Below are 60,948 nucleotides of genomic sequence, written 5' to 3'. Positions count from 1 at the left end.
GCAAAATATCTTCTGCAATTTTTTTAAAAATTTTGTTTTACATGTGGTTTAGTTATTTCACTAAACCCTAATATATACAAAAATCAATAATCATAAAATGTTGTGCTGCCATAGATGTGTTAACTAATAGCTTATTTATTAAATGATTTGAATCACAATTGTACTACAAGAGTTGGACAATCTGTATCATAGTAAATCAATTACTTTGGGAAATAAAATAATGACTCTAACAATATTATATTGACTGACAAAGAAATTTTATGACAACAAATTTTCTAAATGTGTCTTTCACATCTTTGTTCCTAAGACTGTAGATCAAGGGGTTCAGCATGGGAATCACCACTGTGTAGAACACACAAGCCACTTTAACTATGAGCCAAGAAGTTTCAGAATTAGGGGTACAGTAAAGGAAAAGGATGGTTCCATGGAAGATGGAGATGGCTGACAGATGGGAGGCACAAGTAGAGAAGGTTTTCCAACGCCCACTTGCAGAAGGCATCCTCATAACAGTGATAAAAATGAGTATATAGGATGTCAGAATAATCAACAGGCTACTCACCTCATTGAATATGGCAATAATAAAACACAGCAGTTGGCTGATGTAGGGGTCCGAGCAGGAGATTGAAACAAGTACAGAGTGGTCACAGATAAAATTATTTATAATGCCAGGCTCACAGTAGGATAATCCAAGAAGAAAATATGTGAGTGTCAAGGAACACACTATACCCCATGAGTAAGACCCAGCCACCAGCAGAACACAAAGCTTCTGAGATATAGTAGTGGTATATAGCAAAGGGTTACAAACCGCCACAAAACGATCATAGGCCATTGCTGCTAACATGAAAGTTTCTGTTATTCCAAATATGCAAGCAAAACAAAATTGCATAATGCAACCAGAGAAAGAGATGGTTCTGTCTTCCACAATCAAGTTCTCCAAAAGTTTAGGTGTAACGACGGTGGCATAACAGAAATCTACAAAAGACAAGTGACTAAGGAAAAAGTACATGATTGTGTGGAGTTTGGGATTGATCTTGATGATTATTATCATGCCTAAATTTCCCACTGCAGTAATTATGTAAACAGACAAGAAAACCAAGAAGAGTGGAATCTGGAGTTCTGGATATTCTGAAAAACCCAGGAGAATAAACGTGTGTATGATACTTTGATTTCCTTCAGATAACATTATGATTCCTGTCAAATAAAGAGCCAAAAATTATTCCTGAAAAGTAGAATTGATTAGAAAGGAGAAACAGAAAGAAGAAAGAAGCTATGTGTCCCTGTGAAGTTGACGTAGAATAGCAGGAGCACCTGAGAATTTGTTAGGAATACAAATTCTCTAGCTCCATCACCAACTTCCTGAATCAAAAACTCTGGGGTGAGGTCCACAATTTGGGATTTAATCAGCCCTCCAGGTGACTTTGATGCACGCTAAATGGAGAAAACCACTGGTTTAGAAAATATGTAGTAATCATATTGATTAAAATTCAGCTCTTGTTCATGTTGTTAATATAGAACTGAAATATAAATTTATGGTACAAAAAAAACTGTGAAAAACTGAAGCAAGAGAAGCACAACAGAAGCACAGAGTACCTTGTTATGGTCCTAAGAATTACACTAAGGATCAAGGAGACTGCTTGGCATTGCACATGATGCCACATAAATCTTAATATTATTTGGTTTTGCATTTTCAACCATTTCTAGGTAAAATATAGAAGTAAATATTAATTAAATTTATGATTTGGAATAAATCGTAAAATGTATTTAGTCTATGCCTTCCACCTAATGCTTGAAAAGTCACTAAGAATCTTATCCATGAAATGATCACGTAGCCTCTATCTAAACCTCCACTAATGGTACACTGCCTCCTGGGTTAATTTTGTGGGTCTTTTAATCAACATTTTGTTTAAGTTATTATTTTTTATTCAAGTTAATTGAATTTTATTATTTATTAATGTACTTTTAGGTTTTGCATTCTGATATATATATAACAAAATTTTAAATATATAATTAAATATATAATATAATATATATATAATTTTTTGAGAAACAAATGTCTTATATTTACTAACTATAGTTTCATACAAAATATGTTCTATTATACAATGAAAATTACAGATTTTCTTAACCAATAAGAAGATCTCTCTTAAGATGGGGCAAACATGTAGCAGGCTCCGGACTCAGCTTCATGAGTGCCTACCTTTACATACACTATAAGCAACCCCAGTTGTGAAGCATTTGTTATCATCACATTCTTTCCAATAGAAAGAGAGGTTTGGCAAATACATTGAAAAAGTGTGTTAATGTTTATGCTATTTTAGTAAATGAGTCCCCTTCTATATTTGAACAGATTAGCAAAACTCTGGCATATTATGGAAATTGCTACTACTCTCTGGATTATTAGCACACTTATTAGATCAATAAAAAAATACTTAGAAAAAGGTTTAAAATTGAAAATGATTTCGGTGAAAATTGAGTTTGGATGTGGTTTATACTCAAATTGAATATAGGGCCATGAGACTTCAAAAATCAACAAATATCTCATAAATTTTCTGCAACGTTCCCCATTGGTCACTGCTTCCAGTTTCTGTATTTAAAAATACTGAATTCTCAAAAATACTTCGTGTCCTGTTAGTGAAAATAAAAATGTCTCTCACCATAAAAAAAGGGTCATCTATAATCTTTGGAATAGTCTATATGAGCTGAAGCTCCATGTTTTCTACCTTAGTTGAAAAATATCAAAAGAGAAATGAACTGACCTGAAACCAGATGCTCTTGAATAATTTACTGAGAATTTCTTTTTATGATTAATGAAACTCAGGCATTTTTCTTCTCAGTCATCAAACATTCTTTAAGGTAACAATAGGCTTAACCTTTTGTATGGAAGTGGTAATATATTTTTATGAGTATGTCAATAAAATGGCATTTTATTTCTAGGACATAAGAAATCTCAGAGAACATGAAGAAAAAAACGGAAAGCTGAATCCACAGCCTATGCTCTATCAAACTCAAGGCCTTATATTTGCCTCCATGACTATGAGGATGTAGACTACAGAGAATTTTAATTGGAGTATTATTCAGTAAACTGCAAGCCTTCAATTATTTGAAACACTGTCCCTTGTGTCATTGTAACAGATGCATTTTCTTCTAAATCATTAGGGATAATTATATCACCTGCATCTATTCCATAAATTGCTCTTAGATACTGAATTATTGAAATAACACATATTCATTGAAGAAAACAAGAACTATAGAGTTTCGAATAAGAAACTAGATAGAACAATCCAGAAACAGCTGTTATTAACCCTACTGCATTTCAAATTCCACATTCAAGTTTACAGTGGAGTAACTTGGCCAATACTTAAGCAAATGATGAAGGTGACCATCTTCAGTGATATAGTGTAGATGTTATTTACTCCTTGATAGGATGTGATGAAAAAAGCTTTGACTCTGTGATATTCTTTCCCCCAAAATCTATAATCCCATCTTAATTGAGAAAATCATCACACAAAACCATATTTGGAAGTATTTTATAAGATTCCTCGGCAGTACTCCTTAGGATTGCCAAAGTCAAGAAAATAGTGAAAAATTGTCACAGACTAGAGAAAACCAGGGAAGTGTGACAAATAAATGCAATATGGTACTCTGGATTGGGTCCCAGAAAAGAAAGAGAGAATTAATGGGAAAAAAAAAAACTGATAAAATCTAAATAAAGTTTGGATTTCAGTGATCATAATTTACTAATGATTTTTTGTCGTATTTGTATTGTAGTAAGAACGCTTAACATGAGGTCTACACTCATATGAGATTTTTAAGAGTACAAGACAATGTTGTTGATTACAGATACAACTATACAGCAGATCTCTAGCATTTATTCAACTTGCATCACTGAAACTCTATGCCCATTGATTCGAAACTCCCCATTTTCCTCTCCCCAAGCCCTGGAAACTATCATTCCACACTTTGATTCTATGAATTAGATTATTTTAAATATCAGACATAAGTGGAATCATGCAGTATTTGTGTTGCTGTGGCTGGCTTCTTTCACTTAGCATAAAGTCATCAAAGTTCACCCATGTGGTCACATATTGCAGAACTTCTTTCTTATTTCAGGCTAAATTGTATTCCATTGTATGTAGATACCACATTTTCTTTACTTATTTATCTGCCCATCTTGACTATTGCGGATAGTTCTGCAATGAACATAGGAATGCTAATATCTTTTTGAGATCTTTATTTAAATTCTTTTGGATAAATATCCAGAAGCAGAATTACTGAGTCATATAGTAGTTCAATTTTTAATTCTGCGAAGAGCCATCATACTGTTTTCCACAGCAGCTGCACAATTTTGCATTTCTACCAATAGCATACAAGGGTTCTATCTTCTCCATATCCTCCCCAACACTTGTCTTTTGTTTTTTGTTTTGTTTTGTTTTTGTTTTCATTTTTTGATAACCGCCATCCTGAGCGGCATGAGGTAATATCTCATTGTGGTTTTGATTTGCATTTCCCTGATGATGAGTGGCACTGAGCATTTTTTTTTATATACTTATGAGTCATTTTTATATCTTCCTGAAAGAAATGCTAAATCAATCCTTAGTCAACTTTTAATTGGGTTATTAGTTTTTATTTTTTGCTATTGAGTTCTATGAGTTCCTTATATATGCTTTGGAGATTAACCCTTTTTCAGATATATAGTTTGCAAATATTTTTTTCCATTCTGTAGTTTTCCTTTTTATTCTATTTATTATTTCCCTTGCTGTTCAGAAACTCTTAGCAAATTACGATGGTAAGTGTGTAGGACATTTAAAATGTGGATAATTGAATGAGATGTGTATGGAACCTCTCTGAAATATCTTTGCAACTTACTTTGTAAATCAGAAATCATTAAATTTAAAATTTATTCTTAAAATGTCAGCATTCACCTTAACAGTCTCATTTAATTGAATATCCACCACCACAACCATCTCTGCTTTATCCCAAGGCATCAACACTTCTGCCAGAATTAATGTAAATGTAGAAAAAGTAGCCTCTCGATATCCACTTTGGCCTTCACCTTTGAAACATTTTGCTCCCCCATTTACCAGACTTTGTTTTTTTTTAGTATCTGTGGTTGTGAGTATGTTGGGGGTTGGGAGGACAGGGACAGGGTTGGAGGTAGTATTAACATTTTTGAATTATTAATTATTAATTATGAACTAAATAAGAACTCATTGAGTGCATGTAAACTTATTTAATATTTCCTAATAATGTATATGTTTTACAAAGAAGAAAACAAGACATAAAAAATCTAATTCCCAGGCCACACATTGGCGGAGGAGTCAGGATTCAAATACTATCCTCTCCACGTAAAGTGAAACTACAAAACCACAGCAGCCTGAGGACACACTTCAGTCACAGTAATTATCTTAAGGATGTTCTTTGATTTGATTGTTAGCCTTGTGTATCTCCCTACCACACTCTCAAAGCCCCACTCCCATATTTCATTTAGCTATTGCCTAACTTGATGTCAAGCTACATGTTCAAAGAATATTTGTGAACTGGATTAAAGAAAAGCAATACCTTACATAATGGTAGCCTTTTATGCATGCAAATTATAATTGTAATTTACAAAGTAACTCTGTACATTTTATCTTACTTGTTTCTTGAATTAGTAACAGAATTAGCACGAGATTCTAATGTCTACTTTGTCAGAAAATGTGATTGTGGTTTTCACATTTTAACACTCGAAGTTATTAAAAGTATCCCAAGCCCACATTGCTAATTAGGAACCATTTCTCATACCATCAATTCCAGGTAGTATTTGTAACTCCCTATAACTCGCTACACAACTTAGTGCAATAAAAACTTTTTAAAAGTCGAAGCAAGTTATAAGCAAGAAAGACTAACTATAAACAAAGCCTGAAAATAGATTGGAATTTTCTAACTTTATAAAACAAGCTAGGAGTCTAAAATATTAACATTGCTAGAAATGGATAAAATAATTATTAAAGCAAAAGCAGTGATTCAAAGAAAGCAATAGTAAGTCTTCCAAAATAGAATAAAAGAGTAGGGATGGATATCCATATATCAGTTTATTTTTCACAGGTCCAACGTAGTCTTTAATTTAAGTAGTATACTGGTATTTATAAAATAATATATATGTAATCTATGGTACATACAAGTATTTAAATATATAAGAACACAAAATACAAATACATAAATATATGTGTCCACAAGTCAACATACAAAGAAAGAAAGAGAGAGATATCTAGGTAATCACAAAATTTGGAGGCCACGCCAAAATTTTTAATCATTAATTTCTGTATTAAAGCCATTTATGATAAATTAAATGTAATCGTCTTTTATTAGATAATACATTTACCTGATATGATTCCAAAAAGAGGTTTAAAAAAGGCTCCCACTTGGTTCTTACCCTAACCCATCAGTTTTTTCCACCTAAGGTAGCCATTGTCACCTGTTTGTTTGTTTGTTTGTTTGTTTTTAATGATTAAGAAATAAAAATGCATTTATATGCTCATACATATTGAAGTACACATAGTCTCTTATATAAATGGTCTCAAATTGTAATTACTGTGTGTGATTCATGCTCAATTTTTCTGGGACGTTCTATTTTGGTGATATAAGTATATAAAAAATATAACTATATATAAAAATAACCTAATTTTTTGTTTTTTAGATTGTTTATTAATATTAATTGGATTTTTGGTACTTTACAGTTAATAAGAGCTCTTTCTATTTAATAGTTATTATGCATCTCTAATATATGTTCCAAAGATGTTTTCCACTCTTCCAAGTTTGGCTTCCTCAGTAGCAGACCTGAGACAAGGATGTGGATGCAAGTAGTTAATGTGAAAGATGATGCTAGGTAGCACCAGTAGCTAAGTCAGTAAGAGAGACAACAGGACAATGAACAGTTTATTTTTGCACAAAACTGAGACTTAGTCCCACTGGATAACTGTGTAGAACCTAATTCAGATTTGTCCAAGGAAGGAGGAGGTTAGGATAGTTATGTACCTACTACCATACATTGTTGGTTGAGAGCTTTTCCTGGAGGTGTTAACTGTCTGACATTTTTAAGATGGCCTAGGCATGGACTGAGGGCACTTCTAACACCAGGATAAAACAAGGGTTTTTGCTCTCAGTCCATGCCTAGGCCATCTTAAAAGTGCTAGGCAGTTAACACCTTCAGGAATAGCTCTCAATCAATGATAAATGATAGCATGGAAAGCCCATATAATTTTATTAACCAATATCATCCCAATAAATCTAATTTAAAATTTTTCTTTAATGTACACTAGGAAAAAAACACCATCAGACATAGTCACACATATTTTCAATAAGAAACCATCCGAAATAGGGAAAAAAATGAAACAAGAAAACAGAGGAAATTAATAAATAGCAAACATAAAATAGAGAGGATTAACAAATCCAAAGTCTGTTTTTCTTTAAAAAGCAATAAAAGTGATTAAACTCATACACATCTAAATGAGGAAAAAGAAGAAAGAAAAAATAACTAATATCAGCATTGAAAAGTTATAACTATAGGTCCCACCAACTTTAGAAAGAAACTAATATGAAAATAATTGTGCAACAACTTTGAAAACTTAGTGATAGTAGAGAAACTTTAAGAACAATAAAACAATAAAACTGACTCAAGAAATTGAGATCATAATTTTCTTGCCACTATTACATAAAGTGAATTCATAACTGAAAACTTTTCTCTGCAATGAAAAACTATGCTATTTCTCCCTGAATTGAATAAGAAGACACTCTTACCATTTTGTTTTGAGAGGCTAGTATAACTTTGATGGCAAAAACTAACAAGGAGAGTACAATAAAAGAAAATTACAGAATAATCACTTATGAATTTAGAATTTAAAATTCTAAATAAATATGGATGCATCAAACTAATAAACTAATATGAAATTCTACTTTATAACATTTAAATTAGTTTTCTCAGAAAAAAAATTGGTTCAATATTAAAAAATTCAAAAATGTAAGTTGTCATATTAAAATCTAAAGGAGCATAAAAATGAAAAAAAATACCTTGATGAAATTTAACACTACTAAAAAAGAACATAAAAACTACAAATAAAGATTAATTTGCTAATCTTGGGAAACAAGGAACCTACAAAACCCTATAGCAAAACAACACTTTAAATATAAAATATGCAATGCATTCCTTGTGAGATCAGGAAATCAGGAATGCCCACTTTAATTCTTTCTTCAAATTTACACTGAAGTTCTTAGTTACTTAACCAAAACTAACAGAACAATTAAAAAGTATAACATTGGAAAGAACAAAATCAGAAAATAATTAATTAAATATTGTGTAATATTCATGTTGAATATCCAAAATAATCTACAAATAAATTATAAAATTACTACATTGTAAACTAAAACTCTTCAGATCATCTCAAAAACCCACAATTCACATGATTTCGACTGAACTGAAAGTTGACCTGGGCAATCACTCGATCATGTATAATAACACAGAAACTTTTATATTACAATTTCTGAATCAAAAATTAAGTTTAAGTAGTCTGAGATTTCATCCCTAATATTATTTATAATTTTAGTTATCTTACTAAATATTATAGTGAATGGATCTTGGACTATAAATTGCAAGGTTACCACAGATTAATGTCTTGATTTGCTATTGAACAACCCTTACCAGTACTTTCAAAGAGAAATAGCTCAGATTTCTAGTTTTATATTTTATCCCAGAAATATTTAGTATTGATTAATTTTTTAACTGTCTCCTTCACATCTTTGTTCCTGAGGCTGTAGATCAGTGGGTTCAGCATGGGGATGACCACTGTGTAAAAGACAGAGGCCACCTTGACCATGAGCCAGGAACTTTTGGTCTTAGGAACACAGTAGAGAAAAAGGATGGTCCCATGGAAGATGGTAATGGCGGTCAGGTGGGAGGAACACGTGGAAAAGACTTTGTGACGGCCCCCAGTTGAAGGCATCTTCATGACGGTGATAAAAATGAAAACATAAGAGGTAAGAATGATCAGCAGGGTGCTTATTTCATTGAACGTGGCACAGACTAAAATGATCATCTGGCTGATGTAGGGGTCAGAGCAGGAAACAGCAACAATAGCACCATGCTCACAGACAAAGTTATTTATAAAGTTAGTCCCACAAAATGATAACTTCAACAAAAAGTATGTGAATGTTAAAGAATAGGCTAAAGCACACAAGTATGATGCACCCACCAACAGGGAACAAAGCTTCTGAGACATGACTACTGTGTATAGAAGAGGGTTACAGACTGCCACGAATCGGTCGTATGCCATCACTGCCAACAGTAATGTTTCTGTCACAACAAATGTGCAGGCAACGAAAAATTGCATGATGCATCCTGTGAAGGAGATGGTTCTGTCTTCCACAACCAAGTTTTCTAACAGTTTGGGTGTAACTGCTGTAGAGTAACAGAAATCAACAAAGGACAGATGGCTGAGAAAAAAGTACATGGGGGTGTGGAGTTTGGGATTGATGTGGATGACCGTGATCATGCCCAGGTTCCCCAGCACGGTGGCCGTGTAGATGGTCAGGAATACCAGGAACAGGGGCCCCTGGAGTTCTGGATATTCGGAGAAGCCCAAGAGAATGAAAGTGACTTCACCGCTCTGATTTTCATGGTCCCTGTGGACAAAATAGGAAGTTAATACAGAAAAGTAAAACACCAAATTTGAGATAGGGAAGAGAGATGTCCAGGGGCTCAATGGTTTCTATTAAGAGCATTGCTGAAAATGTTAGACTTTCACTGTTTTATTACCTATAAAGTTAGTATTCACTCCCATAACAATTATACAGTGAACAAGAATTTTGTGGAAGTTGAGTAATGAAAAGCCAAGTTAATACTGGAAGAATTCTTTGGAGAAGCCCAAGAGAATGAAAGTGACTTCACCGCTCTGGTTTTCATGGTCTCTGTGGACAAAATAGGAAGTTGATTCAGGGAATTAAAAACCAAAATTTGAAATAGGTAGGAGAAGAGATGTTCAGAGGCTCAATGAGTTTATTTCTAGAGCATTACTGAAAAGCTAGACTTTCAGTGTTGCATTACATATAAAGTTATTATTTACTCACATAACAATTACACAGTGAACAAGGATTTCGTGGAGTTGAGTAATCAAAAACAACGTTAATACAAGAAGAACAGAAACAGAGTAGACTATGCTTTATTTCAAATAATATTGTATAAGCAGCTGACTTCATGGCAAACTCTCTGCATGAGTTTGAGCTTAGTAAAAATAGTTACATGGAAGGAAATACATATCATGAGCTTCTTCAGGTTCTTACCTGACTCACCTCTTAAGCTACAAGACAAGTAACTTAAAACTGTTTTTTTTTTAAATGCTTTTTAATGTAAAATGGTGAAGATAATATTTTTGGTCATTCTATCTCCTTTCCAGTGCCCTTCTTACTCCTAGTAAACTAATACACTCAGCACATTCTGGAGCTTTGTTATACATGCCTACTAAACTTCTCATTCAAGTTAAACTAATTTTGAAATTTCTTTAATGTTATTTTTCATGTCATATTACATTATTCGTCAGGAAGTATTCACAACAAAACATATACCGTGTCTGGAGGGATAATACTTGAAATGATTGAATGAAAAGTTTTTCTTTTTCCAATGTGACATTTGTGGAAATTTGGTAAACGACAAATAATAAAGAACTGCTATAGTGCTAGACATTACATATAAATTTCTGCATGCAGAAAAAATAACACTATGTCATTTTAAATTAAGTTTAAAGCTTCTCCAAGGACAAAAGTCAGAACAAAGTGCCCTCTAAAAGAAGGCAACAGACTATTTCTTGAATATTACTTGAAGCCACTAGAAATTTCCTCACAGTAAAATAAGAACATTTCTAATATAAAATTTAAATATCAAGAATGAAAATAGATACTTCGATAATGAATTCAAAGTCTACAAGACATAATGTGATGCATCGTAGATATTCAGCTTATTTATCGAAATTATGAGTAATTGTTATAATTTCAAAAAAATTACATAGGTGTGAAAATCAGGCCCAAGCATGGACAGCTATCAACAAGTGAGCACATCTGGAAATACAGCATAGAAATTCTTTCCTCTAGAGCCCACAAAATAGAAACACTATAGGAAGTTATTTGAACACTTAGTCTAAGAGACATAATTATATTTTCTCCATTCTTCTATAGATTTCTCATATCACTTAGCTTTCTCAGATTCCCACACACTTGTGCACGGAGGAAAGATAGCTTCAAAGATCAATCCCACATCAGATCCTCTGCAACAACCCTTCTTAAGAACTTAGCACTGCAAGTTCTTAGAACAGGACTATGGCCATATTTCCCAGCCACATTCCTTCCATTTAAAATATTCTACACAACACTGAAGAACAATTTCCCGTGATTGCCTTAACCTGACAGCCAATGGTTTTTAAGTTGCCAAATACTTTTTATTAGTGAGTATATGCAACTTACATGGTTCAACCTGGCTATTCCAAAACTGCTTAGATCTATAAATTCAAACTCACTACCACTCAACATAACTTCTTTAGTCATGGTGAATTTAGGAAGGTCTAGTACATTATACACACTCATTTGCACATACTTTATCTTCTCATTTTATTCTCACTCTTATAATGTATCATTTCACCACTATTATTAACATTGCTTATTCTCCCTTCTCCTTTCAATATGTATAAACTAATGTTCCCAACTCACAATTACTATATGCTGTATCTATCATTTACAGATATGATTATTATTGTCACATTTTTTTCTTAGAGAATGTAAGATGTGAACAAAGACCATTTTTTTCTTTTACTATTTGCCAAAATGTTTATTTCACTGCTGGCTACATGGCAGATACCCAATGATGACAACCAGGATGAATACCATTTGCAAGAAAGAAGGAATCAGAATATAATGCCTTAAGCCTCCTACTAGCCAAATTAAGTGGATTTGTGGGCACCTTGTTCTACCCATGTGTCAATCTCCTGCACAGATTATTGGAATTTCATAATTTCCTTATAAAGTAAAATGAAAGAAGAATAAATCGACTCACCTAAGTACAGAAACACTTGCATCAATCATTTACTCAAGAATCCTTTGCTAAGATTAATGAATGTAGAAATGTTCCTGCTTAGTATTTAATTAAGAGAAACAGACCTGAAAACTCTAGTAATAGTTTACAGTGTATTTCATTAAATGTTTCATATGTTATTTTTTCAACCTATAAAAAACATTAGAGATACAGAGATGAAGGTCACACCTGAATACTAAATTCTGGCACCTAACTGTCACTAATATATGCCACCAAGACCTTAGGGATGTGGAGACTAGAGAATATCACTAGTGTTGCCATGTAGACTGCATTTGGGTAATTAGATGTTAACACTGTCCCATGTGATATCTTAATTGTACATCGTTTCCCCAAAACCCTAGAGCATTTGCATTATCAACTTTACTCAGCTGACCTTAAGAAAAATAAACAAAACTGTCCATATCTTGACTTTATATGGATGTAAAATACACATTGTTGGTGGGAATCCAAAATGGTTCAGATACTATCTAAATCAGTTTGGTGATGTCTCATATAGATTAACAAAAAAATAGTCCCAATGCATAGCAAAAACGTCAGCCTCTGCCGTCAGTTTCTGGGAGGTAACCTATGTCTTACCTGAGGGTACCTTCTGTATAGGGAGGGCCGTGGACTACACCCGACATCAAGATGGGGCTGGCCATATTGGTCATTCTTGAGGTGGGGGCTTCCCATACCAGAATGATTAATCATGTGATTTAGTAGGAAAAGCTTCTAGTTATGGGATATCAGTGAACCAAATGCTGAGATTCACCATTGGGACAACAATCAATCAAGCCTATGTAACAAACAGAGCCCTAATCAAAACTGAACACTGAGGCTTGTGTGAACTTCCCTGGGTGGCTTTAATCCATGGAGATTGTCACATGTTACTGTTGGAATGGTAAGGTGTCCTGAGGAGAAATGAAGCTTCTCTTTTGGACCCCTCCTAGACTCTGCCTTATGGTTTCTTCCTTTGGGTGATTGATCTGTGTCCTTATCCTGTGATAAACCATAATGATGAGTACAGTTTTCAGTGAGTTGTTTGGACTAGTTGTCTGGGAATTCTTCAGACTTGCAATTTTATATCAGTAATGAATGCAGTATTAGGTGTTGTGCCCTCAAACCTCACAGTCTGGCTAACTCCAGGTATCCAAGTATACACCAAATAGATTGATAACAGATACTCATGCAAATACTCACACAAGAGTGTAGGTAGTAGCACTATTCACAATAGACCAAAGGTCAAACAATCTACATGTTCTCCAGTAAATCAATGAGTATACTCAATGTGGTATACACATACAATGGAATATTATTCACCCTCCCCAAAAAGATAAAGTCCTGATATATGTTAAAATGTGGATGAACCTTGTAAACATCATGCTAACTGAAAGAAATCAGGCACAAAGGTCACGTATTCCATGATTCCCTTTATAGAAATGTATAGAATGGGTAAATACATAGAGACAGAAAGCAGGTTGGTCATTATCAGCACCTGGGAGGTGGAGGGGAAAATGAGCAAAAACTACTTAATGGGTATGACTTTCTTTTAGGGTAACGACAGTGTTTTAGAACTATGTAGAGATGTGATTGCACAATAATATGAATGTTTTCATGTCACTAATATTTTCACTATAAAATGCTTAATTTGACATTATGAAATTTTTACCTCAGTTTTACAAAGCTAGCTATGAAAATCATATGGAGTTTCATCTTATTTTTTCATCTTGGCCTCAGTCTCTGAAGTAATTGATTCAAATTTGTCTAAGGAAAAAAGTGTGTCATCCTCCTAAATAAATTCCAGTGTTTCAGTCTTCCATACTATTGATACTTATTATACAGAGAAGGTTGTAAATGAGTTCTTTGTTTTAACACTACCCCTTCAATTCCTAATTTGCTGAACACTTTTATCATGAATAGTTGCTTAATTTCATTAACTCTTCTTTACATCTGTTGAAGTGACTATGTGTATTTTTATTTTATTTTGTTAATTTGGTAAATTACATGGATGAATTCAAAATGATATACCAAACTTGCATTCCTGAATTAAATCCCCCTTGGATATGATGTATTATCTGTTTTATGTATCAGCAAATTGATTTGCTCTTTTAAGTACTTGCCCATGTATATTTACGATATATTGATCTGCAATTTTTTTGTTTGATGCTGTTGGCTTCATAAAATGAACTGGGAAGTGTTCCCTTCTTATTATATTTGGGGCAAGTTTATGTAATATTGAATTCTATGTTTTTTAATATGTGATCTGCACTGGCCATAAGGCTCTAATTTTTCAAAAGGCTCTCCTGGAATTTTGATGATAGCCGTTAACAAAATAAACACCAAATACAACTAGAAAGTCACTCCTAGATGTTGCTTCTTTCAGATCCACTAGCTCAGGATGTGTTTTCTTTACTTTCTGTTGGGCCTCATCCTTGTGCTTAGAATGCAACTTTTTCTCTTCAACAAGATTGTCCTTGAGCTTGAATGAATTATGTGTTGGCAGCGATATCCAGGAAACACAGAGCATTGATGTAGGAGCTCCATAATCCCTCCCCCTAACTGCCCATCTCAATTTCCTTTCTCTTTCAAAGTCAATCTTTTTCTAAAATGATGAATAGTAGCAAAATCCAGATATACAATAAAAAAAAATCACCTATCACCTCAGAAAATAAGGCTAATTTCCTGTACTAGCAAATTCCTAAAATTATCTATTACTATATATGATATGAAAATTAATATTTACGTAATGTGGACTACATTCAATTTATGACATTTTCTGCCTTAAGTGGCCATTAATTCTATACAGTCTTCCTTTAATTTTGAAAATACTTTCACCAAAATTTCAACAAAAATGTTGCCACAGCTCTTCAGAAACACAACAAAAGAGCTACAGCTCTCCAAACCACCAGCATGTAAAGTAGAAGAGCGTAATTCAGACTTAGGAATGAAGAGCCCATCACTAGCACTTTGCAGAACCCTTCATAAAATCACAATAATAACAAACATACACTCACTTTATCATTCCAAATGTGTACATTCAGAATAAAATTAAAATTTTGAAATCTTGGAGAATTTCTGCATACCCTTTATGTAAGTAAATATTCATTGAAAAGCATTTTCCAGAATAATTAACAACCTATTCTAAAGCAGCTTGCAGCTATTCAGAGATTCTTTTCTTTATACTTTGTTTTGTTTTTCCCTTAAAAATGAAAACGTAATGAATTTCACAATTGTAATTTACCTAATATCTGTCATTTGGTTTTTTTGGTTTTTTGTTTTTTTACATTTAGATATTAAATCCAAGGACCTAGAGCATCTGTCAAATATAGATCACTGTATAATATTTTTAAATCCCCTAAATACATGTTTTCTGTCATTTTTACTAATATATACATACAACCTATTAAAGTACCTGTTGAGTGGAACACTTAATTAGTTTGCATATGACATCTGGTTGACAAGAGAATTAAAATTAAGTAAATCACGTAACCTTATAACTACATATTCTGGATTGTTGAAAATATTTGTATACATTGCTAAATAGGTTAAGCTATGAAGTCTGATAGCATTCTTTATATTTATGGAAATTAGACATTTTTATTTGGAAATAAAAAGCTCACAATTTGGATGAAACCAGTAACATCAGTCACAGTCCACAGCTGGGCTGGCACAAGACTTTGAGATGTCAACACTGATCAGCAAGCAAAACCAGCAGAGACAGTCACTATTTAAGCTAATCCAATAGCTCATCAAGTTGTGGAAGTCTGTCAAACTAGAAACAGGTATACTATATTACCTGGAGTGTAGAATACTTTTCTTAAAGTAAAATCGACCGCAAATTTCAGGTGTATTGAAACACTGGGAAATTCTTGATTTCTTTCTGCGTCTATGCTCATTGTCATGTAACTTTTCAGTTCTACAAGAAGCAGATTGACTTTCTGCTCAGCTGTGTGATTTGCATTGGCGGAGAGAATGTTAACAGTCATGACACAAATGGGACTTTGAAACAGCTTTTGTTACAGCCCATTCTGTCTCATGACTCAGCCTCTGACAATGCAAGAAGATACTCTAACTAACACAGTGGTACCCAGAGCAGAGCCATCCAATCACCAGGCAGATCTATAGTCTTGGTGTTAAGCAAGACTATAGCAGGTTAACCAAGATGCTCTAGCTGATATTAGCAGGGCTCCTCCCTCAAATCACCAACAAAAAAATAACAATTGCCTAACATATATCACCGAAATTTTATTTTTATTATTATTTATCAATAGCCATTTTATACACAAGTCAAGACTGATATGAAAGACAATTTTAGATTTTGCAAAAGCTATTTCCGAGGTGTTAATAGGTTGTTAATTATTAATTTTTACTTTCTCCGGCTTTACATGCAAAGAACAAATAAAATTGGTATTAACAAACGCAATTTGACTTAACAATTTTCTGGACTTTGTGGGGACAGAGATATGCCTTCTTTGCACTTACAATGTACCAATGCTTTCTGTGTGGAATTAGATAAATATCTCTTGCAAATTTAATTTCTGAGAACAACACTCAGTTAACTGTATTGCATTTGCTGTGTCTTCACTGATGATGAGCTATAAATTTTCAGAGCAACTGTATAAACTCATTCTCTGATGACTAAAAACGAAAATACGATTTACCTGAACAGCAAAATGGTATATGAGCTAACTCAGAAATTTTCATGACAAACATTGCATGTACAGACTTAATTTAAATAGTCCAAGATTTAATTACTGTTATTTATTATTTTATAGCTAAGTTACTGAAGTTTGCATTGAATAGATGTTAAATGATCTGTCAACTGTGGAGTTACATTAAATACAGGTACTGCTTTGCTTTTTATACACAGGACTTCGAAGTATTAAAAAAGCTTGGAAAATTCTCCATAATGTTCTTGAAAATGAATAAGTAAATCATAGCCATTTTACATTCATTGACATAATAATTTGGTATTGATTAACTTCCTGAGTGTCTCCTTCACGTCCTTGTTCCTGAGGCTGTAGATCAGTGGGTTCAGCATGGGGATGACCACTGTGTAAAAGACAGAGGCCACCTTGACCATGAGCCAGGAACTTTTGGAGTTAGGAACACAGTAGAGAAAAAGGATGGTCCCATGGAAGATGGTGATGGCGGTCAGGTGGGAGGCACATGTGGAAAAGGCTTTGTGACGCCCCCCAGTTGAAGGCATCTTCATGACGGTGATAAAAATGAAAACATAAGAGGTAAGAATGATCATCAGGCTACTTATTTCATTGAATGTGGCAGAGACCAAAATGATCTTCTGGCTGATGTAGGGGTCAGAGCAAGAAACAGCAACAATAGCACCATGCTCACAGACAAAGTTATTTATAAAATTAATCCCACAAAACGATAAGGTTAACAAAAAGTACGTGGATGTTAAAGAACAGGCTATCCCCCAAGAAAATGATGCACCCACCAATAGGGAACAAAGCTTCTGAGACATGACTGCTGAGTAGAGAAGAGGGTTACAAACTGCCACGAATCGGTCATATGCCATCACTGCCAACAGGAATGTTTCTGTCACCACAAATATGCAAGCAAAGAAGAATTGCATGATGCATCCTGTGAAGGAGATGGTTCTGTCTTCCACAACCAAGTTTTCTAACAGTTTGGGTGTAACTGCTGTAGAGTAACAGAAATCAACGAAAGATAGGTGGCTGAGAAAAAAGTACATGGGGGTGTGAAGTTTGGGATTGACGTGGATGACCGTGATCATGCCCAGGTTCCCCAGCACGGTGACCGTGTAAATGGTCAGGAATACCAGGAACAGGGGCCCCTGGAGTTCTGGATATTCGGAGAAGCCCAAGAGAATGAAAGTGACTTCACCGCTCTGATTTTTTTGGTTCCTGTGGATAAGTTAAGAATGTTGGTACAGGGAAATTAGAAGCAAAATTTGGATAAGGTATGGTAAATAAAACAAATGTTGAGAATCTTAGTGATTATCCAGTGTTTTGGAAAGTATTTAGCTTCAATTGCTGCATTATTTACTAATATCACAATTATAGAGTCAATATGAAATATTGCAGGTAGAATAATGAAAGGCAGTTGAGAGGAAAAGAACAAAAATGGAGCTGGTCCTGTTATATTTTAAATGATCGGAGCCCCCATTCTCAGAGGCAGCTAGCTTCATGAGAAGGACCAGTCTTGCTTTTTACATGAATCTGAGTTTATTTAAAATGCTTGCCTTGAAGGCAATACTATCATATATTTGTATAATTTCTTCCTTGCCTAACGAATTTCACTAAGAGAACTTTGAACTCAGAAGAAAATTAATGACTCATCATACAATCAATTATGAAACTTTTGCTCTTGTTGATATACCTATTTCTGAATTTCCCTATTCAAAAACTTTCTTACACTCATTCACACATTTCTCTACCCGTATTTTGCATATTTCTTGTAGAAGAATAATGCACCTGATCAGCCACATTTACCTAATTATTGAAAGTTATAAACATCTGTTTCCCTTTTTTGGTGTATCATAATATCAGGTATTTAGAGAGATTTTTGGCAGAAATAAATCTAATCATAATATGTGCAGATTATTTTTATTATTCTATCACATCATCATCAGATGTCAATTTAGTCTACTCAAACCCTCCAAATATAGGGCACTGTTCCTAATATGTCACAGTGTGGTTTTTATTTGGTTAAGGATTTTCTTGCATTAAGTTTGTTTCAACAGATAGAAAAATAATCCTTCCAAGATCCTATCTACTTAGTTTCTTGATTTCTTCCAATCATTTTACCACCACTTGACTCATTCTTTATGGTTATGATCATACTCTTAACTATGCCATTATCAATAATTATAAGCCCTCAAATATACCAAATTTATTCACACCTGTAAAATAATATGTATTTTAATACATAATAATAATACATTATATGTATATTTTTTAATCATTTACCATTTTATCATTGTCTGTTCCATAGTCAAATAAAATTCACAAAGCCAAAGATAAGACAATAGGACAGAATAGGTACTCCTTAACACTTACCAAATAAATGAATACGTGATTATGTGAATGAGTAAACTCTTTGCATATAGTATACATGTATTGGGATAAAAGCTTATAATAATACTAAGGAAGTTAGACTTGCCTATTAAATCAGGACCACTCTGTAAACTCACAATGCACTAAGACATCTTGGGTCCTTCAAAACATGTAAGTATGGTGAAACGGCATCGTGAAACATAAGCTTTCTGAATTAACATAAAATGAGGACATTCAGGTGGGGGAAAGATGCACTGGATTCTTTTCAAAAATGTCCTGTGTTCCTCTAAAATGCCTCTACTGATTTTTTCTGCTATTATAATCAATTATTCTCAAAGCCGCTTCCTGATTGCTTACTGAAACCTTAAGTGGCTCTACACATAGAGGAAAAACCATTTCATGTAGAAGTCTGTAAAATTCTGTCTTATCAGAGCAGAAATTAAATGATCTATTGTTTTTATCCAATTGTTATGACTTTATCCTCCATGACCATATGCAGTACTTATAGGTTTTCCGCACATGTATATACATATAACAATATCATTCACACCTCCGTGTATCTCTTCTTCAATTTTTTTCCTTTGGATTCCTTTGATTTGACACTTGTGGTTTGATCTTCCATCATATTTATTATTACTTCCCAAATGTATTTTTCAACTTCACATAAAATTTATTGAATGCAAATTCCATAACTGAACATACTTTTTTCTCACTTTTCCAAAATCTGTATTCATTCCTTATGATTGTTGTAACAAAGTCTGAGCAGCCCAAGATTGAAAGGGAAAATACCACCATCATAGATAAATATAATTTCTGATATATATTCTTCTCATTTTTACCCGTGTATCTTTACCATATGTGTAGCTTTTCACTCTACCTCCTGCTCTGTGTATTTATACCATTAGACTTGGGCCAAAGTTCACATCCCCTATTTAAGCCCAGAAAATATCAATCATGTTCAGGTAACTGAGATCACAAGGTGCTGCCACGCCCTTTCCCTCCTTTCTAGTGACATTTGCCCTGGAGTGGCTTTCTCATCGCAGAGCCACTGTGTGCTCAGCACTGTAATAGGCAATTTAGAAATTATAAAATTATAAAATTTTTTTGTTCTTAGAATTATTCTGAGAAATCATACATATAATTACAAATGATATATCACAGCATATAATTATTGTTTGTTATTAAAATTGAAGTTTGCGTCTATAAAGAAAAGGGTAAGAATATTGTGCTCAACAAAAGGTAAAATTTTCCTAGTGATGTAGGTCAGTGAATATTCAAATATTTCTTTTTGGCTGAACTAGGTTGGTATTTAGTTCAGATTTGGTATTTAGTTTAGATTTGCATGTTACTGCCTCCTGCAAAGATCATTGAAATACATTATTTTCCTTCTAAAGAGAAATTAAGTAAGATTGAATCAACTCACCTGAGGCTAGAAGAATTTGCCTTATTCATTTACTAAAGCTTCTGTTTTTTTGTTTTTTTGTTTTTTGCTAAGGTTAATGAACTCCAAGAAAGTTCCTGCTGAGAATTTAACTTTTTAAAAAATATATAGTAACAAACCTCCTAAAATAGTAACGAGTCTATAGTATATTGCAATGAATACTTAACAGAAATGACTTTTTTCTCTAATGTACTATAAAGAAACTTAGAGATGACAGAGAGAAAGGCAGGCCAAAAAGCTGAATCCTAACACCAAACTGTGTCACACATATATGCCGCCAAGACCTTAGGGATGTTAGCCCTGGAGAATATCGGCCACAAATAGAGCAATTAGATGAAGCAATGTCTCATGCGATATTTTGGTTGTATGTAATTTCTTCTAAAGATTGGGGAAAATTTTCATCATTGACTTTAATCTATCAATCTTTTTAAAATGTTAAAACAGGTTTAATATATTTGGTCTTTAAATACCTACAAAATACAGAAATGTACAAAAGAAAAATCAGCTATTGGGCAACAATCCAGAGAGAATTACTGTTGTTCTATTTCTAAATTTCCTCCTCTACGTGAAGATATATTTATCACTATGTATCTTGATATAAAATTTATGCAATAAGTGTATTATAGTTCTATTGTTTATCTTTTTTAACATTCTATTGGGAACTTTGTTTTCTATGAAAACCACTGATTTTCTTAAAATTATACGATTTGCATAATTGCACTCTTCGAAATATGAGCACGGTGCTACTCAATGCTTATGTTTATTACTGAGTTTGAAAAAATAATATATATTATTTAAGAAGCTGCCATATCTTGATACAAAAATCTCTCAATCTCAATTACCTGATTTAATAGAACAGATGTCAGCAAACTTTTACTGTAAAGAGTCATATTGTAAATATTTTAGGCTTTGTGGGCCATTTATACTTAATCCCAACTATTCAATTATGTATGTCATAGCATGAATGCAGTCATAGGCAATACATAAATCAATGGGCATGGCTCCGTTCCAATATTTTATGTATAAAAACACAATAGACCAGAATTGATTTGTGGCTTATAGTTGGTTGACTCATGCAATAGAAATTTATTCCTTAATTGTGCAAGGTTCAAAATTATTTCCAGATCAGTGGGCAGATGTCCTTTGAATAGTAAATCAGGAACCTAGTAGCAATACAGGAACCAGGCTTATAATAATGTGATTATTATAATGTAATTATAGTATAGTTGGAGAAACAATAGTTTGCTTTAAAAGATATTGCATTTTTCTGCATCATCACTAAGCATAAATTTTTTTGTTTGTTTCTTTTGTTTAGTTTTTTACTTTAAGCTTTTGTCAAGAGTATTAGGGGATACTCTTCAAAAGTAGAGATCTTTGAATAATGTCCAAGGTATTTCCTGATTGGCAGAATCATAAGACTTTGAAATTTGGGCCAAACTATAATGTTAAATATATTACAGATATAAGAAAGAAACACAAATGACTTTTTAAGCAAAGAAAATAGTCTGAGCCAAGGTAGGAATTTGGATGTTCATGTTTCTATCAATTAGAAATAAGGTTTACATAGGTAGCAGTATGAGATAAGGTTGGGATTAAGGAAGCCTAACTGTGTAAGCAATGCAGATGGAACAGTGTTGGTTGTTGAAGCCTGCAACAGGGTTCCAGGACAAGTGTGGAATAATGAAGAGGTTGTGGTTGTAAAAAAGCATAGGTATTGTGAATGTAATTGATTTAGTTCTAACTTTATAACCATAGCATTCAATTTGGTTACATTAATAGTTTATATAGACAGAAAGAGGTAAGTTCCATTATCATTTTAGTTTGGAAGGGAGCATTATATTTCTGAAAGCATCTCATTACAGGTAAGCCTATTGTTTCCAATAACTAATGATAATTGTATAGGTACCTTGCAATGTCAAGTAATCAACAGTGATATTATATATGAAAATTAGAGCATCCCTCATCTAATAAACCAGTTGAGAGTCTGAAGATGTCTGTAATGCAGAAGAAAGACCAAGAGGGAGCTCTACTAATGTCTTCAAATATTTCAAGGCTAAATGTGAAAGGCTGGTCTTGTTTTCCCTGTCTTCAAGAATAATAATAAATTCCATTATTTTAAAAACCACAGGAAAAACATTTTAAGAACAATAAAAAGAAAAGGTTTTCTGTCCATAGTGTTCAAAAACAAAATTGGAGAAATGACTCTTACAGTCCCTGAGTTGCTCAGTTTCACTAATTGGTTATAAGAAGGGCTATAAAGATTACACTTCAATTTAAGTGAAAGGAAGGGGGTGACTCTTGAGGACAAACGCAGAAACGATAAAACTCCACAATGTCTCTTCTCTCTGCATTTTTCATATTCTGTGACTCATCTTGATATTTGTATAGAGCGTTCAATAAGCTCACTTCATTTTTGGTCTTCTCAAGCTACTATGTTTTCAAATTATCTTTATGCTTCTTAAAACTCAGAATGTATACATATCTAACAGGTTGGTTTAACTACCTATCCAATAAAAGTAACTAGTAAAGTGATTAAATAGGCATACTCTAACCTTCATAATCAATGAGAATTTGGTTTAATTCAAGCTTTATTAACTCTTGTCTTAAATAAGACTATTCATGGAAGCACATACGGGTATATAAATAGGGCACACGATGAAAAATAAGAAATGCAATATGAAATAGCTTTCCAAGCTCAGTATGATAGATAATCGATGATAGATGACTGATGATAGATGATGATAGATGATAAATAGATAGATAGATAGATAGATAGATAGATAGATAGAAGATAATTAGATAGATGATGATGATGATGATGATGATGATGATGATGATTATAGACAGATGATAGATAGATAAGCAGGTAGGTAGATAGAGGATAGCTAAATAGATAGATGATAGATAGATATAGATAGATAGATGATAGATCGATCAATCAATCGATAGATAGATGATATGAAGACACAAACAGACATAGACATAGAGAATCTTTGAGAATGGAAAGTATAAAGTGTATGTTTATGACTAGTACTTTATGTCTAGGATAACTCTTAATTAATATGATTACTGGCAATTTTCTTTATCTTTCTCTGATCTAAGCTGAGTCTCCTGTAAGGCATATATTTCAGAAAACATTAAAAGATTAAGGTAAACCTGATATGGATATCTTAGTTTCCAGTTCAGCATTATTTCTTATTATACAAAAGGCAACTTTTTGTTTTGTTTTGTTTTTTTGAAGTTTATTCTAGCTTGACATAATAAGAAAAAAGTATTGGCTTTAATTTTCCTTAATATTGCAACTTAAGTTCTCAACTATTTGTGATCTTATGCTCAACTGAATTACATAGTAATCAGTAGATTTTTTTTTTTCATACCGTTCAGTATAAAACCTCTCTGCAAAAATCATAGCGGAAAGTCTGGATTTCTTTCAAAGTACTACAAATGGAATATCCACTAGATGGCAGGGTGATACCATAATTGAAATCAAGACACTAAAATCCCAGTGTACTAAATACTTTAAATAGAGTAACAGAAAAACAAGTGGAAAACAGCATGTTCATAGTTTGAATATACCTTGAAGATCACTCGTTCCACACCCTTTTCTTTCAGGGATAATGAAGCAAATGTTCAAAGATGGTAAATTATTTGACCACATTCAAACATTGACTCGCCTTTAATTTTTACCTTTGTCTTCTCATTTACTAATTTTGAGCTAGGAATAATGTGTTTCAGTTTTGGATCTTGGTCACTTACACAAACAAACAGTTTGGGAATAAGGAGTATTAACAGTTTTTTTTCAATTCATTTATAATAAATGCATAAATTAAAAGGAGATTAATAATATAGAGAAATATTGATATAAAGATAAAAATCTTCTCAAAAATGCAAACCTTCTTAAAAACAAAGAGCAAAGAAAAGAATCTAAATGATGAAAAAGTTATTTATGTATATGACACAACACAGAAAAGTGTCATATATACACATACGTACATATGTGTGCAGATACAGGATATAAAATATTACATATGTGACATAAAATATTACCAAACTGAAACAGAATATATTGATTATATAGATTTAATGACAAAGTTAAACCCAACACTGATATGTACATGTGAAACTCATAAGAGATCCAGTAAAGCTAAAATTAAAAAATAAGTTAGTGATTTCTAAATTAATTTTATTGTTGTCATGGAAAATATTCTGAATGACCTGAGTTCTTTGAAACATGTGGCTTGCTTTATAATCCAGCAAATGATCGATTGTGGTAAATTTTCTATGTGCACTGAAAAACATGTGTATGCTAGTTTTGTTGGGACTCATATTTTATAAACATTAACTAGGTCAAACATATTATGTTATTTAGAATTTCTATATCCTTAGGCATTGTATCATTTGTTTATTCATGAATTGGACAAGTATGGTAAATTCTCCCAAGATAATGAAAGTCTTGTCTATTTATTCTCATAGCTCTGCATTTTTTTCCTTACCTATTTTGAAGATCTAGTATTGAGTGCATGGACATTTGAATTGTAATCTCTTTATTAGGTAAATCCTTATAACATTATGAATAATTCTCTTTATCTATTTTACTGAAAACATTATATTATTATACCTGTATGAGCTTTCTTTAGAGATAATTTCCTTTGTATATATTTTTACAATATCTAAAAATAGATGAACACATGCATAACTTACTAGAAAATTTACCCAGGTCTATACCTCACAAAAATATTTCCTTAAGTTCATCAAACAATATGGCAAGATGATTGATAATGCCACTATTCATGATACCCAAGAAATAAAAAGCAAAAGCAAAAACACTTAGAAAGCCATCAACATTTTTATGTATAAACTTTGGCATATATTCATACAGTGAATAGTGTACAAGGAAGAGAATAAAGAAATTTTCAAACAACTAAATGAATGAATATTATTAACCTAATGCTGATAAAAAAAAAAAAAAGCCAGACACATAAAAGCATATTGTTATAGTTTTACTTATACAAAGTTGAAAACAGGTAAAATATTAGTGTTACAAGTTTGAATAATAATTTTATTTGCATGAAAGGAGACTGGTAAATGAAAAAAAGATCAAGTATGCTTCTGAGTTATGTTAATGTCCTGATTTTTGATCTCTATGCTGGTTACACAGGTGTGCTCATTTTGTTAGAACTTGTGGTGCTGCACATGCCCTTTTTTAAATGCATGTTAGATAGATAGATAGATGATAAAGGTATTAGACAAAGTCAATAACAAGAAAAAGAAACAAGACGTTAAAATGATGACATGTGAAAAAAGAGAATGCAGACCTCAAAGCTTTAACAGCATTAAAAGAAGCAAACACAATGTTTCAGAAGCTAGAATCCACAATGAAGATATAGCAGTTATTGAGCCATATATACACAATGTCAAAGCAAGAATTTTCACTAAGCAGAAACTATAGGAGATGAGAGGAGAAATACAGATATTCTCGATCAAGACTAAAGAAAATAACCAACGCTTAGTAACTAAATCTATAATATCAAGCAATATGATCACATATATCTCACAGAACTCCAGTAATAAGGAATATAATTTTTTTAATTGCACCTGAACTGTTATAAAAATTGATTATATTTTAACCCATGAGTAAAACACAATAAAGTTAATAAAATGATTAAAGTAAATAACATTCCTTAAATACAAATAAATCAAAGTATAAATTAATAAAAATGTTTTATCAAAAAATAAGTCATTCCATTTCAAACATAAACGTATGCCATTAAAAATTACAAAAAAATAATATAGACCATGATTACAAAATTACTGTGTGATATATACTTAAGTCTATTATCAAAAGAAATTATATGGTATTGCATATTGATAGGAATAAAATGAAATTAAGCATTCCACTCAACAGGCCCAGAAAAGAACCTTAAGATAATACCACCTAAAATTTAATTTTTCCATCTATTGTCCCAACAACTATTCAGACGAGGAAAAGCAAATAAATAACCCACATTTTTTTGCATCACTGTGAGGAAGATAACCCTATGAATTGGAAGTTGCCTATAAATAGAGGAATATTTATCAAAAATAAAAAGAACTGTCTCTGGATATATATGCATCCTTATGTTCACTGCAGCATTATTTATAATAGCCAAGAAATGGAAGCAATCTAGGTGTCCATCAATAGATGAATGGATAAAGATGTGGTACATATGTACAATGGAATATTACTCAACCATAAAAAGAATGAAATCTTACCATTTAAAACAATATGGATGAACCTAGAAGGTATTATGCTGAGTGAAATAAGTCAGGCAGAGAAAGACAAATAACATGTGATTTAACTTATATGTGAAATCCGAAAAACAAAATAATCAAAACAAAGACACTCAAAGATACAGAGAACAAACTGATGGTTGACAGATGGGTGAGAGTTAGGTGAGAAAGGTGAAAGGAATTAAGAAGTACAAATTGGTAGTTACAAAATAGCCACAGGGATGTAAAGGACAGCATAGGGAATACACTCAATGATATTGTAATAATTATGTATGGTGTCAGGCAGATATTTGACTTATCGAGGTGAACACTTCATAAGGTATATAAATGTTAATCACTATATTGTACACCTGAAACTAATATAATATTTATGCCAACTGCAATTGAAAAATAAATTTAAAAATATATATGTAGCCAGGAATGCTGATTTAAAAAATTAAAAAGCAAAAGATTAACTGTACCCTGTGTTTTTTTAATATAATATTTGTAATTATACTTTTGTTTGTTTTTCTGTTTATTGTCTGCCTCTTCCTTTAGTCTCTAGGCTCATTAAAGGCAAAGACGATGTCTGTTTTGCCCCCCAATATATGCATTCTCTACACTGAGCTGTATCCACGACAGACTTTTTAGATGTAGGTGACGGTAAGTATATTTAAATGAATGATTGAACGAGACCATTTTTTGTTATAGTTCTCTACATTTTTTAAACTTTCTATAACAAACACCTATAAAATTTTAATCGGGAAAAAATAATATATTTTTATATAGGAGTTTGCCATACAGAGGTTAATACATAAGCTACCTGCACATATGGTAAGAGAATCCATAGGAAAGATGGATTCGCTAAAAGAGCAGTTGTAAAGGAAAGCAGTCTTTTCTAGGCATCCATTAGAAATTCCAATACCCTGACAAGCTTGTTTTCTGGGAAGAACTAAATCTGAAATCTTCTGTCTACATTCTGTACTTTTAACACTGGCTGTTAGGTTTTCTGGTATTTTCTATTTCAGTTTACCTCAGCATCCCTCGTTCACGTGATCCTACTCTGTCCTGACATCTGAACATCACTTCTAATGTTTCCTCATAGCTCCCATGTCCCATGTCTAATCTCAGTGCTTTGGACCCTGATGCAATAAGGAAATAATTATTGACTTTGATTAAGTATTTCTTAGGGAAAAATTTAAGCGATGATGTATATCTTTGGCAAAGTATACTGATGGGAAATTTCTAAACCCTCAGAGATACTGAGAGTGATTCTATATAACATGCTTTCTCAGAATTCACTTTAGATGCTAATTTGATATCAAAAAGAATATATATATATATTATTTCTCTAGATTCAGAGGTAAATGTCAAGGAGATACTATTTTCTTCTTTAGAAATGGAAAAATAGCTATTAAAAGATAATCTCAACTTTGGTTAATTTTCCAAATAGATATTTACTGACGGAATTCACAAGAGTTCTCTCATAAGTCTTAATATGATCTGAGATTTATTACTGAACAGCAATGTTAATTTTTTATTACTCTGACTTTATCTTATGTGTGAAGCCTTGGTTTGCAAGAAACCCTCGATGAGTTAAGTAGCTGGTAAGTTAAATACAGTTCATAAATGTATTAGTCATTTTCCTTAAAAAGAATTTTTGAATCATTCAGATTATATTTATGATCTAATTCTGCTAATAAGCCTTTAGATGGAAAAAAACCCAGAATCATTAAAAATGCTATTTTTAATATTTTGGGAAAGTTGGCACCTTCCCTTCCACTTATAACTAGCTATGATGAACTTTAAATCTACTCAAGTAAGCAGTGCCATAAATCTAAGCATCAAAATATTACTAGATTTATTTGTTTTGCTTTATTTTAAAATTTCATGAAGTTAATCATACGATTAGTTCTCCATTTCCATTGTGATAGAGAAAAGTTAAATATGAAGGTGCATGTACCGACCCAACAGGTCAGTGAGCAGAATTTCAGTGAAGGAAGCGAACATAAAATAATTAAGAAGCAAAGTACCAGTACGATTCTAAGACTATGAAGAAGCAAAAAAGAAGGTCGAATTTTTAATCAATCTACGCAAATGCCTAATATCTATTGGATATGTTTCTTTTATCTGAGTTTAATATAGAGAATTTTTTAAAGATAAAAGGGGAATATGAACATCCATGTAATTTGGGCAGGATCAATAAATTCAAAGGGGAAAATGCATTAAATGACGGGCATAAGCATAAAGCTTACCTTCAGGTGTGTGGGGAGAAGGTCAGCTAACTTATGACCAAGAGGAAAAGATTTTGTTTAATGAGAGAATTTTTCCCCAATGTGAGAAACCCCAGGCTTCAAGTAAGAAAGAATAGATTTTTCATGGCAGGGCAGCTAGGCTATGTCTTATCTACCTTCTTTTATCTACCCCTGTTGAAATATTATATATTTTAATAAGCTATTCAAAACTTGTAAGAAGAATGATAAGATGACATTATTCTTAATTTTTATTTATGTCCTCTGATATAACAAATATGTATAATATTGAGAAATATATTTATTAAATGTTTCATCTATCTGCCAGGTTCGATCCTAAGCTTTTATATAAATAAACTCATAACATCTTTATACAGACTTCAGAGTTAATTATTGTATTACACATTTTATAGGTGAAGAAATCGAGCTTGCATAGTTTGCCCAAAATTATGTTTCAAGTGAATTTTGGAGCCAGGATCCTATCTCACATCATCTTAATTACGAGGATCCACTCCTACTGGAATATTGTGAGTACCTGCTAAATGCATAACACCATGGGGGTTCCAGAGAGGAAGCAGGAGGAACTAGTATGTTTTGAGCAGTGCACTGCATATATGTAATTTTATTTGAATTCCACAGACATCCTGTAAATTAAGCATTGCAATTCTCATTTCATGGAAGGAGAGAAAATATTCAAGGAGGTGAAGAACCTTGAATTTTAACATTTAGAGTTCTGTTCCAAACTAAGATTTATCTCAAAAAGTTTCTGATATTTCCAATACTGTGAAGAGAGAGATAGTATAAGGTATAACTCCTGACCCTGTAGATGTTACATTTCCTCTAGGGCCTTGATCTTACATTTTGTAACTTTGAAAGTGGCTAACAATTACTCAATGTGTAGTACTTTCCAGGCACTGTTAGAAGAAAATTCACGTTACCAACTTATTTAATTCAAACAAACACCCTATATGGAAATAGTAACATTTTCTTGGTTTTACCGAGAAGGAAACCCAGGTACAGAAATGGTGATGAGCTTGCCAATACTATATTTTCCAAGGTTTTAATGCATCCAATGAAGCAGGAGAGGCTGGAGGGAGGCAAACACATATTTTCTCCAAACTAATAAAGAATCAGGAGTCCCACACTATCAGCATCTGGGGAGATTATCTAATCCAACTCCTTTATTTTACAGATGGGAGCCCGAAATCTTAAGGAATGAACAATTAAATAACTGAGTGGGAGAAAAATCTAGGTCTCTTGTCTACAATGCATTTACTACATAATTACCTGGAATGTAAGTATAAATGCTTCCATTTGAGAGACTATAAAGAGATTAAGGTTTGGGTTTTTGTTTTGTTTTGTTTTGTTTTTATAGATTTATGCCATCTTGTGTGAGTGCATTCTCCAGAAGAGAAGAAGCTATGGGAGAAAATGATTAAGCAAAGGAAGTTATTTTATTTTTATTGTATCATATTTAAGGGAACTATTTTGAAATTAGAGGAGTCCCCCTCTCTGTATAATATTTTCAACCTAGGCAAATATTATTGCGTTGTAATTCAAATTACTTTTCTGTCCTTTCTCTGTGGTAACCACTAAACCATTGTCTGCGTCTATGAGTTTTTGTTTGTTCGTCTTGTTCTTTTGTTGCTTTCAGTCTTATATCTTACAGAAGGTGAAGAAGGGAGGTGGGAGTTAAAAAACAGAAAAGGGGGTCCAAAATATGAGAATGGAAGGAGATATGACTTTGGGTAGTGAACACACAACGCAATATACAGATGATGTATTATAGAACTGTACACTTAAATCTATAGCATATTACTAACCAGTCATCCTAATAAATTTAACTTAAATTATTTTTCTGAAGGTTTACTTGTTTTGAAAAAGTAGATAAGTAGGAAAAAAATGGGGCATTTTTAAAATAGATTTATGTTGTTCTTATTGTGGTCACACCCTGCTCTGTGTCACAGTCTCATGACAATGTTCAAAGTCGTGTGCTTTGAAATTTTCAGAGTCCTTATCCAATTTGTCTAACATTGCAAGATCTTTGATATTATTGACAAATAGAATTGAGATATTTCTACTTATTTACCAAATCTGAACAGTATTTGCAAGTTCATCAATTATTCAACTAAAAGAAACCTAATAAAAACTCAATTCACTTTTTTTTCCTCAATAAGTTCTCATTTAGGAATAAATGATGTGATTTGAGCTCTTGGTCTTAGTTTTCTTACTGAAAATTAGAAGTGGGCTTCAGACTCAAGTGCGCACAATTTTTTAGTATTTTAAACTACATTTAAAGGAAAAATAGACATTCATACATACAAAGGCAATTTCTAAATAATTTGAAACATAATTACTAGTTATGTAAAATATACTTTTTTATAAAATATTTTCTTTTTTCTAAAAATAAATACAAGTTCATGGTTTCAAAAAATGGAAAATAAAGAAGGATATAATTTGGAAAATTAAAATCTCTATCGTCTAATCATCATGAAATAACTATTGTTAACAATATATACTTAAATATTTAAATAATTTCTTTTGGATATAACACAACTGAAGATAAACTGAAAAATTTTTTAACTTCATATAAATTTTTCTTATAAAGAAGCAGCACTGACTGATAATAATTCTAAAGTTGAAAAAAGTAAAAAAACTATTTTTCAACCATATGCCTCTTTAATTTTGCCTACATAGAATGCATTTAATTTAATATAAAAGGCAAAGGTATCAATGATGTTTAAACATGTTTTACTTTATTTGAAAATGATCAAATCAAGAATGATCTAAAATCATTTCTTCTGGCTTTCTACTGGTATAAATGCCACAACCATTTACTTAGTAAACACTTCCCCAATAGTTCCCACACATAGTTTTTTATCAAAATTTTTTGAAGATTTCCACAGTTCCAAAAAGTAACATAACATTGTATTTAAGAGCACAGGTTCAAAATTGAGTCTACAAGGGTATAAAAACAGTACAGATTGCCACTAGAGGTGTGAGCTCAAATTCATTACTGATCGATTCAGTGCTTTGTGAAGGTAAGGATAATATTTAATGGGATTCACTGAGCACATAATATGTTAATGTATGTAAAAATTAAAATAGTACCTTCTTAATAATAATTTAATCATTATTATTTGCTATTGTTATCAACTTATTTTTATTTATTCACTGCTATGTACCTTCTAATACTGATCTGAATTTTTCTATTTCTTCCATGACTAAAATTCAAATTTATTTTTTAAAAGTTAGAATTATAAGATTTTATTGTAAATTGGTGGTAGAGTAAGGAGTTACTTTACAAATAAACATGTAATTGGATAATCAAAATAACATATTCAAATAATTCATCATTTACAAATTTACTTCAAATTTATTTTTCTAGTTAGTTGTGCTAAATATTCTTACAAAATACACAAAGCAGTTTTCAGCCACATATTGGTGAGGAGGACTCATCATCAGTGTGAAACATATAGCTTGGTTCTCCCTGGAAAGTCATGGTTTATACCCATTATCATAGTGTAATTACAAATGATGCTGTTTCATTCAAAATTCTCCAGTTTAAATGGCACATTATATGTTCACCATACTTAAAACTGTTGGAAATATTTAATTTTTTTATTCTTGATCAGAATCATTTCCTGCTTCCTAACAAAAAAAAAATTAAATTATACAAAAGCTAGGATTTTTGTCTCATTCAGCACTGTATCCTTGGTTCTTTTTATAATAATATTTTTAATTAAATTTTTTGAGATGACATTGATTAATTAAATTATATAGGCTTCAATAATATATTATCTATATACTGCATTGTGTGTTCACCACCCAAAGTCCAATCTGCTTCTGTTGCCATATCGCTCCTAGGAAACTACTGAGACTAGACATTTAAAAGAACTTTGTTAAAAGAAAGAGTGACTTCGATGGATCTCAAAATGGCTTCGGTCTTAAAAAATGCATTAATGCCATTTTAATTAGATAATATATTTCCATTTTCTCATCAATTACTTGTTTTAATTCTTTTATATTTTCAGAAAACTTTCTGGAGCTTCAGAGCATGGAAAATAGGAATAATATTACTGAATTTATTCTCTTGGGACTTTCTAAGAATAAAAAAGTCCAGATCCTCTGCTTCTTATTTTTCTTACTCTGCTACATAGCTATTTGGTTAGGAAATTTGATTATCATGATTTCTATCACATGCAGCCAGCTGATTGACCAGCCCATGTACTTCTTCCTTAATTACCTCTCACTCTCAGACCTCTTCTACACATCTACTGTGACACCCAAACTAATGACCGACTTATTGTCAGAGAGGAAGGTCATTTCCTACAAAAACTGTATGACACAGCTTTTCACCACACACTTCTTTGGGGGGATCGAGGTCTTCATCCTCACTGGAATGGCCTATGACCGCTATGTGGCCATCTGCAAACCCCTCCACTATGCCATTATCATGAACAGGCAAAGGCGTAATGCAATTCTCATAGCATCATGTGCAGGGGGGTTTCTGCATTCCTTGGGCCTGTTTCTTCTTACGATTGGTTTACCTTTCTGTGGCCCCAATGAAATAGATCATTATTTCTGTGACGTATACCCTTTGTTGAAACTGGCCTGCACTGATACACACAAAATGGGTTTCTTAGTCATTGCCAATTCTGGCCTGATGGGACTGGTGATCTTCGTGGTTTTGATGGCTTCCTACTTTATGATATTGTATAATGTGAGAGCCTATTCTGCAGAATGCCGCCACAAAGCACTTTCCACTTGCAGTTCTCATGTCACAGTTGTGATTCTGTTCTTTGCACCTGTCATCTTTGTTTACATTAGGCCTGCCACAACTTTACCAGAAGATAAAGTGTTTACACTCTTCTACACAATTATTGTCCCCATGCTCAATCCTCTTATCTACACACTTAGAAACATGGAAATGAAAAATGCCATAAAGAAAGTTTGGTGCAACGAAAGATGTGGGCAAAAGAAGCCAATGATTTGAAGCCTATTCATCTTTTGCATATATTCTAATCACACTCCTTTCTTTGATTCCCTCTTGTCAATGGAAAAATACATTGGAATGCTTAAAAGCCAAGCTTTAAGCAACAGCTGGCCCTCAGTGGTGTTTCTCATTCATATTCCTTTCTTAATGTGCTTCTCTTGTTTTCATTCTTCACTATATGTTAGATTCCATAAAATTAGGGTTCATGTTATTTTTATTTCACTTTTAATTTCCTAGTATCATACCCAGGTAGATAAATTCCCTTTCATTTTAACCCTTCCATAGATGGTTTCGGTGTGCAGTATTATCTTACCTGCCCTTTGAGACACAATCAAAATGCTATGTTTGGTGTGAAGTTGAAGCTAGCTCTGTAATGCCATCCTTTGTATTGGATCTACTTCCCTCTACGTGTCACTGCCACATTCCCTCACACCTATTTCTCTCGAATTACATTTCTGAATAAAATGTTGGTGCATAAATTTTGCTTCAGGTTCTGTTTTCTAGAAAATTGAAGCCAATTTATGAATCTTTAGGGGGAACTTAAGAACATTCTTTAATTATAAGAATAAAGAGAAATAGTTTTATAAAGGATTAAGTTTTAAAAAATCCTTTGATTAGAGACTTTGGGTTAAATTTTATTTTTTTATTAAATTTATTGGGGTGACACTGGTTAATAAAATTATATAGGTTACAAGTGTACAATTGAATTTTATGAGGCCAACATTACCCTGCTACCAAAACCTGATAAGGATAATACACTACAATAAATAAACAAAGAAACAAACAAACAAACAAACAAATAAATAAATAAATAAAAACACAGACCAATATCTCTGATGAATGAAAAAATCCTATACAAAGTACTAGCAAATCTAATACATTAAATATTCCATTTTAAATACAATGCATTTAAAGCAATAAAAACATATTTGAAGGTAGTAGTATTAATGGTTGAATCTATCTTGATTCTGTAGGTAATATAATGAGTCCTTAGTTTGGATGGCAAATAGTTTTGTGTATAAGTTCGATATAAGTTAATGTCCTTACTATCAGGACATAATTGAACAAACGAAGTTTTTATCTTTGACTACATCAGAACTACCTCATTTAAAGGTAAATTACACTTAATTTACCAAGCCCATTACTGAAGAATAAAAACTACACTTTCTATGTGAAAAGGATGCCCACACACATTCTCAGGAAAATTAGAGTTCACTAAGTCACAGCCTAACAAGTAGTAAAAAGTTTTACTTGTTGAGGGGCAGGCCAAGAACTTTGATACATTGAAAGATTTTAGAGGAAGAGCAACTCAGCAGATACTAAAGCTAACCTAAATGACATAAGCCAGCCCTCATTATTTGGCTTCAAGGTATAAAAGATAATCATGTCCATAAAAAATAATCATGAGAAAATAGAAGCAATCACATATACAAACTCCATTCAGAAATGAATTCCTTGGCCTCATATCCTGGAGTTCTAGTTTTTATTTTTGTTTTTTTACCAAATAATCAGAGACTCTTTGTGTATTTGAGAACTACTGTAGTTGTACCTTTGAAGAGTGCACACAGAATCAAGCAGAACATCACAATGTGAAGCCAACTCTCATGGTCTATGCAGCGTATTGCTCTGAAAAGCAAACGTCTCTGTAAGTATTAAAATTTTGTGATTTTTTAAACACTATTTTACAAAAACCACATTAGAAAAATTCTTCCAACTTTTATATAACCATTATTTCTTACATAAATGATATTTTTATTGTTTAAATCCCACAACACTAACTTTTGCAATTTAACTTATAGCAATGAATATAAAAAAAACCTTAAACTGAATGGAAAATATGATTCTAAATTTCTGATGCTAAATTTGATGAGAACGCAAGGAGGATAGAAAGATCACATGGACCCTCTAAGTCTAGGATGCCCAATGTGATTGTAGCTTATGTACATTTGGAGATTCATTCATGGAACCAGATAATTCGGAGATGAAAAAGGTGACCAGTTACCAACTTATGGATAAAAGCTTTAAAAAAATCAAAGAAAGTGTAAGAGAACTTCAATCATGAAATGATGTCACAAACTATTAGGGGCAGGTGTAAATAAGAAAAAGAAAGTATGTTAAAGTAAATTATATCGTTAATGAATGGACACAAGCGTCTATGATTATTTTTAACACAGTGAAGCTCCTGGTTTAATAAGCTTAAGTCAAACAAAGGTCACTTTACTAGAGTATATAATGAGGAAGGAAAGTGTTTTTCAGTTGATTTGCCTTCCAATCAAAAAGGGTTTCTGACACCACACTTTCCTCAAAGCATTCTTCATCTCCATGTTTCTGAGTGTGTAGATTAGAGGGTTAAACATGGGAGCAATGATGGTGTAGAAAAGAGCAAACACTTTATCTTCTGGAAAAGTTGTAGCTGGTCTGATGTAAATGAAGAGGGCAGGTACAAAAAAGAGGACCACAACTGTGAGGTGAGAACTGCAAGTGGAAAGAGCTTTGGTACGGCTTTCCGCAGGGTAAGCCCTGATGGTGTATAATATCAGAAAATAAGACACCACCAAAATCACAAAAGTCACCAAAGCAATCAGACCTGAATTGACAATGACCAGGAGACCAATTCTGTATGTGTCGGTGCAAGCTAATTTCAGCAAAGGATACACATCGCAGAAATAGTGATCTATCACATTGGGGCCACAGAACGGTAAAAAGATGGTGAGAAGGAACTGACTGGCAGAATGAATAAATCCCCCAGCACAACAAGCTATGAGGATCCTGTTACACCTCTGTCTGTTCATGATGATGGTGTAATGTAGGGGCTTGCAGATGGCCACGTAGCGGTCATAGGCCATCCCCGTGAGAATAAAGATCTCAATGCCTCCCAGGAAGTGAAGGATGAACAGCTGTGCCATGCACTTATTATATGAAATGCTCTTCCTTTTTGCCAGTAAATCAGTCATCAGTTTGGGCATCACTGTTGATGTATAGCAAAGGTCAGAGAGTGAGAGGTAATTGAGGAAGAAATACATGGGTTGATCAGTTAGTGGACAGAATGTGATAGAAATCATTATGAGCAAATTTCCCACCCAAATAGCACTGTAGCAAAATAAAAACAACACAAAGCAGAAGATTTCAATGTTCTTGTTTTCAGATAGTCCCAACAGAATAAACACAGTGACATTATTCCTGTCTTCCATGGTCCAGCGCAGTAAAAATGCATTAACAGTTCCCTGGAAAGACATAATGCATAAATCAAGGTCATAAATGTTCATGGAGAATATTGACGATAATACTAAAATTGTGAAGCTATGTTTAATGGATATGATCCCAGTGTTTCAGATAATAAGTATGCGATGGATTTTAATAATTCCTTTTTCTAAATAATCTCACGATGATTTCCATAAGTCAGCCATTCGGAACATTATATCCAATCTTGACATTAATAAAAATGAGTGCATACATTCAATCAATTAAAAAGATTTTAAAATTTTTATTCATTGTGAAATACTTTTCAATTCTAAAGCTACGTACAAATAAACCTTTGGAAAGCAGACTGAAGTTATACCTTCATGGTGTTGCTCTTGACTCAGAGAATCACATTTTGCAAGTCAATTTCTTCACAGTGTGTTGAATCAGAGTATGAATTTCCGTTCTATATGTATCCAGTTTATCACTTTTGCCAAAACTCATAAGGAATCTTGACACTCCATAATTTACAGAAGACGTTCTTTGAGGTTTATGGGATACTATTTATGTAAAGACAAACAGACATGACTCAGATTTCATTACGAATTATGCCAGTGTGTGACTTTGGGTACCAATCACTTTATTCATTTGAACTTAAGCCATCGCATTTGTGAAATGAGGAAATCTGCCGGGACTTTGGCACAAATGGACGTGAGATTAAAAAATATCAATAAATGGTCACTGATATTAACCAAAGAAATACTCACTACTGATTGTATTATAATCTTAATGATACTGTAACAAATCAATAAAGTTGTCAATAATAAGGTTCAGTAAATATGATTTTCATAGAGAAAATGAAATTTTTAAATCATAAAATTATTTTGAACAGAAAGGAAATTTTGAGATCGACTAGCCATATCCCCTAGGTCTTAATAGAGGTATTTTAATTAAAAGTATAGAGAAAACATATGGAATTACAAGGATAGTTTGAATTTATTCATTATGTAGCTATTATGTTAAACCAAGACTATTTGATATATGAAAATGTAGGCAATTCAGCAGGGGTTAATCACAGCTTCTAAACTTATTTTGAGTCTCAATACTGATAAAAAATAATAAAAACATAGAACTGGTAACCACATGATCCTATTCTTTTTACTATAAATTCTGAACTCAAACTGTATCATTAATACTTATCACCATTTCATAAATTTGTGATACACATTCTGCCCTAATCTAACATTTTCTCATCAATTAATTTTTTAAATTTTTTTCTCATCACTTTTGTTAAAATTCTTTCCTACATCACCTTCCAAATAAAAACTTCTTTTGTAATAAAGCTTTAAAACAAATAAATTTATTTCTATGGCACAATTTTAAGATTTAGAATTAAATTATAACAAAGAAGTCACTGAAGCAAGATTTATGCCTCCAGTTATACCATGTAAAATAATTCTTAACGTATAAATAAAGATAATTTCGAAATAATGAGTAAGACCCTGGTTTTAAATTTTACTCTTAATATAATCACTAATTCATTTGAAAAAAAAAATAAACATAAACAAAACTATTATTTTAATCATGTGCATGGAGATCACAAACACCTGAATTGTTTGCTCTCACTCTCCCAAAACTAAACAAGGAAATTTTGATTCACATAAAATTAGGCTTTGGAAGGAATAAAAGTTGTTAGAATACTCAAGCAAAGCCAATCATTCTGTCTTCATATGATTCAAAATTAATTGTCTCGCTGAGTAAATGTGGTTGATATTCTCAGCAAACCAGTATGTGTTTGAATTTTCAGTTTTCTCCATTCTCATGTGTTTGAATTTCCAGTTTCCTCCATTCTCAAGGCCACAGATAATGCTTCATTTCCCTTCCTGGAAATCTTTCATTTCAGCTTCCTCATATACTTGTGGTTCACCATGTAAAAACAGTCACCTATATTTCTAGCTAATCATTTGGAGAATGTGAGAAGATCTCTGCTTTCTATTCTTGATTCAGCCATCAATTTTAAGTTCAAATTCCTAACTTTAGATCCTTCAACATTCTTAATATAGAGAAATAATTTCTCCCTCAAATAAATCAGAGAGGTATGAGTTTCAAATTTTAAAATGGATGAAGAACTCTGAAAAAATAAAACACTATGCAAATGAACATGGTAGAAAGTTCGTTTGGAAGCACATGCAAGAGTAATAATACTTTAGTGCAGTAAAAATTCGTTGAGGATTTTCTAATAAAGTATATGAACACCTAACTGGTATTTAGCAAAGCAGAACTGAAAGCCACAGTTTTCTGAATTGAGAACATGAGGCCACACAGAGAAAATGTACAGTCAAAGCAACGGAATAAATTTATGTTTAAATAACCTAATTATTTCAAGGAAAACCAGAAAACCCCTAAAGTTATTGTCCTTGAACCATTTCAGCCATTCTAATTTTGATATTCAGATGACAAAATTAGATAATAAATTAATCAAACTAAGTCTATATAATGTACATCACATTCAAACAAACCTGTGTGAACTCGATCTGTTCCTCTCTTTTACCTATGTAGCCCACATATAAAGAGTAAAAACATGGCACTCACATACATGGGTAAAACGCTGACTGTCCTCACACTCTCAGACATGAGCAATGCCGCTACAGACGCAAATGCTTCCTCTGTAAAGACAATGGCTAGAAGAAATGAGATTGTAATTTATTCTCTAGTAAGACTGTTCACTCTCTAGGCTCTCGTATGCACTTATTCTAGTATTTCTATGTTGGAAATGGTAAATCCACTCTTGATGATTTATAAGATATGCTAAGATTAGCTAAAATTGTGCATGACCCTTGGACTCTCTACTATTGTTTGAAGTAAAGATTTGATAAGCTTTGAACATAAAGAAATGAAATTACTTGGGTTGATAGTCTAGCTTTGTGAGAAATGATCATATGGCCCTGCTACGTTCCTGACTGCACTATCATAAGCCTAATAATTCCCATATTCTAATAATTCTCAATTTTAGCATGCCCATGTGCCTAACATCTTTCTAAACAGCTGATAGGCACAAACTTTCTTAATCCTCACAATTACACTAAGAAGTAAATACTAATAGTAAACCCATTGTACAAAACTGGAGAGTCATAGATAAATAAATTAGCCTGAGACTATAGCTCTAAGAAGCAATAGTCAAGATGTAAAAACACATATACCTCACTTAAAAAAATGTTATGTACCTAGCACAGTTCCTGTTTCATAGTGGATATTCAATAAATATTTGATACTATAATTACTTAGAACAAGAGGATCTCACTGACCCCAGTATTTCAGTTTTTGATCTATGCCAAAGTGAACTTTATATAACCTTAATTTACATGATCCTAAATTCCTCAGTGACAGAGAAAATGTCTCACACTCTTCTTTAAATAACAAGCACTTGCACAAATTTAATTTTGAATTCTAGCCACCTCTCACTGATCTGTGTGATTTCTGGCAAGTACTGATTTTTCTCAGATCATCATATTGCTGATGAGAACATCTATCACCAAATGCTGTGGTATGAATTAACTCCATAAGTGTATGTCACCCTGTACATGGTAGGAGCTCAATAAATATTTCGTTACTTTACTTTCTATCTCTTGCCAAAAACAAACTACCATTCATTTAACTAATAATCAGTAAATGTTTTTCCAATGAGTAAAAGAAATAACTTCAATGATTTTAAATGATATATTAAAAAAATTCGATAACTAAATTCATTACCATCACAAATATGAGAAAAAATGGGGGCAAACAACAAAGTAATTAGAGATAGGATAAACAGAAACTCAAGGTTAAGATACTTCCATATATTTTTAGGTACCTTCTTAGGGTTTGGTTGAGTTATCTTGGGCCAAGTTTTTTGGAGGTAAAGTAAACAGTAAGTATGTTAGTGATTACAGCAGGAAGCTTATTTGTCTTCTCTACTTGGGTTTTCTCATTTTCTTGGTAATCTATGAATCACTGTTATTCTTAATCCATGCATTTTTTTATAAAGTTTAGATAATGATTTCTTTTTATCTGAAATTTACTATTCTGTTAAACATCATTTCCCTTTCAAAGTCTTCCTCTCCATTCAGAAAGTCATTTCATACCCTCAATGGGCAGCTCTTTGAATTTATCAAAGCCCTAATCTCAAAACAAAATAGTCTATAAAATTCAGAGGAGATGCCTGTGTTTAACTTAAACTGGCTCCAAGCTGCATTCTCTACAATGAAGACAAAAATATATTTAACTGGTATCATACATTCAGGCAAGATAATGGATCGGAATGAGAAATAATTCACCACACACGCTCATCTATTTAGATTGTTGTGAATTTACTCCTATTCTTTCTTTCGGTGGTGTTTCTCTTTTCTCACTGAAATTATGGTCATTCTCCTGCTGTTCGGTCTATAATATTTCAACATCTTGAATTCACATATAAAATTATGGTCATTCTCCTGCTGTTCAGTCTATAATATTTCAACATCTTGAATTCACTTTCCTTAACATAGTTCATTAGCCATTCATAGAAAATTTGCATCATTTCAAGACAATGAACACCTGTCAATCAACCAATGTTCACATAAACAGTGAGAGGTCTTATGCTCCGAACAACAGTTCAAAGGCAAGTGCAATAATTTTAATGCCAAAGACAGTCAAATCACAACCTGTATTTTCAGCACTAAAATTATTTTTGAGATGTCCAGGCTCACATGATTATCTAAATAGTTCATAGAGAACATTCTGACACCACACATCTCTTATTCTGGAGCATTGGTCATTCCTTGCAAGCTGTTTGGAGTAACCCTCTCAAATCATAAGCTCACCAGGTGAATTTCCTTTAGATCCAAGTCAACTGGCCTGCATGGTGTTGGGACAGACCTGGGTTATAAGTAGTATGCAAGTCACCATTAACTTTGCGATTTAGGAATCTCAGTCATTAGACATTCCTCCTGGGCCTTGATGACTGAATTCCCCTGAACTTTACTCATAGAATTTGGTGATGAAATTAAATTGGAGGGGTTTTTCTTAAAGGCCTCATTCTTTCTATATTCTCTATTAACTGATTGAGGATTAAAGACAGACCTGACCCTTACAAAAGCTAATGGTCTTTTATCTCTTCTCAAAAAAAAAAAAAAAAGTGCCTTTATTGTATTCTCTAAAAGAAATAAAAGGAATTTTTGCTTATTTCCATGTATTAGGTAGGTTTCCTGAAAAATCGTAGGCTGAAAGAGCTTAATATTAATTTGTATGTATTCAGAAAAAGCTCCCAAAACAATCCAAAAAAGAAAAGTTGCAGTTTAACATGTTTTCGTTTTTTTTACTAAGTCATTATATCATTTCTGTATGTCTGTCTTTCCTCTTTTTCTCCTTTCACATCTGTAACCAAAGACTGAGCTGACTTCCATATGCTGTGTGAGCAAAAAGATCATAGCAAATGCATGCTGAGGGATCCCTGTGTAGCATATACAGTGTTCTCATGTCATCTTCACAAGGACCAAAGGAATGACACTGTGTCGTCATTTTACACATGAGAAAATTCTGTAAAAAATATAATATATACTTAGCCTAAAGTTACCAGAAAGACTGAGATTACCGATAAAATTCAGGAGAATAACTCATTCTAGAAGATAGGAAGTAGTGAAGACTGAAAGGGATGTATCTTCAATTTTGTAGATGATGGCAGTGCTTCATTTCTCGATTCATGATGAGATCACAAGATATTTCCATTGAAGCATGCTCATGCATTCTCTCTATATATATTTTTTACATATAAATATGTATATTATATGTAAAATTTATATGTAAAAATAATCAACACAAGAAGACTTGTAATATTGGCTAATTGATCATGATGTTCATAGGAGTGAAATAGAAAGAAAGCCTACTCAATTCTTAGTTGATCTGTATCAGCAGAAAAGTTCTAGATTAAATAAACGAACTTCAACTTAAATCATAAAAACAGTGATTTGTGGCCTTGTAGTCAATACCCTGACTTGGGCCAGTAACAGACTCTGAATCTTTTAAATGAAGGGTAAAAGATAAGAACCAGACCTTTCAGGAACTCTTGGACTTCAGCTTTGACCTAAAACTGAACCCATAAGATGCAAAATAACACTGTGGTCCATCAGTCAGAGTGAAACCTGTGGAGGTCAGGAGATCAATGGACTTTTAGTTCAGGTCTATTTCACGCTGGGTCCAGTGAGTCACCAAATCCATGCTGTGGTTATGTCCCAAGTTTCAAGAAGTATAACTGAGCTATACACACTGAGTGATCTACAGAATTTGCACACCTGCAGAGTGAGCACTATTATGGTGAGAAAGATCAAGTGGAAGCCACTAGTACCACAGCTTCTACCTAGGAAAATAGTAAAGCAAAAGCAATAGCACGTTGCTGGAGGGATTGTAGATTAGCGCCACTACCTAGGATTTCAAGGATGCAGGGGTGGTGATTCCCACCACATATACATTCAACTCTCTTATTTTACTATGCAGAAGACACATGGACCTTGGAAAATAAGAATGAATAATTGTAAGCTTAACCATGTGGGGACTTCAGCTACAGCATCTGTACCACATGTGGGTTTATTTCTTGAACAAATTAACAGATCCTCCTGTACCTGGCCTGTAGCTAGAGTAATTAGAGATTAGACAAATGTTTTTTATTTCCTTTTCAATAAGGATCACCAGAAGCAATATGATTTCAGCTTGCAAGGCTATCAATATGCTTTCACTGTCCCACACCAGGGTATATCAACTCTCCAGCACTATGTCATAGTTTAGTTCAAGGGATCTTGATTGTCTTTCATTCTGCAATACACCACACAGGTTTACTATATTGATGACATTACGCAGATTGGACCTATTGCTCAAGAAGTGATCTGAAAGATGTCACATTTTAATGGATTAGAAAATTTAATATTGTTAAAATGTCCATACCATCTGTATCAAAACCTCGATGACTTTTTTTACAGATATAGAAAAATTTATATAAAATCTCAGGATCCCTGTAGCCAAAAACAAAACAAAACAAAACAAAACAAAACAAACAAACTTGAAAAGAGAAACAAAGTTGAGGTATCACACTTCCTGAGTTTATAACTTATTGTAAAGCTCCAATATGCAAAACGGTATGGTACTGGCACAAACACAGGCATACAGAACAATGGAATAGTTTGGAAAACCCAGAAATAAACTACCAGGTGAAATACCAAATGACTTTTAAGAAGATACTAAGACCATTTAATTGGAAAGGACAGTTTTTCCAACAACCAGTGTTGATGAAACCAGATATCCACATGCAAAAGAATGAAGGTAGACCCTTAACTTTCAGGACATACACAATAAACTCATGATGGATCAAAGACTAAAACTTAAGGGTTAAAACTATAAGATGTTTACAAAAATATGGAGGAAAAGCTTCAGGACATTAGGTTAGGTGTGATTTTTTATTATGACACCAAAATATAGGCCACACCTGAAAATATAGATAAATTGGACTACGCTAAAATCAAAAACTTCTATGCATCAAAGGATACAATCACCAGAGAGAAATGGCAACACACAGATTAGGAGAAAATTCTTACAGATATATATCTGATAATTGGTTAATATCCAGAATATACAAGGAATTCCTAAAACTCAGTAACATAAATGGATGAAAGACTTGAATAGACATTTATCCAAGGAAGATATACAAACAGCCAATAAGCACATGAGAAGATATCCAACATCACTCCTCACACTGTGCTCTGTTCATGGGAATGAAAAATTACTACCATTATGAAAGTCACTATCACATTCCTCAATAAGTTTTAAAAAAAATTACCATCTGATCCAGTGTCTTCATTTCTGGTTATATATCCAAAAGCATTGAAAGCAGGGACTCAGAGAGATATCTGTACACTTATGTTCATAACAGCATTGTTCAGAAAAGCTAAAAGATTTAAGCAAACTAAGTATCCATCAACACATGAACAGAGAAACAAAATATGGCATATACAAAATGAACTATTATTCAGCATTAAAAAATAATTACATTATTTTTCCAAAATTAAGGTATATAGAGTTTAAAAAAAAAATATTCTCACAAATACATTTGGGCTGATTGAAATCAGATATAAATTGAGTTATTATAAAGTTAAACTGAACTTTATATAATGTTACTTAAACACTTATCAACATAAATCACAAAAATACTTATATTTCTAAATGTTTATGATGAAAATGTTTAAGTATAAGATGAATGTTTATATTAAAATTTTTAGTTCAAATAGTTCACGAAAATTAATTTATAGATATCAGAAATAATAACAACAGTAATAAAATGATTTGGAGCAGTTTCTATTTAAAGAACAATACTCTTCCTCTCATCCTTATAGTTACCTTATGAGGTGGTATTATTATCTCTTTTTTATAGATGAATAAAAAGAGCACAAAGCTGAGGTGCCTTTTCAGGATACCTCAAGTAGGATGATACTGTTCACCTGCATAATTATAGTTCAACTGTTACCAACTTCATACTTTTTGATTATAAGAAAACCTTTAGGTATAATTGTCACCTCTGTTCAGTTTAACTTTATAATAACTCAATTTATCATAAAAATTATTTTATTGGATGATAAATTTGAGTTTAACACAAAATAAAGTATTCAAAACTGACATATCAGTTAATAATTTTTTATTGCTTCAACAGTTACCTTTAATGAACGAATGAAGGCTACCTGTGTCATGATGTAGACTGCATGCTAATTTCACAAAAGGTTCAGTTAGATTAGCACTGCCCTAATGATAAGTCTCTTGATTTTTTAATACATATTCAAACATGCTCCTTTTAAGGACAAGTCTCCAATTATATTTCTCCATTTGAGCTTCTCTAAAATATTTCATTGTACACCATGTTATGACCTTATTTTGCCTTCCCATTTGCGTATTCATTTATAATTCAGCCTCTGTTCAATTTTTTCTCTTTCATTTGTGCAATATAATGCCTTACTCCACACTATCATGTTATTTTAATGATGTCTGATGAGTCCTATTTTATTAAATAATAAGCAAAATTGTTATTTAAGTGATTATTTGAAATATTAAATTCTATAGCTATCTATAGATATCTAAATGCATGGAAGTTCTACAGAAACTGGTAAATAGTACTTCTCATTTTGACGATAATGAAACAAATATAAATTTAAGCCTACTCTAGTTTAGGAAATTTTAGTAACAGCATTTAGATTTGTTTTTACAATCTCACTAGCTCCAAGTAGTTAAGTGAAGACATCACAGCATCACTAGCACTATCTTTCACTAGGGAGTACATATTTCTCAGACATTTAAAAATAGCCAGACATCTTACTCTTCTGACGCAATCCTATTTTATGTCTATTGTTTCAATATAACTCTAAATAGACCCCCACTATTACACACAATATAACTTATTTTGGACAATAAATTACATGGCTACCCTACTTATTACCAACACTACCATTTCATTATTATATAAAAAAGTATTTTTCTGGCAAATTTTCTATAACTATTAAAAAAATTTGTGATTTTTAACATGATTTGATTAAATCATTTTAGAACAACTCTTCTAGTTTTTTAAATAACCATTATATCTTTCATAAATGATATTTTTATTCCTTAAATCTTTCAAAACTAACTTTTACTTTTTAAATTACTACAATGAATATGGAAAATCATAAATGGAGTGGAAAATGTGATTCTAAATTTCTGATGCTCCATTTGATGAGAATGCAGGAGGATAAAGAGGTCAAAAAGACCCTCCAGGTCCAGGATGATCAATACGATTGTAGCTTATGTACATTTGGAGACTAATTCATGGAACTAGATAATGGGGAGATGAAAAAGATGGCCTACAGTTACCAACTTATGGATAAAAGCTAAAAAGAAAGTCAAAGAAAAGTGTAAGAGAATTTGAAAACTGAAATACTGACTCAAACTAATAGGGGAAGGTGTAAATAAGAAACTCAGAGAAATACATAAAAAAGAAAGTATGTTAAAGTAAATTATATCGTTAATGAATGGACACAAGTGGCTATGATTATTTTTATGATAGGAAAGCTTCTAGTTAAATAAACATAAGTCAAGCAAAGATCACTAGAGTCAAGTATGCAATGAGGAAGGAAAGTGCTTTTCAGTTGATTTGCCTTCCAATCAAAAAGGGTTTCTGACACCACACTTTCCTCAAAGCATTCTTCATCTCCATGTTTCTGAGTGTGTAGATTAGAGGGTTAAACATGGGAGCAATGATGGTGTAGAAAAGAGCAAACACTTTATCTTCTGGAAAAGTTGTAGCTGGTCTGATGTAAATGAAGAGCACAGGTACAAAGAAGAAGACCACAACTGTGAGGTGAGAACTGCAAGTGGAAAGAGCTTTGGTACGGCTTTCCGCAGGGTAAGCCCTGATGGTGTATAATATCAGAAAATAAGACACCACCAAAATCACAAAAGTCACCAAAGCAATCAGACCTGAATTGACAATGACCAGGAGACCGATTCTGTATGTGTCGGTGCAAGCTAATTTCAGCAAAGGATACACATCGCAGAAATAGTGGTCTATCACATTGGGGCCACAGAACGGTAAAAAGATGGTGAGAAGGAACTGACTGGCAGAATGAATAAATCCCCCAGCACAACAAGCTATGAGGATCCTGTTACACCTCTGTCTGTTCATGATGATGGTGTAATGTAGGGGCTTGCAGATGGCCACGTAGCGGTCATAGGCCATCCCCGTGAGAATAAAGATCTCAATGCCTCCCAGGAAGTGAAGGATGAACAGCTGTGCCATGCACTTATTATATGAAATGCTCTTCCTTTTTGCCAGTAAATCAGTCATCAGTTTGGGCATCACTGTTGATGTATAGCAAAGGTCAGAGAGTGAGAGGTAATTGAGGAAGAAATACATGGGTTGATCAGTTAGTGGACAGAATGTGATAGAAATCATTATGAGCAAATTTCCCACCCAAATAGCACTGTAGCAAAATAAAAACAACACAAAGCAGAAGATTTCAATGTTCTTGTTTTCAGATAGTCCCAACAGAATAAACACAGTGACATTATTCCTGTCTTCCATGGTCCAGCGCAGTAAAAATGCATTAACAGTTCCCTGGAAAGACATAATGCATAAATCAAGGTCATAAATGTTCATGGAGAATATTGACGATAATACTAAAATTGTGAAGCTATGTTTAATGGATATGATCCCAGTGTTTCAGATAATAAGTATGCGATGGATTTTAATAATTCCTTTTTCTAAATAATCTCACGATGATTTCCATAAGTCAGCCATTCGGAACATTATATCCAATCTTGACATTAATAAAAATGAGTGCATACATTCAATCAATTAAAAAGATTTTAAAATTTTTATTCATTGTGAAATACTTTTCAATTCTAAAGCTACGTGCAAGTAAACCTTTGGAAAGCAGACTGAAGTTATACCTTCATGGTGTTGCTCTTGACTCAGAGAATCACATTTTGCAAGTCAATTTCTTCACAGTGTGTTGAATCAGAGTATGAATTTCCGTTCTATATGTATCCAGTTTATCACTTTTGCCAAAACTCATAAGGAATCTTGACACTCCATAATTTACAGAAGACATTCTTTGAGGTTAATGGGATACTATTTATGTAAAGACAAACAGACATGACTCAGGTTTCATTATGAATTATGCCAGTGTGTGACTTTGGGTACCAATCACTTTATTCATTTGAACTTAAGCCATCGCATTTGTGAAATGAGGAAATCTGCCGGGACTTTGGCAAATGGACATGAGATTAAAAAATATCAATAAATGGTCACTGATATTAACCAAAGAAATACTCACTGCTGATTGTATTATAATCTTAATGATACTGTAACAAATCAATAAAGTTGTCAATAATAAGGTTCAGTAAATATGATTTTCATAGAGAAAATGAAATTTTTAAATCATAAAATTATTTTGAACAGAAAGGAAATTTTGAGATTGACTAGCCATATCCCCTAGGTCTTAATAGAGGTATTTTAATTAAAAGTATAGAGAAAACATATGGAATTACAAGGATAGTTTGAATTTCTTCATTATGTAGCAATTATGTTAAACCAAGACGATTTGATATATGAAAATGTAGGCAATTCAGCAGGGGTCAATCACAGCTTCTAAACTTAGTTTGAGTCTCAATACTGATAAAAAATAATAATAACATAGAACTGGTTACCACATGGTCCAATTCTTTTTACTATAAATTGTGACCTCAACATGCATTATTAATCCTTGTCATCATTTCTTAAAATTTATGATATACCTTTGCTTATTCTTGTAATGGCATTTGTCCTTAATTGATTTTTAAATTCTTTCTTCATCATTTGTGTTACAATTCTTTCCTACATCACCTTCAAAATAAAATTTTCCTTTGTAATTGAGCTTTAAAACAAATAAATCTGCCTGTAGCCATGGTACCCTGAACAAGTGCAATCCCATCTGATTTTGGAAGCTAAGCAGGGTTGGGCCTGGTTAGTACTTGGATGGGATACCACCTAGGAAGATCAGGTGCTGCAGGAGAAAAAAATTAAAAAATAAGGGATTGTAAGCTGACAAGGTCCTTGAAATCTATGAAGTCAACCAAGGGTTGCATTGCCTAAAAAAAAGAAAAAAGAAAGAAAAAGAAAAAGAAAAAGAAAAAGAAAAGAAAGAAAAAGAAAAAATTAATAAAACGAATAAATAAATTTATTTCTATAGCACAATTTTAAGATTTAGAATTACCTTATAACAAAGAAACCATTGAATTGAGATGTCATGCTTCTAGTTATACCAAGTAAATAATTCCTAACTTATAAATAAAGACTATTTAAAATACTGGCTTTAAGTTTTACTCTTAATAAATCACTTGTTCATTTGAAAGAACATAAACAAAACTTATTTAATCATGTGCATGGAAATAACAACCATCTGAATTGTTTTCCTTACCCCAAACTAAACAAGGAAATAGTTCATACATAAAGTTAGGCTTCTGAAAGTTCAAAGGTTGTTAGAATACTCAGGCAAAGCCAATCATTCTGTCTTCATATGATTCAAAATAATTGCCCGGCTAAGTAAACTTGGTTGACATTCTCAGCAAACCATTGTGGTAAGTACGTGTTTGAATTTCCAATTTTCTCCATTCTCAAAGCCACAGATAATGCTTCATTTCCCTTCCTGGAAATCTTTCATTTCAGCTTCCTCATATACTTGTGGTTCACCATGTAAAAACTGTCACCTATATTTCTACCTAATCATTTGGAGAATGTGAGAAGATCTCTGTTTTCTATTCTTGATTCAGCCATCAATTTTAAGTTCAAATTCCTAACTTTAGATCCTTCAACATTCTTAATATAGAGAAATAATTTCTCCCTCAAATAAATCAGAGAGGTATGAGTTTCAAATTTTAAAATGGATGAAGAACTCTGAAAAAATAAAACACTATGCAAATGAACATGGTAGAAAGTTCGCTTGGAAGCACATGCAAGAGTAATAATACTTTAGTGCAGTAAAAATTCGTTGAGGATTTTCTAATAAAGTATATGAACACCTAACTGGTATTTAGCAAAGCAGAACTGAAAGCCACAGTTTTCTGAATTGAGAACATGAGGCCACACAGAGAAAATGTACAGTCAAAGCAACGGAATAAATTTATGTTTAAATAACCTAATTATTTCAAGGAAAACCAGAAAACCCCTAAAGTTATTGTCCTTGAACCATTTCAGCCATTCTAATTTTGATATCCAGATGACAAAATTAGATAATAAATTAACCAAACTAAGTCTATATAATGTACATCACATTCAAACAAACCTATGTGAACTTGATCTGTTCCTCTCTTTTACCTATGTAGCCCACTTATAAAGAGTAAAAACATGGCACTCACATACATGGGTAAAACGCTGACTGTCCTCACACTCTCAGACATGAGCAATGCCGCTACAGACGCAAATGCTTCCTCTGTAAAGACAATGGCTAGAAGAAATGAGATTGTAATTTATTCTCTAGTAAGACTGTTCACTCTCTAGGCTCTCGTATGCACTTATTCTAGTATTTCTATGTTGGAAATGGTAAACCACTCTTGATGATTTATAAGATATGCTAAGACTAGCTAAAATTGTGCATGACCCTTGGACTCTCTACTATTGTTCAAAGTAAAGATTTGATAAGCTTTGAACATAAAGAAATGAAATTACTTGGGTTGATAGTCTAGCTTTGTGAGAAATGATCATATGGCCCTGCTACGTTCCTGACTGCACTATCATAAGCCTAATAATTCCCATATTCTAATAATTCTCAATTTTAGCATGCCCATGTGCCTAACATCTTTCTAAACAGCTGATAGGCACAAACTTTCTTAATCCTCACAATTACACTAAGTAAATACTAATAGTAAACCCATTGTACAAAACTGGAGAGTCATAGATAAATAAATTAGCCTGAGACTATAGCTCTAAGAAGCAATAGAGTCAAGATGTAAGAACACATATACCTCACTTAAAAAAATGTTATGTACCTAGCACAGTTCCTGTTTCATAGTGGATATTCAGTAAATATTTGATACTATAATTACTTAGAACAAGAGGATCTCACTGACCCCAGTATTTCAGTTTTTGATCTATGCCAAAGTGAACTTTGTATAATCTTAATTTACACAATCCTAAATTCCTCAGTGACAGAGAGAATGTCTTACACTCTGCTTTAAATAATAACAAGCACTTGCACATACTTAATTTTGAATTCTAGCCACCTCTCACTGATCTGTGTGATTTCTGGCAAGTACTGATTTTTCTCAGATCATCATATTGTTGATGAGAACATCTATCACCCAACACTGTGCTGCGAATTAACTCAATAGAGTGTATGTCACTCCGTACATGGTAGGAGCTCAATAAATATTTCCAGTTACTTTACTTTGTGTCTATCTCTTGCCAAACACTGGCTACCATTCACTTAACCAATAATTAGTAAATGTTTGTCCAATGATTAAAAGAAATATCTTTAATGATTTTAAATGGTATATTTAAAAAATATATTAGGTAACCAAATTCATTACCATCACAATTATTACAGAAAATAAGAGCAGGCAACAAAGTAAACAGAGATAAGGTAAACAGAGACTTAAGTTTTAAGATATTTTCATTTGATGTTTTAGAGACCTGCTTAGAGTCTTTGGCTGAGTTATCTTGGGCCGAGTTTTTTGGAGGTAAAATAAATAGTGGGCATGTTAGTGGTGACAGCAGTGAGCTTATTTGTCCTTTCAACTTGGGTTTTCTCATTTTCTTGATAAGCTGTGAATCACTGTTATTCATAATCCATGCACTTTTTATAAAGTCCAGTTAATGATTTCTTTTTATCTGAAATTCGATATTCAGCTAAGCATCATTTCCCTGTCATTGCCTGTCCCTTTAGAAAAATTTCACACTCTCAATGGGTAGCTCATTGAATTTATCACTGCCCTAATCTCAAAAAAATTAGTCTATAAAATTCAGAGAAGATGCCTGTGTTTAACTTAAACTGGCTCCAAGCTGCATTTTCTACTATGAAGATAAAAATATATTCAACTGGTATCACGCATTTAGGCATGATAATAGAAAGGAAGGAGAAATAATTCACGACACATGCTCTTCCATTTAGTGCTGTAAATTTATTCCTATTACTTCATTTCAGTGTTGTTTCTCTTTCCTCATTGAAATTCTGGTCATTCTCCTGCTGGTCATTCTATGATATTTCAACTTCTTGAATTCACACTTTCCTTAACATAGTTCTTTAGCCATTCATAGAAAATTTGCATCATTTCAAGACAATGAACACCTGTCAATCAACCAATGTTCACATAAACAGTGAGAGGTCTTATGCTCCGAACAACAGTTCAAAGGCAAGTGCAATAATTTTAATGCCAAAGACAGTCAAATCACAACTTGTATTTTCAGCACTAAAATTATTTTTGAGATGTCCAGGCTCACGTGATTATCTAAATAGTTCATAGAGAATACATTCTGACACTGCACATCTCTTATTCTGGAGCATTGGCCATTCCTTGCAAGCTGTTTGGAGTAACCCTCCCAAATCATAAGCTCACCAGGTGAATTTCCTTTAGATTCAAGTCAGTAGGCCTGTACGGTGCTGGGACAGAATCTGGGTTATAAGTAGTATGCAAGCCACAATTAACTTAGTTGTGATTTAGGAATCTCTGTCATTAGACATTCCTCCTGGGTCCCAATGACTGAATTCCCTTGAACTTTACTCATAGAATTTGGTGACAAAATCAAATTGTACGGGCTTTTCCTTAAAGGCTTCATCCTTTCTATACTCTCTATAAAATGACTAAGGAGTAAAGGACAGACCTGGCCCTACAAAAGTTAATGGTCTTTATCTCTTCTCAAAAAAGTGCCTTTATTGTATTCTCTAAAAGAAATAAAAGGAGTTTTGGTTTATTTCTAAGTATTGGGTAGATTTCCTGAAAAATTATAGGCTGATAGAACTTAGTATAATTTGCATGGATTCAGAAAAATCTCCAAAAACAATCAGAAAAGGAAAAGTTGCAGCTTAACATGTTTTCTTTTTCCCCTAAGTCATTATAGCATTTCTGTATGTCTTTCTTTCCTCCTTTTCTCCTTTCACAGCTGTAACCAAAGATTGAGCTGACTTCCATGTGCTGTGTGAGCAAAACATATCATAGCAAATGCATGCTGAGGGATCCCTGTGTAGCACACACAAGTGTTCTCATGTCATCTTTGCAAGGACCAAAGGAATGATACTCAGTCATTTTACACATGAGAGAACTCTGTAACAAATATGATATATGCTTAGCCGAAGGTTACCAAAAAGGCTGAGATTACCAAAAAATGTCAGGAGAATAACTCATTCTAGGAGATAGGAAGGAGTGAAAATAGGAAGGGACGTATCTTCGATTTTGTAGATAGATGATAGGGGTGCTCCATTCTTTAATTCGTGTGAATGTTACAAGGATATTTCTACTGAAGCGTGCTCATGCATTCTCTTTCTCTCTCTCTCTCTCAATTTTCCTTATATATTATATTTTATAATTTAAGTATGTGAAAAAGTTGAAAGACAACCCTAAAACCATATCCAAGGCAATCCCAGGTTGTGAGATTTGGTTTGCCTCCAAAGAACTCATGCCATTAAAAAAATTAATTCAAAATGAGTAGAACCTAGATGTTAAAGCTAAACCTATAAAATTCTAAGACAAGATTCATCCATGAAAGCAACAAATGAACAAGACAAACAAAAACTCATAGACACAGACAACAATTTAGTGGTTACCAGAGGGAAAGGGGGATGGAGGGAGTTGAATATATGGTGACAGAAGGAAATTTGACTTTGGGTAGTGAACACACAATGAAATATACAGATGTCATATTGTTGGATTATACATTTTAAACATTTATCATCTTATTAATCAATGTGACCCAATAAATTTAATTTACTAATATTCTAGGACAAATATTTTTACCTGAATGCAGATCAGTATTTATTAGTTATGACACAATACGTATAAACCATTAGACAAACTTCAAAATTGAACTTTGTCAATATTTTCAATCTTTTGCTCATCAGATATCACAATTTTTAAAAATGAAAAGTCAATCCACAGACTAGGAGAAAAATGTACATTTATATTTTACATATAAAAGTGTATATGTATTATATGTAAAATTTATATGTAAAAATAATCAACACAAGAAGACTTATAATATTGGTTAATTGATCACTATGTTCATAGGAGTGCAATAAAAAAGAAGCCTACTCAATTCTTAGTTGATCTGTGTCAGCAGAAAAATTCTAAATTAAATAAATGAAGTTCAACTTAAATCATAAAAGTAGTGATTCATGGCCTTGTAGTCAATACCTTGACTTGGGCCAGTAACAGACTCTGAATCTTTTAAATAAAGGAGAGATGGGTGCCCTTGAGGAAGGGCCCTGAACACTGCTAAAAGTTTACATATTAGTCTTTCTCCCACCTTTCCCAAATGAACTTATGGCCTTTTATTGGGGTAACTGGGCATCATGGGAATAAAATAAGAACCAGACCTTTCAGGAACTACTGGACAGTGCCTTTGACCTAAAGTTGAACTCATGAGATACAAAATAACACTGTGGTCCATCAGTCAGAGTAGAAACCTATGGAGGTCAGGAGATCAATGGACTTCCAGCAGGTCTCTAAACCCATGCTGTGGTTATGTCCCCAGTTCTAGGATGTGTAACTGAAATATACATATTTAGCAACTGACAGAATTCGCACACCCGCGGAGTGAACATGATTATGATGGAAAAGGCCAAGAGGGAGCCACTAGTACCACACCTTCTATCTAGGAAAACAGTAAAGCAAAAGCAATAGCATGTTGCTGAAGGGATGGTAGATTAGCGCCACTACCTAGGATTTAAAGGATGCAGGGGTGGTGATTCCCACCACATACACATTCAGCTCTCTTATTTTATCTGTGCAGAAGACATATGGACCTTGGAAAATGACAGATAATTGTAAGCTTAACCATGTGGAGACTTCAACTGCAGCATCTGTACTAGATGTGGATTTATTTCTTGAGCAAATTAACAAATCCTATGGTACCTGGCCTGAGCTAGAGATCTAGCAAATGCTTTCTATATCCCTTTCAATAAGAATCACCAGAAGCAGTTCGATATCAGTTTGCAGGGCTACCAATATGCCTTCACTGTCCTACATCAGGGGTATATCAACTCTCTAGCACAATGTCATAGCTTAGTCCATAGGGATCCAGATTGTTTTTCTCTCTACAAGATACCATACAGGTTTATTATATTGATGAAATTATGCAGATTGGACCTATTGCTCAAGAAGTCATCTTATATATAAACAGCTCTGAAAGATGTCATATTTTCATGGATTGGAAAGTTTAATATTGTTAAAATGTCAATAATAATTAAACCAATACAAATTCAATACCATCTGTATCAAAACCTCAATGTCATTTTTTGCAGATATAGAAAAATCATCTGAAAAATTTATATAAAATCTCAAGGGACTCTGTAGCCAAAAAAAAAAAAAAATCTTAAAAAGAGAAACAGCTCTGGTATCACACTTCTTGAGTTCAAAACTTATTGTAAAGCTACAGTATACAAAAGAGTGTGGTACTGGTATAAACACAGGCATACAGAACAATGGAATAGGTTGGAGAACCCAGAAATAAACCACCACGTGAATAAACAAATGACTTCTACAAGAATGCTAAAACCATTCAATGGAGAAAAAGAGAGCTTTTCGACAAATGGTGTTAGTGAAACTAGATATCTACATGCAAAAGAATGAAGGTGGACCCTTAAATTTCAGCATATACACAATAAACTCATGATGGATCAAAGACTAAATTTTAAGTGTTAAAACTATAAAACATTTAGAAAAATATGGAAGAAAAGTTTCAGGACATTAGATTTGACGTATTTTTTTATTATGACACCAAAACACAGGCCACAGCTGAAAATATAGATAAATTGGACTACACTGAAATTAAAAACTTCTATGCATCAAAAGATACAATCAGCAGAGAGAAATGGCAACACACAGATTAGGAGAAAATTCTTGCAGATATATATCTGATAAGGGATTAATATCCAGAATATACAAGGAATTCCTACAACTCAGTAACATAAATTGACAAAGGACTTGAATAGACATTTCTCCAAGGAAGATATACAAACAGTCAATAAGCACAAGAAGATGTCCAACATCACTCCTCACATTTGTGCACTGCTCATGGGAATGAAAAATTACTACTGTTATGAAAGTCAGTATGACATTCTTCAATAAGTTAAAAATAAAATGACCGTTAGATCCAACACTTTCACTTCTCAGTAAACACACAAAAGCATTGAAAGCCGGGACTCCAATAGATGTTTGTACATTTATGTTCATAGCAGCATTATTCACAACAGCCAAAAGGTTTAAGCAAACTAAGTATTCATCAACACATGAATAAACTAAATGTGGTATACGTACAATGAAATATTATTCAGTGTTAAAAAGGAGTTTCCTACACATGCTAAAACACAGATAAGCTTCGAGGCTGTGTTAGATTAAATAAGTCTTTTCACTTATAATAAACTTTATATTTTGTAACAGGTTTATATTCACAGGAAATTTGTGAAACTAATTAACACAGAGAGTTTGCATTTACCCTGTTTTCAGTTTTCCTTGCTATTATCTTATACAGTACAGTACATTTATAAGGATTTAGTCATTGATGTTAGCACATTATTTTTAACTAAAATCCATGCTTTATTTAGATGCTTTAGTTTTTTTTAGCTTTTTAAAAAAAATTAATGGTTTTATTTTTTTTAATTAAGTTTATTGGGGTAACATTGGTTAATACAATTATATAATTTCAGGTGTATATTATAATTTGACATCTGTATATTCTATTGTGTGTTTACCACACAAAGTCCAGTTGCCTTCAGCTACAATATATTTGATTGCTTTTACCCACTTCACCCTCCCCCTACTCCCCTACATTTGACCGCCTTTATCCCATCACCTCCCCTCTCCTCCCCCACCCCCTACGCTCTAGTAACCACATGGAAGCAATCGAAGCATACTACAATAGATGATTGGATGAAGAAGCTGTGGTACATATATACAGTGGAATATTACTCACCCATAAGAAGAGATGAAATACTGCCATTTGCGACGACATGGATAGACCTCGAGATAGTCATGCTAAGCGAAATAAGCCAGAGAGAAAAAGTAGAAAATCACATGATATCACTTATATGTGGGCTATGAACCTAAAAGCAGCAAATGAACAAGACAAACAAACAGAGACTCATGGACACAGATTATAGATGCCCTAGTTTTTAATGAAGGTTTTTCTTCTTTAGAATCTGATCCAGGATAACATATTTTGTTTAGTAGTCATATTTTCTTTGGCACTTCAGACAGTGACAGTTTCTCTGACTTTCCTTGTTTTTAATAATTGGCAGTTCTGAGAAATGCTAGTCGGACATTTTGTACAAAGTCATCCATTGCAGTTTGTCTGATATTTTATTCAAGATTAGATTGAGGTTATGGATTATTGGAAGAAAGATCATAGAGGTAAAACACCATTTTCATTACATTATATCATGGGTACATACACTCAAATTGACTTAGTGCTGTTGACTTTAACCTTGATCACCTGGCTGAGGCAGTGTTTTCACATTTCTCCTCTGTAAAGTACTCTTTTCCTCCCATTCCACACTATATCTTTTGGAAGAAAGTCACTATGTATAGCCCACAAAAAAAGATAGAATAACTCTCTGTAACTCTTTGATACATAATCATTAGTAATTTTTTCTCATGAAAAACCTATTTTCCCTATTTATTTAGTTATTTATTGAATTATTTATATCATTATGAACTTATGGATTTTTTTATACTGTGAGTTATGTTTCAATTCAGTGTTATTATTTAGTTGCTCAATTTTTTTCCAGTTTTGAGCATTGGAGACCCTTCAGTTGGCTCTTGTGTCCCTTTGACATATTCTCATCACTGTGAGTAAGTGTGTGTGTGTGTGTGTGTGCGTGTGTGTGTGTGTGTGTAGTGTAGCAGGTTCTTAACTTACTTCCTAACACTAATAGATACTCCAGTTCATCGTGTGTGTTCCCTGTCTCAGACCTAGAATCACTGATTTCTTTAAGAAGCTTTAATTCGTTTTATTAAGTAATGGCATTAGAAACCAAGACCCAGGCACTGATAACCATCGTGTTTTATTTTAGTCGAAAGATGGCATTAGTGGCCCAAATGAACACCTTGAATTACAAGAATAGACCACCTTTTTCCCCACAATCTAGCAATACATATTGAATATTAAGGTCTTTATTATACCTGACTTGGGTTTTTTAATTAAAAGTTAGGGGACACTTTAGGGAAGGACCTTCCCCAGACTCCTATATTTCGCACCATTCATATTTAAATACTCCCCCTGGGAAGGTAAAAAAGAAGCACTTCCCAGTCAAAATCCTGTGAGAGTGGCTTTCAGAGAGTATGGGATGAATCTAGGATCAACTTAGTCTGCTCTCTGGCATGCAGATGAGGATCTAAGTTTCTTTGTGAGACCAAAGGCATTCTGATTCTAGATAATCAGGTAGAATTTTAGAAACATTTTTTTAAACGTTTCTTGAGTAAAGGGTTCCCAATTACTCTAGGAAGAAAAGAGGACTATTGAATATCTTAGGCTCTACATAATTTCTGATCAAAATTGGTAAGATTTGTGTTGGGGATTAACTTTGTTTTATTTAATCCTTGGAGAAAATGTATCTGATCAATGTCACAATGTGCATCTAATACATAAAAGGCACTTATGGGAGAATAGAAAGTTTAGGGAATTTTCTAGAAGTTTTACAATCTAAAATATGAAGAAGGAAATAAAAGACGTGCACAGTAGCTCCTGATAGAAATGAGCATGGCTAGGTACAGACTGTCAGTAGATGAGGATATGAAAGACAACCAAACAGAAATAATGTCTGTGTGAGAGTTCTGGAAAATACTTGATAAAAACAGTGGTTTTACTGTGGATGTAGCAAGACACAGGCTTCTCTTCTTAATGGTAATTGCGTATAAAATAGTGCTGAACACTATTTAATTGTGTCTATAGGAAATTACCTTAATTCTTTTATTTATTCAAAATATGTTTATTATTAAACACCTACATTTTTCTAGATGCTGAAATTCAGCAGAGAACAGATAAAAATTACCTTCCTCATGTTGCTTGATTCTAATGTATGTCACTCATATCTATCACTCTAATATATATGTATATATATAATGTATGTACATATCTACATGCATTCATATATCTCAATTACGTGAACTATACAAATATGTCAGTCTGTCTATCTCCATCTCTATCTGGATAATCGTTTGATAATACTTAATCATTAAAAACTGCAAACAAGTTTTCATTCTTTGCTGAAGAGTTTTGACAAAGGGCATATAAGTTTTTTTTATTAAACTTATTGGGGTGGCATTGATTAATAAAATTATGTAGGTTTCAAGTGTATAACTCAATAATACGTAATCTGCATATTGCATTGTGTGTTCACCACTCAAAGTCAAATCCCCTTCCATCACCATATACTTGGCCTCATTTTACCCTGAATCTACCTCTTTCTCCCTTTTCCCTTTCTGTTTGGTTGTCTTTCACATCCTCATCTACTGACAGTTTGTACCTAGCCGTGCTCATTTCCATCAAGAGCTACTGTGCATGTCTTTTATTTCCTTCTTCATATTTTAGATTGTAAAACTTCTAGAAAATTCCCTAAACTTTCTATTCTCTCACTAAACTACTGTCTGTGTCTATGAGTTTTTATTTATTTGTCTTGTTTATTTGTTGCTTTCAGTTTTAAATTCCACATATGAGTGAAATCATATGGTTTTCAACTTTTTCTGCCTGACTTATTTCACTTAGCGTGATTACCGCAAGATCCATCCATACATGCAAATGGCAGTATTTGATCTTTTCTTATGGCTGAGTAATATTTTATTGTATATATGTACCACATCTTCTTTATCTAATCATCTTGAACATTGGGATGCATGTATCTTTATGGATGTTTTCAAATTTGGGAAATAGACAGCCACAAGAGGGATGTCTGGGTCATATGGTAATAAAACTGCAAGCGAATCTGAAGTTAATG

At 32.9% G+C, this 60,948-nt stretch overlaps 6 protein-coding genes and 1 pseudogene across 6 annotated transcripts; 2 read left to right on the top strand and 5 right to left on the bottom strand.

Moving 5' to 3' along the window:
- Positions 1-235: 235 nt before the first annotated feature.
- LOC120596720 (olfactory receptor 5D13) lies at positions 236-1,183 on the bottom strand. Its single transcript, XM_039855188.1, has one exon. It carries the CDS (start codon positions 1,181-1,183, stop codon positions 236-238), a length of 948 nt encoding a protein of 315 aa, XP_039711122.1.
- A 7,549-nt stretch (positions 1,184-8,732) lies between these two features.
- LOC120596719 (olfactory receptor 5D13-like) lies at positions 8,733-12,750 on the bottom strand (the record flags this gene model as incomplete). The annotated part of the gene is made up of 2 exons (XM_039855187.1): positions 12,686-12,750; positions 8,733-9,654 (listed from the first exon to the last, which is right to left on the bottom strand). Coding segments are annotated over exons 1-2 (987 nt in total), but the record flags the coding sequence as incomplete, so codon positions are not given.
- A 4,289-nt stretch (positions 12,751-17,039) lies between these two features.
- Positions 17,040-19,672, bottom strand: LOC120596718 (olfactory receptor 5D13). The gene is made up of 2 exons (XM_039855186.1): positions 19,665-19,672; positions 17,040-17,976 (listed from the first exon to the last, which is right to left on the bottom strand). Exons 1-2 carry the CDS (start codon positions 19,670-19,672, stop codon positions 17,040-17,042), a joined length of 945 nt encoding a protein of 314 aa, XP_039711120.1.
- Positions 19,673-33,127: 13,455 nt separating this feature from the next.
- On the top strand, positions 33,128-34,066 carry LOC120596717 (olfactory receptor 4P4). Its single transcript, XM_039855184.1, has one exon. The coding sequence runs from the start codon at positions 33,128-33,130 to the stop codon at positions 34,064-34,066; it is 939 nt and encodes a 312-aa protein (XP_039711118.1).
- Positions 34,067-36,318: 2,252 nt separating this feature from the next.
- LOC120596716 (olfactory receptor 4P4) lies at positions 36,319-37,257 on the bottom strand. Its single transcript, XM_039855183.1, has one exon. The coding sequence runs from the start codon at positions 37,255-37,257 to the stop codon at positions 36,319-36,321; it is 939 nt and encodes a 312-aa protein (XP_039711117.1).
- Positions 37,258-47,411: 10,154 nt separating this feature from the next.
- Positions 47,412-48,350, bottom strand: LOC120596715 (olfactory receptor 4P4). Its single transcript, XM_039855182.1, has one exon. It carries the CDS (start codon positions 48,348-48,350, stop codon positions 47,412-47,414), a length of 939 nt encoding a protein of 312 aa, XP_039711116.1.
- Positions 48,351-49,702: 1,352 nt separating this feature from the next.
- LOC120596731 (uncharacterized) lies at positions 49,703-49,821 on the top strand (annotated as a pseudogene).
- The last annotated feature ends 11,127 nt before the right edge of the window (positions 49,822-60,948 follow it).

This window comes from Pteropus medius, unplaced genomic scaffold (assembly GCF_902729225.1).
Source record: "Pteropus medius unplaced genomic scaffold, Ma_sr-lr_union100, whole genome shotgun sequence".
Lineage (NCBI taxonomy): Eukaryota > Metazoa > Chordata > Mammalia > Chiroptera > Pteropodidae > Pteropus > Pteropus medius.
Note: the sequence above shows the minus strand (reverse complement) of the source record. Positions and strands in the feature narration are given on the sequence as shown.

What these genes read in the sequence shown, in the direction of transcription:
- LOC120596716 (XM_039855183.1), bottom strand. Translation starts at nt 37,257, where the DNA reads ATGGAAGACAGGAATAATGTCACTGTGTTTATTCTGTTGGGACTATCT.
- LOC120596720 (XM_039855188.1), bottom strand. Translation starts at nt 1,183, where the DNA reads ATGTTATCTGAAGGAAATCAAAGTATCATACACACGTTTATTCTCCTG.
- LOC120596717 (XM_039855184.1), top strand. Translation starts at nt 33,128, where the DNA reads ATGGAAAATAGGAATAATATTACTGAATTTATTCTCTTGGGACTTTCT.
- LOC120596715 (XM_039855182.1), bottom strand. Translation starts at nt 48,350, where the DNA reads ATGGAAGACAGGAATAATGTCACTGTGTTTATTCTGTTGGGACTATCT.